The sequence below is a fragment of the Coffea arabica genome, chromosome 5e, assembly GCF_036785885.1.
Source record: "Coffea arabica cultivar ET-39 chromosome 5e, Coffea Arabica ET-39 HiFi, whole genome shotgun sequence".
NCBI lineage: Eukaryota > Viridiplantae > Streptophyta > Magnoliopsida > Gentianales > Rubiaceae > Coffea > Coffea arabica.
This window is the reverse complement of record NC_092318.1, coordinates 7,858,598-7,930,686: the sequence shown is the minus strand read 5'-3', so window position 1 is coordinate 7,930,686 and position 72,089 is coordinate 7,858,598. Positions and strand designations below refer to the sequence as shown.

At 36.4% G+C, this 72,089-nt stretch overlaps 2 protein-coding genes and 1 pseudogene across 2 annotated transcripts; 2 read left to right on the top strand and 1 right to left on the bottom strand.

Annotated features, from left to right (window-relative positions):
* Nucleotides 1–580: 580 nt before the first annotated feature.
* Nucleotides 581–1,021, top strand: LOC140006875 (uncharacterized). Its single transcript, XM_072049544.1, has one exon. It carries the CDS (start codon nt 581–583, stop codon nt 1,019–1,021), a length of 441 nt encoding a protein of 146 aa, XP_071905645.1.
* A 37,649-nt stretch (nt 1,022–38,670) lies between these two features.
* LOC113687760 (dimethylnonatriene synthase-like) lies at nt 38,671–40,638 on the top strand (annotated as a pseudogene).
* Nucleotides 40,639–68,104: 27,466 nt separating this feature from the next.
* LOC113688282 (dimethylnonatriene synthase-like) lies at nt 68,105–70,204 on the bottom strand. Its single transcript, XM_027206071.2, has 2 exons — nt 69,200–70,204; nt 68,105–68,964 (listed from the first exon to the last, which is right to left on the bottom strand). The coding sequence occupies exons 1-2, from the start codon at nt 70,160–70,162 to the stop codon at nt 68,335–68,337; spliced, it is 1,593 nt and encodes a 530-aa protein (XP_027061872.2). The 5' UTR covers nt 70,163–70,204; the 3' UTR covers nt 68,105–68,334.
* Between the last annotated feature and the right edge of the window lie 1,885 nt (nt 70,205–72,089).

The following is a 72,089-nucleotide window of genomic DNA, read 5'->3' as shown; positions in this document are numbered from 1 at the left end:
TCTCGATTTTAAATACCAAGTCTTGGTGCGAGTTAGGCAGATGATCCGCTAAATTCTTTGGTACGTCTCTGGGTACGGTGGGGTCGTAACAAAAGATCATTTGATGGAGTATTTCTACGATATCTTGGAGAAGATGAGGCCATGCAAGCAATGGAGGAGGCTCACTCTAGGGTATGTGGTGCTCATCAATTTGGCTCGAAATTACACTTTCGCATTAGGAGAATGAGATACTACTGGCCAACGATGGTGAACGACTATCGATTTTGCTAGAAGATGTCAAACTTGTCAATTCCATGGCAATTTTATCCATCAACCTCCTAAACTATTGCACCCAACTGTGACTTCTTGGCCGTTCGATGCCTGGGATTTGGATATAGTTCGACTGTTTCCAAAGTCTTCTGGTGGACATATTTTTATTTTGACGGCGACAGATTACTTCTCAAAGTGGGTTGAAACAGTTCCTCTAAAAGAGTTAAAAAAGGAGAATATAGTAGATTTCATTCGCTTGCACATCATTTATCAGCATGGAGTTTCACGTTATATCATTACCGATAATGGTAAGCCTTTTTGCAATGTAGCAATGAATAAGGTTTGCAAAAAGTTTCATTTCAAACAATACAATTCTTTCATATACTATGCTGCTGCAAATGGACTCGCTGAAACATTCAACAAGACCTTATGCAATCTGTTGCAGAAAACCGTTGATAAATCAAAAAGGGATTGGCATCTTCGAATTGGAGAAGCTCTTTGGGCATATAGAACTACTTTTCGAACCCCCCCGTACGCACTTGTTTACGGTGTTGAAACTGTTCTTCCATTTGAATGTCAGATACTTTCGCTAAGAATCGCGATTCATGAAGGTCTCAGTGAAGAAGATAACGTTCGTCTTCGTCTTGAGGAATTAGAAGCACTCGATGAAAAGAGATTGGAAACTCAACAACGGATTGAGTGCTATCAAGTCCGCCTTTCAAAAGCATTCAATAAGCACGTTCGACCTCGCTCTTTCCAATTGGAGAGTTAGTAATCGCTGTTCAGAGACCGATCATTCTCACTCATGGTGGGCAAAGGAAGTTTACTCCTAAGTAGGATGGTCCATATGTTGTTCGAGAAGTATATACAAATGGTTCATACAAGTTGGTTGTTGAGGACGGATTAAGGGTTGGCCCCATCAACGGCAAATACCTAAAAAGGTACTATGCATAATCGGAACAGCATGTTACTCCTAACCAGCACGAGCTAAAACTGTAGATGGCAATCACCAATAGTGTAGTATGTGATTAAACTGTTGAAACACTTCACCATATCTAAGGTGGTAAACAAATAGATGCTCTTGACCCGCATGAACTAAAACTGTGGATGACAGCCACCAATAGTGTAGTATGTGGTTAAATTGTTGAAACACTTCACTAAATCTAAGGTGGTAAATAAATAGATACTCCTGACCCGCATGAGTTTAAAATGTGAATGGCAGGAATTACATGTGACTTGATTCCCTCTGAAGATACGTAGGCAGTTTAGAAGATAATTTCTAAGTTCAGTTACACCACTCTAAACCAAACCCTTTTTCCTTGAAAAAAAAATCTTTTCTTTCTTAAAAAAATTATAAAATGCTACATTTGAATTCTTGTATTTAAAAAAAAATTTGAAGGTAAGGAACGAAAAGCATTTTACTATTTATAGGAGATTTCATTACATGAAAAAAAATGATAAAAGAAATTTCAGAAAAAAAGAATGACATGGTGAAAAGACTAAATGTCAAATTTGTAATCCACTACAGCTATTTTACATGATTCAAGTGCAGATTTCATGTCTTCAAGTTCCTTCACTGCATCATCAGTCAAGATGCTGGTATTTTCAATAGAAGAGAACTTATTATGTGTTTGACTTATCTTAGTTTGGATCTCTTGAAAAGTGTCATTATTATGTGTTTGACTTATCTTAGTTTGGATCTCTTGAAAAGTTTCATACTTTTGATCGATAGTTGAGCTGATTTCCATGCCTTGTTTCTTCAAATCAATGCTTGTTGCAGGACTTTCTTCCTGTCTTCGATGGATTGCAACTTTTCTTCAAGGTTTTGCAGATGACAAGTTAGTTCTTCATTTGCCTTGACTCTCCCGAGTTGGGCGGTCTTTTTGGAAATGAATTCTACATGTGTTTCCTTACTTATCTTTTCCCATGATGAAGATGCCAAAATATCATATGCATCTGCCTTGGCAAATAATTCTATCAAGTAGTCTTTTAAAGGAAAACCATTGGTAGGATCTATCCTTGTGATTTCTGTAATAATTTTCTCTGCACACTATTTTAAAGAAGAGATTAGCTCAATAGGAATGTCAAGAATTTGCCCGCGAAAATCCATCCACAAACTCTGCAAGTATTTCCTTCGATGCGCTTGGATCAATTTTTGCCCATGAAATTCTGAGACCAATGCTACCTTAGGCCTTTTTCGGATCTCGTGTGAACTAGTCAGTTCCTTCTTATGCATTGATGAGGTACCTCCACCGGGGGCAAGTTGTTTTGGAATGCTGATAATAATTTCGTCACTTTTCTTGTTTGAAATCATACCATCAGTTTCAAGTTTAATTGGTGAATTGGTACCAATATTTTCTTTGCGGAATTTAAGAAATAGGGGCTGGAAAAAAAAAAGGGAAAAAGGTTACAAAAAAAAAGAAAAAATAGAGAGATAATTACCTTAACTGGCGACATTCCAATCGACGGTGGTGTAAAGGAAACCTCTTCCAAATCAGAAGATGTTCTTTTCTTTGATCGGTTCCAATGACTGTCTTGACTGCTACTATCGCTTGCCAATGAATGGGTTTCTCCTTGGATAGATCCGGTGCCCTAGGCTTGAGCTCCTTCCTTTTCAATAGCCTCGATAGAATCGCAACCATCCAACATTTCAATTTCAACATCTTCTCCTATGGAAGTCATGGTTAAAGATTTTGGAATGGTGGATGGCGCCTTCTTTACTGGAGTCTCTAGATTCATCTCTTTGAGAGCCCGTTAAGGATTCTTTGAAAGCTTATTTTTTGTGACAACACTTTTCAGGCGAGTGCCTGTTATTTTGCCTTCCTGCAAGGTAGATGCAGTAAAACCTGTTCCAATCTCTATAGCTCCGTTGTGATGTATCGGTTCATTGATAGAAGTAACTTTGCCCTTCTTCGATGACTGCTGGGGGATCTTAACCGTGAATTTAAAGGAAGTTGAAGAGACGCTATTTGACCGTGTTGACCACCAGGCATCATAGTTTTTGGTGATCAATGGATGCTTCCTATGTGTAGGTATAGTCATCTGAGATTGCGTCTGCGTGCGAACTGAGGAATCCCATAATTGAATAGTCTTACCCAAAGTATAAGTGTGAGTGATCTCTTTCAAATTATTTGGAATATCCTGACAGAAGCCGAATTATCTGCTAAACCTACAAGGATTATATTTTTCAATAACGAAAACATCCTCCTTACGTAGAATTAAGTGGCAAGAGCGTTGACTAACAAAGTAGCTCGTGAGCTTTGATGATAAGGATCCATCATTGATCAACACTTTTTCTTCATTCTCAATCCAACACAGTTTGGAAAGCATCAAAGGATTCATTTCTTTGAAGATTTTCTCGACTTCTGATTTACCATAAAATATTGTCATTTTCTTACCACTAAACCTCGTCATGCGCGCGTGGTGGCTACTCACTTGATTATTCTCATAATATACGTTAAAATATTGGCCAATCTAAGCATAGACGTAATGGATTGGAAAAGTTACCCTACATTCTCCAAGGTTAGGGGCATAGACGATCTCCCTCAACCCATGATATATACTCGCAAGCATAGGAATTGCAAGGTAAAATCTTTTTTCTGTGACCATTAAGCATGCAACCTTGAAGACACTTGGGCGGATGCGATCAACCTTTTTGCTTGGTAAAAGAAACTTGCAAATCCAACACGCTATGAATGCCGCAATATAGGTTTTCTTTCTTAAAAATCCTGGGATATCCAATATATCAAAAGGGATGTTGAAATCCTTTGTATCAGCAAGGTCATGAGGCTCTACGTTTCAAAGGATTATAGGTCATTTTCGGTTTAGATGTGGTCTTTCTTCTATTTGCCCTGTTCGGAGAAGCCCTATACCTAGCCTCTCCTTTGAACCAAAAGTGGATCTAATCTTTCATCCACACTCCTTGGTCATTCATCCAGAGGTGGTAGTAAGCTGAAAAGAGAAGCTTGCAGCTCTCAGGGAGAAGTGACTTCCCTTCTTTATCACGAGTAAAAAGTTTCTGCGCTGAAGAAACAACTTCATCAAAGAACGAGCCATCGATGGAAAGGCCACCAAATCGATAAAAGTCCTAAAGTGTGATGGACAACTCCCCAACGGGCGTATGGAGTGTGTTTGTCAAGGGACACTAATATTTGAAGAAGGCTCGCAAGATATTTTCACAGCGGTCGTAGGAGAATCTCGACGCGTAGACGGCTTCAAATATGCCGGCACGTGTGAGCACCTCTTTATACCTTCCAAGGATGTACTCGACCTATTCCCAATAATGGGAAGTGAAGCACGCCTCGCCAAAGAAGGAAGAGGAGATCTTCCATGTAGTTTTGTCAATATTGACCCCACGAGCAGAAGCATGAATTTGGCTATTTCTGGATCTCCATTATGAAATGACGAGTTTAATATGACCACTTCTTCCCTCGACGTAGTGGAGAAAGTCGACGGTGCTACGACTTCTTTGGTCCACTTACTAGTCTAATCTTCAAGATGAAAGCATCCTTCAAGAGGTATAAAAGATTCAGCGAACGTGCCAATTGCTGGTTTATGAACATATAATGACAAGCTCTTTGATTGAGGTTCGTCTCGTTCGTCCGTCAATGAAATATGTGGTAATGGCGTAGCATAATCTTTAATTTACATGGTTGCTAAGATTTTGTGAAGATTTTTCAAAGTCAATCAAAAGGAATTTTTTTCCCTTATAAATTGTGATAGCCGAATTACCTCACTGGTCGTCCCTTATCAAGTTCCCCCGAGGTTAATTTTTCCCTTGGAGATTTGTTGTTGGAAGCTGGTTCCGAAAATAAACACGACAAAAAGGGCTATTAGTGAGCAATTTAACGAAGGTATGGGTATTCAAAGAACAATCATGGACGAAGAATCGCTATGAATAATGCATGCAAATATAAAAAGTATCAATCATGGTGATGTTGGCCAAAGGTGTTATCATATTAGACACACAACATAAAGGATACATCAAAATAAATGCGCAAAGTTTATTGCCGAAAGTTTCTTTTAATGATTAAGTGCTGAAAAAAAAGTCTTGGGCACCTAAATGTCAAATATTCACGTTAAGACATGACTGACAGCCATAATATAATCAATTCTTGTGATGGGAAGCTTCATGCGAAATCAATAAAGAAGAGGATACATGTGATGCTTAGTATCTTGCAAAAAAAAAAGAAGAGCATACAAAGCATAGTATATGTACCTCCAATTCAACTAGTTCGTGAGTATCTTGGCAAAGGCGATAACCAGTTTCAAATTGTTTCTATTAGTCAAAAGACAGCAAAGCGGGGCGAATGGCAAGTAATAAGCAGTAGCATCAACTTGATGATGAAAATTAAAAACGGAACGAAGGTCGGTTTTTAAAAAGCTTTCATTGAAGAATTGATGGCTTCGGTCTTGACTATTTATAATAAGTGTTATTTGAATCCGAGAAGAGTTAAGTTGTTCAATTCAAGGAATCTGTAAGATGAGTTTGAAGTTGATTATAAGTCCAACGTGAATCTGGCTTCGGGACTTTCCAACTTGGTTAATCGAGATTGGACTATGCATATCCCGTTCAAATACTACTTGGAGTTCTCTATGACAATTGATCTTCTGAATGTGCCGTGCATAGATCTCCTGGATTAAGGTGCGGGTGTGATTTGAAGATGGACGTGAGGAGGAAAAAAAAACAATTCTTTATGATATGGGATTGTGATTTATATTTTCCTATTTAGGCTCTTGATAAAGAGTTTGATCCTTCTACGATTGGATTTTACAAGCCGTAAAGAGACTAGTGGTTAAGGATTTCAAATTGGTTTGGAGTCCGAATTCATTGCCTACTTTTGTTTGGTTTGGAATGTTAAAACAGTCATATTGTTTGCCATCCGAAACCGAAATTGGTTTATCAAGTTCTTTGGGATTGCATTGGTAATTGCAGAACTTGCAATGACAAGGAATTTTAATTCAACGTGGAATTGAACAAGTGTGATTTGTTAATTCATGGGTTGTGGTTATGTTTCACAATTGGTACAGAGCTCCTCTTTGAGTTTCGGGTTTAATTCAGCAGTTTACCAAGGATCCAAATTCTAGCTTTGAGAGGTTACCCAAACCTTATGGCCAAGGCGGTGGACTTAAGGATATTGCATGCTATGGCTTGATCTTGGAAATTGAGATGGCTTGATCTTGGAAATTGAGATCACTAAAGATATGAGTCAATGACTATTCTGGCATCTTGCATGGCCATCTTACGTGACTAAGTCATTGCCATCAAGTTTCTAAAAGCCTTAAGTGTGATTCATTTATGGGTTTTGTTGGAAAATTAATATTTTAACGGTGTTGGAATTGAAGTTATAAAATATATATATATCGAAACTTGTTCATTCAAATACTCCGCTAATTTCTTTTATTATTCACAAACAAGTTTCGAGGGGGCATTTATAAACAATGAAATTTTAATTAAATTCCAAAAATTACCATTGGTTTATAAATTATTTTTGTGGCTTATTTTTATCCAATTGGATATTGCCATATGTCATGTACACTTGAAAAAATTGGTTGTTAAATGACTAATTATATTTTGCCACGTGTCAAGTTGAGGCATTCCAATCAATTGAAATTGCGGAGATGTCTCCACCAACTAAATCATATCTACATGACTTGGAAATTTTTGGATAGATATCTAAATATTTATTTCTTATTAAAGAGATAATATTTAGAGTCGTTTAGTCCATATATATTTCTTATATACTGCAACAGCTTGTCCAACCAAATGGCGCCACGTCACGTGTCTCTACAAGTTTGGCTAATCAAGGAATTATTTATTAGTATTATCTCTTTATTAGTAAATACAAAATGAAGAGATAATATTTAAATTGACACAGTCCTAATATGACTGCACATCTTGCAAGACAAGTAGAGTGACATACATGTTTTCAACCTCTACCTCATACTATAGCTATAAATAGGGGTCTCTCTACCAAGTCAAGGGACACACATCAAGAGGCATCTCATACGCTTAAGTATTGAAGCTCCAAATTACGAAGGTTTGGGTCTTTAAGCTCTTCAAGTCTTCCATATAGCAAGGCTTGAGCCTTCAAATATTTTCAAATTTTTCAAATCTTCCCTATCAAGATTTGAAGGAACCGGTGATTGATCCAAGAACAAACTGCGAAACCCCTGGATTGGCGTTCGAGGAGAAGAATCGAAGAAAACTCTCTTTAAGTTCGAGAAAATTCCAGAGATTGTATCCACATATTTTCCTAAATTTTTATATTACATATTTGTAGTGTATTTCATTTTCTTGTCGTTTTGCAGACTTGAAATTTTAATCACGTACACTAGGCATTTTACCTCATCATTAATCTAACTAGTATAGTCAAAAAATTTTAAATATATTTACCCTTTTTATATATAATTAAAAATAAAATTTGGAATGGTTTTTTTCCTTTTTTTTTCACTTTAAGAGATCAAAAAACATAAAAATAAAAGAGTTCTTTTCTTCAGACTTATTAATACTAGGAAAAGAAAAAGAGATAGGAAAGAAGGAGACAAAAAATTAGATTTTGAAAAAAAAAAGAAAATAAAGAAAAGTCTAACATTATCGGATTACTTTAAGGTTGTCGGGATTAGAATTGGAATTTGGTGGTAAACAAAAAAGTAAAATAATTTTAAAATAATAAAAGTATTTAATTCTTTATATTTGTAATTTTTAAAAAAGAATTGAGCTCTCTCTCCTTCCCCATCCCTCTCTCCATCTTTTTATTTTTTTTTTCAATATTAATAAGATTACCAAAAAAAAAAGAAATTAATACTTTGTGTGACGCCCCCACTTCTCCCTAAGGCGAACCAAAGGGTACCCGCGGGACACCTGTCCAACTCTCACCAGGGCTCAAGACAATTCCCGTTCAACCTTAATGAAATACCAGCCATTACGATGATATAAGTAAGAAAGAGAGGTCATTCCCATAAATAACATTCGAACTTACATCACGAGTTCCAAAATACGTCAAGTATCCAATCCTTACATCAAGTTCTCAAAGGTTACATCAAATTCCAACATATACAATAATCAAGAGTCTAATTCAGTACATTGAAAAACCCTAATACAAAAGTACATTCAAAAGTGGTTTCTCCGAGGTTCACTCCAGATCCTTCCCTGTTAAGGAAAACAAATCTACAGGGTGAGCAAAAACGCTCGTGAGGCCAAGAACACACATGCAGTCACGTTGTTCAAGTAACAATCCCAATTGAACAAGTAGAGCAATAATATTGCAATAAATAACAATTCGAGCGAGAAAAGTAAACAGAAACAATTCAAAGATATAGGGGCTCTCAGGAGCTATTTTCCACTTGCACGATCACGAACCTCCACGAGTTGACACTCCGTCAATCGGGTAGGTTTAGTCCGTAGAACTTCACTTATCATGTCCCCTTTCACCTTACATACCCCTGTATCGGGCCCGCCTGTCGTTTGTTTGAGACGATACTGCTCGAGTATGCCAAGCAAGATCTCTTAATAGATCAAACTTTTGTTTTCTCATGGTTCGCCAAGGAACCCGACCAAGCCCATGCTGGCTCGAGTCCAAGGTTAGCCAGTGAGATTTGGGCATCCCCCACTTACCACTTGAGTCGAGGAGATTCATTCCGATCAACTTATGCAGCCATAGCATAAATAATCACTTAAACATTTCATTTAAATTCAATTAACAAGTCACTTCAAGTACTTCAAGTATTTCACATCACGAAATTCAAGTACACTTCACTTAAATGAGAACGAGTGCGATAAAGTACACACTCGACTCAGTGTTTTTAAAATGTTCTATTATCAAAAGCAATTAACACGTTTTCACACACTTGACACTTACCAAGTAAACAAGGAAGAAATGTCACTTGAAATTCAGATGTCCACCGTAGGATCCGCTTGAAGATCCTCGTGCGAGCCTGAGCAAATTAATAGTGAATTATCATTTATAAATCCCAATTATCATGCATGAGTGTACGCTTGTACAATCCGAGAAAATTTTTCGGAAGTGAGCCTAATTTATTCATAAATTGAGAACCAAAAGTGGAGTTTCAAAAGTACAAGAGAAATCGAGTTTTCGCCTTCGAAATCAAGGGTAAAACGTTCAAGTGATATCGAGGGAAAAGGAGAATTCGAACAACTCTATTTCCCTTAAGCTTTGGAAATTTCAGTTTTGATATGAGATCTTTGAAAAATCGTATCTCATTTGTTACAAGTCCAAAATTGGAAAACTTGATACCGTTGGAAACTCCTTCCAAAGTACTAAAAGTTCCTAGAATACACTTTTCCATGATTCCAAACGGAAAGTATTCAAAATTTAGCTCAAAGTTGCTGTTTTGGGGCACTAGAGACAGGTTTAGGTCGATTTTTGGCCAATTTTGAAAATTCGGCAAAATTCACTTGATTTGAACTAATTTCTGAAAATTGGAAGCCTATTAGAGTTGCAATCCAAGTTTAAGACATAATAAGCGAATCAAGAGTCGGAGTTTTGAGCACCAAGATATGGTTTTGAGCACCAAGATATGGTATCTCAAAGTTACTAAAATTTCCTTGTTAATCAAGGGTTTTCCAAACTCAACTCATGAACATTTGAAGTTTAGTTGAGCAGCGAAACGGACTCGGAATGGCACCAAAATTAGCAGTTTAATGCTACCACATATGTACTATTTCTCTGTAAAATTTTGTAGAAAAATACGTACAGGAAGATGGTTAACGAAACCACTAAAGTTCCAAGCAGTTCCAAGGCAAATCTGCCTTGGACTTCCGTTTTTCCGTTTTCAAGCATTTGGCCAAGGAAAATTCCTCAAACATGGTTCATTGGTGTAGACAAGGTCTAATAATCATCCAAGATGTGTTTGGTAGGTGATTTATACCAAAACTTTCAAATAGCAAGGCCCAAATCAATATTGGTTAAAATCTGTCCAAAATGAGGGTTTTCGCCTACAGAGTCAGTTTCAAAATCTGGTCATAATTTACTTAATTCAACTGGAAATGGAGTGTGGTTAGTGGCGTTGGAAAACACATTCATAAAGCTACAATTTCTCAGAAGAAACCATTTTCAAAATCTTTCAACAACTAGTCCACATTAGAGCCTCAAGTTGTAGTTCATGTTCTGTCTTGCAGTGAACAACGAAACAGGACAGTGATTTTCAAACGAATGGTGTGGCTTATTCAAGTGGAACCAGGTCATCTATTTTATATCAATGGAAAGCTGGGATTGTCTAGTTTCCAGTGCCACAAACGGCACTCGATTTCAACATCGGGGCAAAGAGGTATGGCCGAAACAAGATGACTGTTTGGGCAGTTACGGGAACCATTTTCCAGTTTTCTAAGCTTTCGAAATCAACACATTTGGGTGACCAAATCATGTTATTTTTTAATGAAACTTTTCACACACTCAATATAACATGTATACATCATAAACAAGCCATTAGAACCACAAAATTTTGCATCAAAGTGCATGAACATAGCAGGGGCAAAAGGGTCACTTTTGGTCATTGCACCATCCTTAAGTTTCTATCAACAACCCAACATTATTTCACTAGTTTAAGCACCAAACTAACATTATTAGCATCATCATTCACCAAATCAGTTCATCCAACCAAAGAGGGAGTTCATAGAGCCCACACAACAATTTTTTCAACATAAACAAGCTACCCATATGCAAACATGAGCTCATATGTGCACTACTACTTCTATAAAGTAAGATTTGAAGGGTTGATCATGATTTACCTTCTTAGATGAACTAAGACAGAATTTTCGGTCCAAAAAAGCCAAAGAAAATCATGGAAAACAGCCCTCTTTCTTAGATCGATGTAATCTCTAAGTGATTTCCAAAGTGTAGGTGAAATTTAAGGTGAAATGGAGAAGATTTGGTGAAGGAAACGAAGAGGAAATTGGAGCTGTTTTTCCTTCCTCTTTGTTGGCTGTTTGGAGCAGCAAAAGAAGAGCTAATGTTGATGGTAAGCTTCCATGAGAAGCTTTAAAATTTGTGGCCAACATTTACTTCCAAAGTCAACTCTCCTTCGCGCGCGTACGCGCGTGTTTTGTGCTCGATTTCTCTCGAGTTTATTTCACTAGTGTACTAAACCTCTGATACACTTATATTCGTATCAATATTATTCAATCTTAATTGTCCCAAAATAAGGGTCTAAAGTCCCTCAATTAAATCGCCCGCGTAAAAACGCGTACTTCCGATTTAAGTGCGATAAAGTGAACCTTCCGAGAAATTCTTATAACGATAATATAACTAACTAACATTTGAACATTTAAACATAAAAATACCTATTTTAAAACTAATGTATATGTCTCCAATTTTCCAAATTTATAGTACTCTCAAAACGGTTATTGCTTCCAAACGCGCATTCACTATTCTCACTTACCAAGCTTCCAAGAAAATAAATTTTGAAACAAGTCACTTTAAAAATATAATTAAGCTATAGATCCATGTAATTAGGTCTAGTGAGGTTAGAAAATAATATTCGGGGCAATTGGCCAAATAAATAATTAAATGACCTAGCAATAGGAGTTTAAAATAGGTAAATTTTTGTGAGTCCTCGCATGAGTCGAGTATTAATTCCTCAAATCTCCAATTAATTTGCATCAGTGCGTCTTTTGGAAAACTATCGACGCGCGAGCGGTAAGCACTTAATTAGAACTTATTCACATTTAATTTCTCAATTAACTTTCTTAATCTACTATTGATCATTCTTAATTTCCCCAAAATAATTACACTCTCGAATAGAATATCACCTCGAAACACATGTACTCATTATTTCTCACTTAAATGAGCCTCCAAAAATTAAATTTGGTAACGGGACGTTTTAAAAACCATAAGAAAGACATTGTTCCATATGAATGGATTTAAAATGGTTGAAATAAATTATTTGGAGAAAACAGGCGAATAAATATCTAAATAAACCAATAATATTCAATAAAAATAAGAAATTTTTCGGGTCCTCACATCCTCCCCTCCTTAAAAAGAATTTTGCCCTCGAAATTCACACCTAGGACAATATCATTCCCTTCATGGTTAAGTCTATCAGATCAATCACTAACTTACGTTTTTTTTCAACTTATACTTCACAATTTCTATTCATTCAACTAGCAATCAAATCTTGACTTTTTTTCCCAATAGGCATTTAAACTTCCGAGTTATAGGGCAACTTAATTGGTCATGGTTCCTTACAGTTGATCGAATTCTTATCCATGTACGACAAAAGGGTAGTTATTCTTAATGGTCACATCGTTCCAGTTTCGATAGTCTATATATATCCTCAAGCTTCCAATCCAAATATGATATTCGGTTCCTTAATCGTTGGACTCATTAAATCTATCAAATATTTCCTTTCACTAACCCAATTTTCACAATCTTAATATCTCAATTTGGCAATCAAATATTGGGTCCCAACTTCAACCCTAAGTTCTCGATTTTTTTTGATTTTTTTTTCACCGATCCCTGGTCATCTCTGAGACCTCGGGGTTGCCTATGCTCTCAATTACAATCTCGACTATGTCTACTACTGTCCATGTCTTAAAACCAATCTAAAAGTGTGGGACAAAATTTAAATATACATATAACCCATGAAATCAATTAAAAGCAAAGTACATCACAATACGTTATAGAAAATCATAATAGTTGCATCAAGTTGGGATAGGTTTATCAAATCATTTCAAAAAGGAAAAGGGGAAACAACAAGATTATAACAAAACGTGCCAAGTTGCCAAGACACAAAGTAACAAAAGATTTTCCCTTATACAAAAGATTTAAATCTCCAAAAGTGCCAGTCTAGAATAGGGTAAAACTACAACCGCTATCCCTCGAGTGGAGTTAACCACCCCCACTCGTAAAACTTCCAGCGCTTATTCCCTTCTGGCTCTTGATTGCTTGGTGGCGGATCTAACTGGCCACTAAGTATTTTCTCTTTTTAGAGGTACCAGGGCAATTCGAAAACTTATGCTCGGTACTACCGCACCTCAGACATTTTCCTTGCTTTCTCCAGCACTTGGCCTCAGTGTGGTTAATCTTGCCACAGTATCCACAATTTGCGTGAGAAGTTACGGCTTGACCAGTTTGAGGATTTTCTTTGTATTTCTTCTCCAGTTCTACGTTCTTACGTAGCAACTCAATTTTCTCTGCATATTCTTTTTTTCATCTTCCTTCCCAATAGTCAGCCAGTTTCTTTTGAAATTCTACCTCATTTCGAAGAATGTCCTTTTCCTTACGTATTTCTTTCAAAGTTGTCATCTTACCGGTTGGCTTAAGTCAAGTGCTAACCTGCTAGGCAAATCAATGATCAAAATAAGTAGCTATCCACAATGGAATCCCTGGCCCTGTCACTCTTTCATTATTTGACTTATAGATTATTTGACTTATAAATCTTACCTATTCTCTGCTTAACATGGGCGGGCTCTTGAGTCTCTTCAAGATTACTATCATTGCTTCTAAATATAACGAAATACGGAGATCTTATTCCTTAAAAGTTCCACATCCTAATTCACTCTTCAATACTCAATTACAAAGTGCTCGAGAAGAAACCCTAACCTCTTGCTTTCACTAGCACCTTATTTTATCCCCTCAAATCAATTCTACTATTTTGAGGTTAGATCTTCCATGAAACCTAGATAGGCAAATTTTAAGAATCATTCCATTTTTACACATTTTTACAAATTTTGAAACAAATCATTTTAAAAATATAATTAACCCATAGATCCATGTAATTAGGTCTAGAGAGGTTAGAAAATAATATTCGAAACAATTGGCCAAATAAATAATTAAATGATCTAGTAATAGGAGTTTAAAATAGGTAAATTTTTGCGAGTTCTCGCATGAATCGAGTATTAATTACTCAAATCTCCAATAAATTTGCATCAGCGCGTCTTTCGAAAAACTATCGACGCGCGAGCGGTAAGCACTTAATTAGAACTTATTCACATTTAATTTCTCAATTAACTTTCTTAATCTACTATTGATCATTCTTAATTTTTCCAAAATAATTACACTCTCGAATAGAATATCACCTCGAAACACATGTACTCATTATTTCTCACTTAAACGGACCTCCAAAAATTAAATTTGGTAACGGGACATTTTAAAAACCATAAGGAAGACATTGTTCCATATGAGTGGACTTAAAATGGTTGAAATAAATTATTTGGAGAAAACAGGTGAATAAATATTTAAATAAACCAATAATATTCAATAAAAATAACAAATTTTTCGGGTCCTCATACTTTGACTTTTTTTCTTGATGCTAAAAAGGAGAAGAGTCATTCTAAATTTTTTATTATTTTTATTATGCAAAAGAGGATGATATTTTCTTCTAAAGTTTTTTAACTTACTAAGTTGGTTTAATGGTAGGATAAATTGCCTAAAAAATAACTCTATGAGGTAAATTGATAATGAGATTATATTTTATGGGGATAAAGTGATAATAATTTTAAAGGTTAAACATATCTTTTCACTTTAATTAACAAATTTCATTAAGTTTGACCGTTAGTCTTGGGGTAAAATGACTAAAAGATAATGTTAAGGGGAAAATTGATAGTAGTACCAAATATTAAGGAGGTAAAGTGATAATAACCTAAAACTATATGCATGTGATGTATGAAATGACGTTATTACATGATGAACTCTAAATGGTCATGAAATAAACAGTAAGAGCCATAGTTTTGCAGTGATTTCTATGGTCAATTGTAGCCATTTAGCCGATCTTTGACCCACGTTCATGTATGGTCAATTATGGCCATCTACCTAGCATTTGGCCCATGTTCACTAATGGTCAACTGTAGCCATTTGCCCAACCTTTTACCCATATTTATGCAGGTCAATAGGTAGTTATGAAGGGATAATTCTTTAGATTCAGTAGGGATCGCAACAGGGTGGGGTTGGGGCGGGGGACCCCTCCTCCGCCCGTCGCCCCGCTGCCTACTAATTCCTTCAGCCCTCGTTCCATCTCCCGCCCCCCTCCCCCGCTTGCCAACTCCCCCGATCTTGCCCTGCCTCGCTTCCCCTGCAGGGCCACCTATAGGGCTAATAAAAATTTGTTATATAATTTTATTATAGTTAAATTTTAGCAAATAATCAAGTACTAAAATATTAACACATCATCAAGTTATTATTCATTGTAATATCACAATTGAAACTCATAAAAATAATCAAATAAAAGTTATTTGAATGCAATCCAACATGATGAAATAAATACAATTAAAGTAGTCAAGTTTTCACTTTTGGCACAAATACAATTACTAATTCATTATTGTGCTTGTACTTTTTTTTGAGAAAAAATGTTATTGTATTAAGTGTAATTTGGAATTTAGTATAAATGTATTAGTAAATTTAGTATAACTAATTAATAATTTCTATTAATAGACATATATAATTATTAGTATAATTGATAATGTCAATTATATTACATATAATAATATACATTATATAATACATATAACTAATACTAACATTATCATAAGTTTGTAACTAATTAAATTAAATATTATATATGATTATATACATATATATTTATTTTTTTTAGCAGGTGGCCATTTCTAAACGGGAGGAAAAATTCCCCTTTCCTACCCCAACCCCCGCCCCATTAGCCCCAGCGGGGTGGGTGCCGCCAATTGCCATCCCTAAGATTCAACACTCAGATAATTATATACCCTCTTTATGAGCTATTACTATGAAATCATATGATAAAATTGATGCGTTACATGAGTTAATTTAATTCCCAATGGAATATACCCTCTTTATGTATTTAGCCATGCCTATGAGTTTAATTGCAATATGTATGTGATGCTGCACGATGACCAAATTTTATAAATATATAGTGCGTGTGTATATATATATGTATCAGTCACATGATCTAGTAGAGGCGATTAGTGCTGTTTTTTTTTTTTTTTGAGAAGAAAATAAAACTTGCATTATGAACCTCTAATTACATTGACTAATGCATGAGGTTTAGCTACAGTCTTCCTACAAACCTTGACTATTCAAACAAAAGAGAAACAACTACATAAACATAAGATGTCTTCCACAATAATCTGCACCAATTGGGGCAACTTGGCCGGATCCTCAATCTATTGCAATAACAAAAGGGAGTCAGTTTTAATATCAACAGAATTGTCGGGAATAGTTAGAAGATATTTGAGAGCATGTAAGCAGGCCAACGCCTCAGTTTGCAAAGGTGTCAAAGCTTGAACTTTTCGAGAGTGCCGGTATAGTATCATTCCCATTGAGTCTTCAATAATCTATGCTATTGCAATAGTTTGAGGTCTTTGCATGTTTTCAAGATGTTGAGCGAAGGAGCCATCTATAAAGGTTTTCACTTGGGTAGGTTGATAAATTGCATCCTCTTCATGGAATGATAGTTGAAGATTACTCCCGACTAATGACTTGCTTCTCTGATGTGGTTCTAGAGAACATTGATAGTTATTAGCTTCACTTGATACATTGCATCAATTGCATTTAGTAATTTTTTCAATTTAAAATCTCTGCCCTCCCACACGAATTTATTTCGTGCTAGCCATATATTCCACATAATATAGATAGACAATATAATGTCATTGTCATCAGGGGCATCTTTAATCCATCCTTGCAGCCATACAACCAAGGAAACTGGTGTACTAGCTTCAAAGTCAAAACCTAGCCGGGAAGCTCTCCAAATTCTAACTGATAATTGACACTCCAGAAACAAATGTGTAGTCGATTCATTTTGCTTACCACATCGAAGACAGATAGGGGAAGGACAGCAATTCCTTTTAAAAAGAGCCAAATTTGTAGGACATGCATCATGCAATAGTTGCCAAACAAAAAACTTTATTCTTGATGGAATCTTCAACCTCTATAAACGTTTCCAAGCATCTATTGAGATCGAAGAGTTCGCAGACAAGAAAGAAGTAGATGGCATTTGTCCTCTTCTAATACGAGAGTCCAAATGGTATCCTGTTTTAACAGAATAACACCCATTTGAGTGTAACTCCCAAATCAACTGACCCTCTCCTCCATACTGTGGGATATAAATTGCAAGAATCTGATTTGAGTCCCTGGGAGGAAAAAACTGTCTAACTTGAGATTCTTTCCACTGACCTTTATCATCAACTAAATCCACTACTCACATGTCCAAGAATTGAGTTAAAGTATGACTACCGGCTAGAGGATTCGGGCAATCAGGAATCTAGTTGTCTTGGATTTTAATTTTTGTTCCTTTCGCCACTCTCCATTTCAGCCCATTTCTAAGAATCCACCCCATAAAATACTTCGCCACCCCCAAGTGGCTTGGTTGGTGTAATGGACATTTAGAAAGCTACTGCACGTACAGTATTTGGCCATGAAGAATTTGCTAAATAAAGCATCAGGTTGAGAAATTAAACGCCAAGCCACTTTAGCAAGCAATGCTCTGTTCATCTCTTCCATGGATTGCATCCCCAATTCTCCTTGAAATTTTGATAGAGTTAAGATCGACCAAGATTTCCGATGGATACTACAGCCATCAACATCTCCCGCCCAAATAAACTTGGCCAGAAGTCTATCTATTGTTGTAGCAATGGTTCATGGGATGCGAAAGATTGCAAGAGTGTACTGGGCCATGGCACTAAGGACATGCTTTGCTAGAATCACTCTCCCCATAACCGAGAGTGTGGACAACCTCCATTTATCAATTCTCCTCACCACTTTTGATTTAAGATCCACAAACAGATGGGTTTTAGTCTGGGAAAAATCCATATTAAGTCCTAGGTACCTACCCATCACCAGCGAAGCTTGAATTGTGAGGATCCTTGAAATGGATTCTTTTAGTTCTATAGGAACATTGGGACTAAACACCAATCTAGACTTTGCAAAGTTTAATTCTTGACTTGAAGCTTGGCAATATATGTCAAGGTGTCCACGAAGTTCTATTGTAGCTTCACTGGAACATTTGAAAAATACCATGGTGTCATCAGCAAACATTAAGTGTGACAGAAAATGTCCAGACTGGCACACCTTTATTGCAGGGCATAAATTTGTGTCTACTATCATCGTTAATACCAAAAATAAAGCTTGTTGACAAAGAATGAAAAGATATGGAGGCAAAGGGCATCCTTGACGAAGTCCAAGGCTCGGGTAGATAATTGGTGATAGAGTGCCATTAATAAGTATCGAATATGACACTGAAGAATGCATTGAGTTATGATTCTAACCCAAGATTCCGGAAAATGCATCTTGAAAAGCACAGCCACCAGAAATTCCCAGGAGACTCTATCATATGCTTTGCTAATATCCAATTTCAAAGCTACAGGATATGTCTTCCCTGTCTTCCTCTTCCTGATAAACTCTAGCACCTCATGAGCTATAAGTAAATTGTCTGAAATTAATTTCCCTAGCACAAATGCATTTTGGTAAATAGATACTAACCAAGGGATAATCTGTCTCATACGATTTACCAGCATTTTTGTAACAATTTTATAGAAAACATCACAAAGACTTATAGGCTGAAAGTCAGATATCTTCTTTGGGTTAGGAATTTTAGGAATAAGGACAATATGAGTATGATTCCATAATTCTCTTGTGTGGCCATCATGAAGGAACTCTAGCACAGCTTTCGTGACTTTCGGACCCATTATGTCCCAGTAATGTTGAAAGAAACCTGCTGGAATTCCATTAGGCCCTGATGCCTTCCATTTACTCATCTGAAAAACTGCTAGCTATACCTCATCTGGATAAAACTGCTGTTGTAGCAACCTTCTTTCCTCATTGCTCAAACGAGTATTCATGCAGTTCAAGATATCTGCAAATTTGTTCAACCATTCCTGTGATTGTTCCAAATTAATCATGACTGGATTAGAAAACCCACTCTCCTTCATCATTTAAAAATTGGAGGATAGTACTCCGAGCTCGTTTTTTGTTCGCCCATTTATGATAAAAGGCAGTGTTTCTATCACCATGTAGCATCCATCGGATTTTTTATCTCTGGGCCCAATAATCCTGTTTACACTCCTACAGATGATCCAGATATGTCCTTAAAAATTTATCATAATGCGCTTGATCCAGATCATTTATTTGGCCTTGGAGCCATTGCAGATGTGACTAAGCTTGATGAATCTTGTTGTCAAGATTACTATAAGAAAGTCGGTTCCAATGGTCCAGATAAGTTAAAGTGTAGTGAAACAAATCAGTTACTTCTTGAATTTGATTTCCGAATTTGATAATTCTTGGTGCCTCCACACTCTTTGCACAATGGCTTGACAGTTGGAGTCTCTTACCCAATAAGATTCAAATTTTAATTTTCTGACAGGTTTCTTAAACATGAATCTAGTATCCAAAATATGAGGTCCATGATTGGAATGCATTACAGGAAGATTGCACAGTATTGCATTTGGAAACATCTACAACCATGACTTGGTGACAAAAGCTCTGTCTAGCCGCTCATATGTGACACGTGAACCGAATCTCGAATTTGTCCAAGTAAACCAGACACCCAGATGCTACAACTCTGACAGGCCAAGAGTGAATAAGAAAGCTTGGAAATGCTCAGCACCTCGTATGGAATTTTGACAAAAGCTTAACTTGTCATGGTTGTTTAGAATTTGATTAAAATCTCCCACTATAACAAAAGATTGGCTACAGGTTAATAACTTGGATTGCACTACATCCCAAATACTTTGCCTGTAATGTAATTTAGGATGGTCATAGATAAGGAATAGAATCCAAGTGGATCCTGTCACCTCAGAAACTTGCACATAAAAGTAATTAATATCTTTAGATAAGATCTTGAGCGAAACATTTCCACGCCAGGCTAGACACAATCCCCCTCCTCCGTAGGAGTGCGGGGGTACAAAATCCCAAGTGAAAAAGTAGGGTGCTTCCAGCCAACTAACAATAAGTCTAGAATTATGTAAAACCCACGATTTTTGGGCTCATTTTATCTTGCCCAATTTAATCAAATGGTAATTTATTATGGGTAAAAGCAAAAATAATTGCAGGTTAGGTTAAATGGTTAATTAAGGGGTAAGATGAGATAAAATAGGATGAAAGTTTACTATAGTTAAAACTCCTATCTAAACTACCTACTAGTGGATGGTTATTAGGGTTTAGCATACTTATCAAAACAAAAAAAAAAAAAAAACCTATTCCCTACCTTTCATTGTCTGCCTCCCTAGAGCAAGAACTGTTGGAGAGGAGAGAAGGAGAAGCAGGCAACACCGTCAATCGATCTGACGACTAGGCACCTAAATCTGTAAGTCTCTAGTTCACGCAATAAAACTTCTCTTTTAAGTTTTAGTAGTTGTATTAATTGTTCTAGTAATTTTTTGGACATGTATTATTGCTATATAGGTGTAGATATGTATGTTTTGATAAGATTCATATATGGGTTAATAGAAATAGGGGGGTTGATTTCAATCTTGAGATTATAGGGTGATTGAATCTATTTAAAAAAAAAAAAAAGGAAAAGGGAAGAGCAGCGGCGGCTGCCGCTGCTCTGTCTTGGCTAGACGTTGCAGTAGCAACGCCGCACACGAAAAAAAAAAAAGAAAGGAAGGGGCGTGCAGGCTGCCATCACTGGCAGCGGGGAAAAAGGATTACAAAGGTTGGCCAAAAGACCAGAAAATATATATATATATGCCAGCATGTGCTGGCGACAATAGGCCAGCAACAAGAGACGGCAGAAAGTCTACATAAATTCCTGGAGTCACAAATGACCCCAATGAAAGGATTGACCATCGGTCAACCAATGAAAGAAATGGTCAAAGATGGTTGGCCGATGGGTCCAACCCAAAAGGAGGAAAAAAAAAGAAATGTTGTTTTTTAAGAATTGGAAAATATAGATATATATATAGGTATATATATATATGGTATAGGTTTAATTGTTGCCCAATAGTTGAACGTTAGATAAAACTAGCCTATCTTTTTGGACTAGCATAGGAACTAAATTTCAAAACCCAACTTAAAGATAGCTTACGAAGTAAAGTTCAGTTATTAAACTTATACTTGATTAATTACGTCCAATATATTTAAATGAAAATCTAAAACATCTTAATCTAGCCGTATTAAGTCAAGTTAGATAAGGTAAGATAAATTCTAAATTGCTAAACGAAATGCTTAAAATCATAATAATAGTAATGCTACTAATAAAAATAATAATAATAATAATAATAAAATAATTAACAAGCAATATTAGTAAGGATAATAACAATATGGACATGGAAGAAATAAATTAAGGATGTAAACGAAGATAAAAATATAGATACAAGTGGAATAAACGAAGACAATTATAGTAAGCCAATATATATATATATGTGTATGGGTACATGTATATACAAATAATAATAACACCTACACACGCCTAAAAGTGGAAATGAAGGGGAAGGTAATAGTAACTATCTAATATATATATAAGTGATAATAAAATAAATTAGTGACGACGAGGATGGTGATAATAATAATGGATAATCATAAATTATAAATAAATATAGTAAGATAGTAGTGAGAATAATAAACAGGATTGTGAATAATTATTTTCTTCTAAATTAGGAAACTTTACAAAATGAACACTTTCCAAATTAAGAAACTTTCTAAAAATAGAAACTTTCTAAATTAGGAAACTTTCCAAAAAAATAGAAATCTTCCGATTGGAGGGAAATGATATTAGCGTCCATACAATGGTCTAGATATGAATCTTGTACTTACTTAGAGGTTGTATATTTATGCATCTATAAGAAGTAACAACCAATTAGGGAACTCATGCATTTGATAGGTACGGTACAAGGATTTAAGGTAGTTCCACTCGAGCAGCCAAAAAGAGGTAGGTGGTACTTACCCTTATGAGATTTTCAAATGTGCAACTGAAATTCTTGTTTTCAATCCTATTTGGTTGTGTTGACTCGAAACGTGTTTGATTAAATGCTTTACTTGGATATTTATGAAAGTTATATTTTGCTATCCAAAATTGGACCATGTGACTTATTTGAAATGTTTTGATATGTTCTTATATACAAAATGAGTTGAATCTTTTATGAAAGCAAAGAATTATGTACATGATATACAAAATGAATTTTGACAAGTAAGGCTCAGAGCAGTCATGGAATAGACGGTAGGGGCTATAGTCCTGTCTAATCGCCATGGTAGCCTGGTATAAAGTCCGGCCGATTGGTAAGGTCATGGTAGCCTGGTATAAAGTCCGGCCGATTGGCAAGGTCATGGTAGCCGGGTATGAAGTCCGGCCGATTGACCCAAGAATGAAATGAGATCAATTGATAGTCATGAAATCTATTGGTCGCCCACCTAGAAGGGGTCTAATCTCTAGGCTGAGTACTCAGTAGCCGGTTATTACATGTACTTGTTATGAGCTGAACTGATGGAATGATTTATGAACTGATTTGAAATGAGACTTATGAACTGATATGAGTTGATTTACGAATGGGTATGAAGAGATTTGTGACTTAAGACGAAATGATTTATGACTTTATGATTCCTCATGTACAAATACCAATAAAATGCTTTTAAAAGTACTTGTCCTTCTTTACTGCTGATTGCTTTATAAATGACATACTTCCAAAATTACGAATGTGAACGATATGCAAACGGTTTGAGTTGTACTTATATTTATATATACATCTATAAAATTAAGAGTGCATGGTCCAACAGAGGGGTAAATATTACCTACTGAGCGATGTGTCGCTCAACCCACTTCTTACCATTTTTGCATATTCTGAAGAGTATGAATTGGTCTACGTAGAGGACCCTGAGGATGACTTTTATTAGTTTTAAAAGAATAGAAGTTGGCAGACTAGCTACTTCTAGTTGTTAGTCTTATTTACTTTTGTTCCCGCTGTTTCAATTGGAGAATAAATGTACGAACGTTTGAATATCCATAGACTTTCTCTTACTTGTAATTCGTACCGCACTTTATTTAGTTGAACTATTTAGTACCGTTAAAGTTAAATTAGTCAATGTAGGCTTGTATTCTTGAGTGAGACTTGGGAGTACGGCGGATGTCATGTGACGGGCACGGGCGGGCTCGGGGCGTGACATTTGTAGTGGCATCAGAGCTTAGGTTATATGGTCCGGAAATATGTGAAATGGTTTTTGAGGTATTAGGGGTTTTGAGAATTGAAATGAGATTAAAAGAAAAAGAGGATTAAAGGAAATAAGAGATTCATGTGATTTTTAATGTTATCCAAGTTTAGGTTATGCGATCTAGATGTATGTTGAATGATATTTGAAATATTAGTGATTTTAAAAAAGGGGAATGAGGTTGAATAGAATATTGTGAAATAAGAGATTTTCATAATATTTAATGATAACAGAGTTTGAGGTACAATTTACTCTTTAGATGAAGTATATCCTAGGAAATTATCAATTGTGACTAAATAAATAGGCTTGAAAATTTGCATGTGTGAATAGTTGAAATGGTACAATTGGTGTTTATGATGTCCTTTTATTGGATGTAATTTTGGTAGTACACTCTACGTTTAAGATGTCGGACGTGTAGGAAATATTATGTGTATTTGAAGTATTGTCTATTGGAAATTAAAAGGAGATGGAAAAATAGATCAAAAGAAATAAGAGATTGCTGTGATTTTTTTGTTGTATCAGAGCTTAGGTTTTATAATCTGGAAGTGTGAGAAATGATGCTTGGATATTAATGATTTTGGAAATGGAAAGGAGATGCCAAACGATCAAGAAATTCCTATGATATTTAGTGGTATTATAGCTCAAGTTGTAATAGTTGGAAGTAGGTATAAAGATACTGAAGATATTTGTGATTTTGAGAATTGGAATGAAATGGATAAGGGATTAAGAGAAAATAAGTGACTCCATAACATGTAATGGTATTAGAATGACCTCAGGTATTGAGATGATGATTACTTTTAGTAAGTAAGTGGTGACTATATGTATATGTTAAGTTGAAAAGGTAACCAAGCCCACCTACCAGATATGATTGACACTTACCAAAATAATAATAATAATAATAATAATAATAAAAGGGTATTTAGGGTGTTCTTTTGTAAGTTTTGATCTCTATAGTACATTTCAAGGTTATCATTTAGGATGTCAGATCTATGGATAATCTTATGTCTAGTTGAAGTCTAGTATAGAGAAAACTGAAAATATTGAGGAAATTAGAGTGCACAACGAAAGTATGAATGATCAACAATATGATGTCATCGAACGCAAGCAATACACGTTGGATCTTGGAATTTTGTTGACTTATTTTGAGGTTTATGATAATTAGATCTAATGCTCAAGACATTTATTAAACTAGCTGATATTATTAGTTCAGGTAGTATTACCTCATGATCAGGTAAACATATTTTATAAATTTCTTACAATATATAATCTTACATACTTTTTTCTACCTAAAAATGAATAAATAATGAAACCAAAATTTTATTTGCACAAATAGTTTTTAATCAGAATTTTTAAATATGTACATTTACTTACAGTTGCTTGGTAAGTATAATTTCTAAATATATATGTATATATCTATAAGAAAAAAAAGAATAAACACATTAAATAATTATATCTTATAATCCTGTGCAAAATATATATATATATTTTATATACTCATCCAATCTCAAAAAGAGCTTTAGCTAAATGTATTATGCAAAAAAAAAAAAATTCTTATCGTATAAAAAAAAATTTAACAATAATTCTTGATAAATTTTCTTTGTACTCTAAATTCGAATGCTGTAAGAAGTATAGTTAGTTGACTTATGTATTTCAAACACTTTCAGTTTCTAAACCTGTATGAGTTCGAAATTCTATACACAGATAAATATTTTACCAAAGTTATGATAAAGTTATTAATTTCCTATATGAGAATTTGGTGATAATTTTTGTATAAAATTTTCTATATTTTTGTATCATCAAGAAGTTTGTGAAATGATATTTGAGATATTAATATTTTCAAAAATTGAATTGAGCTAGGAAAAAAAATGACCAAAGGAAATAAGATCCCCATGGCATTTAGTGGTATAATAACTTAGGTTGTAAGATCTGAAAATAGGAGTGATGCTATTTGAAGTATTATTGATCTCTTTGGAATTTGAAATGAGATAGATATGAAATTTGAGGGAAATAAGGGATTTCCATCACCAATTACAAATACAGTGGGCAGGAACCCATATACCGATAAGGATTATTTTGTGATAGTGGATAAGTAAGTTGTGATAAAATATGTGACAAAAGAAGAAATGGTACTGTTAGTATCTCTGGTATCTTTTCTATAGGTTGATATTTATAGAGCGTTATAAGTCGATATTTAGAATGCTGGATTTGTGAGAGATACTATGACCATCTGAGCTATATAAATTTGAAGATGGAAGGTATTGAGAAAATAAGAGTGCGCAGCAGAAGCTTGATGGAATTAAATAAGGGAATCCAATTTAGACATTGTAGGAATAATTCCCAAGATGTATTGCAAGAACATTGGAAATTTTGTTAACTTATCTTGATGTTTATGCATTTAGGTTTCGAGGACGAAATCTTTAAAAGGGGGAGAGAATGTGATATCTAGTCTGAAAATGAATTGTGAAAGTAGTGTCAGATTGGGACCCTAAATTTATGTCTAGATTTTGGTTGACCTACCAAGAGATTATAGGGATTGATACCTAAGACTAAATACCGCCTTCCACCCCCAAATGAATGGATAGTCAGAAAGGATCGTATAGACATTGGAGGACATGCTAAGAGCTTGTATTCTAAACTTCTCGGATAGTTGGGATAGGTTGATGAAACTAATGGAGTTCACGTACAATAAGAGCTATCATAGCAGTATAGGTATGACATCATTTGAAACGTTATATGGATGAAAGTGTAGATCCCTTTTATATTGGGATGAACTAGGTGAGAAGCTGATCACTGGCCCTGATTTGGTGGAACAAACTTTGGAGAAAATTAAGATTATTCGGGGAAGATTAAAAGTAGTTCAAGACCGAAACAGGAGTTGGGCGGATTCAAAGAGGAGACCTTTAGCGTTTCAACAGGAAGAAAAGGTATATTTAAAAGTATCCCCTACCAAGGGAGTGATGAGACTTGGAAGAAGTGGCAAGTTAAATCTGAGATATGTAGGGCCTTACGAAATACTGGATAGAGTTGGACCTCTAGCGTATCGACTGGCTCTCCCACCTGCTTTATCAGTGATATATAATGTTTTTCATGTCTCCCAACTGAGGAAGTACGTATCAGACCCGAGCCATATTTTGGAGGATAAACCCATCGAGGTGAGGGAGAACTTGTCAGGGGAGAAAGTTCCTTTGAAAATCGTAGATCGAAAGTATCAAGTTCTAAGGAGAAGGGCCATACCCTACGTGAAAGTGCAATGGACGAACTATACACCGTGAGAGGCAATGTGGGAGTTAGAAGAATACATGCAGAATAGATATCCCTATCTTTTTATCAATGTACGTAAGTTTCGAGGACGAAACTTTTTGTAAGGGGGATAGAATGTAAAACCCACGATTTTTGGGCTCATTTTATCTTGCCCAATTTAATTAAATGGTAATTTATTATGGGTAAAAGCAAAAATAATTGCAGGTTAGGTTAAATGGTTAATTAAGGGGTAAGATGAGATAAAATAGGATGAAAGTTTACTATAGTTAAAACTCCTATCTAAACTACCTACTAGTGGGTGGTTATTAGGGTTTAGCATACTTATCAAAACAAAAAACAAAAAAAAAAACCTATTCCCTACCTTTCATTGTCTGCCTCCCTAGAGCAAGAGCTGTTGGAGAGGAGAGAAGGAGAAGCAGGCAACACCGTCAATCGATCTGACGACTAGGCACCTAAACCTGTAAGTCTCTAGTTCACGCAATAAAACCTCTCTTTTAAGTTTTAGTAGTTGTATTAATTATTCTAGTAATTTTATGGACATGTATTATTGCTATGTAGGTGTAGATATGGATGTTTTGATAAGATTCGTATCTGGGTTAATAGAAATAGGGGGGTTGATTTCAATCTTGAGATTATAGGGTGATTGAATCTGTTTAAAAAAAAAAAAAAAAGAAGGGAAAGGGAAGAGCAGCGGCGGCTGCCGCTGCTCTGTCTTGGCTAGACGTTGCAGTAGCAACGCCGCACACAAAAAAAAAAAAAAAGAAAGGAAGGGGCGTGCAGGCTGCCATCACTGGCAGCAGGGAAAAAGGATTACAAAGGTTGGCCAAAAGACCAGAAAACAAAAAAAAAAAATATATATATATATATATATATGCCAGCATGTGCTGGCGACAATAGGCCAGCAACAAGAGACGGCAGAAAGTCTGCATAAATGCCTGGAGTCACAAATGACCCCAATGAAAGGATTGACCATCGGTCAACCAATGAAAGAAATGGTCAAAGATGGTTGGCCGATGGGTCCAACCCAAAAGGAGGAAAAAAAAATTGTTGTTTTTTAAGAATTGGAAAATATAGATATATATATAGGTATATATATATATGGTATAGGTTTAATTGTTGCCCAATAGTTGAACGTTAGATAAAACTAGCCTATCCTTTTGGACTAGCATAGGAACTAAATTTCAAAACCCAACTTAAAGATAGCTTTCGAAGTAAAGTTCAGTTATTAAACTTATACTTGATTATGTCCAATATATTTAAATGAAAATCTAAAACATCTTAATCTAGCCGTATTAAGTCAAGTTAGATAAGGTAAGATAAATTCTAAATTGCTAAACGAAATGCTTAAAATCATAATAACAGTAATGCTAATAATAATGCTACTAATAAAAATAAAAATAAAAAAATAATACTAATAAAATAATTAACAAGCAATATTAGTAAGGATAATAACAATATGGACATGGAAGAAATAAATTAAGGATGTAAACGAAGATAAAAATATAGATACAAGTGGAATAAACTAAGACAATTATAGTAAGTCAATATATATATGTATGGGTACATGTATATACAAATAATAATAACACCTACACACGCCTAAAAGTGGAAATAAAGGGGAAGGTAATAGTAACTATCTAATATATATATAAGTGATAATAAAATAAATTAGCGACGACGAGGATGGTGATAATAATAATGGATAATCATAAATTATAAATAAATATAGTAAGATAGTAGTGAGGATAATAAACAGGATTGTGAATAATTATTTTCTTTTAAATTAGGAAACTTTACAAAATGAACACTTTCCAAATTAAGAAACTTTCTAAAAATAGAAACTTTCTAAATTAGGAAACTTTCAAAAAAAAAAAGAAATCATCCGATTGGAGGGAAATGATATTAGCGTCCATACAATGGTCTAGATATGAATCTTGTACTTACTTAGAGGTTGTATATTTATACATCTATAAGAAGTAACAACTAATTAGGGAACTCATGCATTTGATAGGTACGGTACAAGGATTTAAGATAGTTCCACTCGAGCAGCCAAATAGAGGTAGGTGGTACTTACCCTTATGAGATTTTCAAATGTGCAACTGAAATTCTTGTTTTCAATCCTATTTGGTTGTGTTGACTCGAAACGTGTTTGATTAAATGCTTTACTTGGATATTTATGAAAGTTATATTTTGCTGTCCAAAATTGGACCATGTGACTTATTTGAAATGTTTTGATATGTTCTTATATACAAAATGAGTTGAATCTTTTATGAAAGCAAAGAATTATGTACATGATATACGAAATGAATTTTGACAAGTAAGGCTCAGAGCAGTCATGGAATAGACGATAGGGCTATAGTCCTGTCTAATCGCCATGGTAGCCTGGTATAAAGTCCGGCCGATTGGTAAGGTCATGGTAGTCTGGTATAGAGTCCAGCCGATTGACAAAGCCATGGTAGCCTGGTATAAAGTCTGGCCGATTGGCAAGGCCATGGTAGCCTAGTATAAAGTCCGGCCGATTGGCAAGGTCATGGTAGCCTGGTATGAAGTCCGGCCGATTAACCCAAGAATGAAATGAGATCAATTGATAGTCATGAAATCTATTGGTCGCCCGCCTAGAAGGGGTCTAATCTCTAGGTTGAGTACTCAGTAGCCGGTTATTGTATGTACTTGTTATGAGCTGAACTGATGGAATGATTTATGAACTGATTTGAAATGAGACTTATTAACTGATATGAGTTGATTTACGAATGGGCATGAAGAGATTTGTGACTTGAGACGAAATGATTTATGACTTTACGATTCCTCATGTACAACTACCAATAAGATGCTTTTAAAAGTACTTGTCCTTCTTTACTGCTGATTGCTTTATAAATGACGTACTTCCAAAATTACGAATGTGAACGATATGTAAACGATTTGAGTTGTACTTATATTTATATATACATCTATAAAATTAAGAGTGCATCGTCCAACAGAGGGGTAAATATTACCTACTGAGCGATGTGTCGCTCAACCCACTTCTTACCATTTTTGCAGATTCTGAAGAGTATGAATTGGTCTACGTAGAGGACCCTGAGGATGACTTTTATTAGTTTTAAAAGAATAGAAGTTGGCAGACTAGCTACTTCTAGTTGTTAGTCTTATTTACTTTTGTTCCCGCTGTTTCAATTGAAGAATAAATGTACGAACGTTTGAATATCCATAGACTTTCTCTTACATGTAATTTGTACCGCACTTTATTTAGTTAAACTATTTAGTACCGTTAAAGTTAAATTAGTCAATGTAGGCTTGTATTCTTGAGTGAGACTTGGGAGTACGGCGGATGTCATGTGACGGACACGTGCGGGCTCGGGGCGTGACAAATTACATTTTGTTTCCATAAGGAATAAGACATTGGGAGCATGAGAGTGGGTCAAGTTAGTCAAAAGTTGAACTGTTAGGGGTCGACCCATTCCCCTATAGTTCCATCTAAGTAGCCTCATGGCTGTTGAGGTAGTTGTTGTGGGACAACCACCTGAAAGCCCCTATCGAAAATGCCCATACTTGCATAAACTGAAGTATTTAAAGAATCAGGTTCACCTCCTGATAGTTCGCCTTGAAACATTGAAGAAGACTGATATAGGTGAATATGGCCAACATTAATTGATGGCAGATGAATCCTTCGACTATGTTGACAATTATAAAGAGGCTCAGCCTCTGTCTCTGCCTTTCTTTTTGTGCTCATAGGTGATATAGTCTGCTCATGAAGCATCCCAACATCCTATAGTGCAGACCGTGAGTTCCTATCCTGAAGCAAATGATGTGAATGGTTCTGGATACACAGATTTGCTTCCTCCATGACTTGATGAAATGATTCGACACGTGGATACAATTCAACATCCATAGGGGTGATGTCTCTTGCATGTGTTTCTGTGTTGGTTACTATAAGTTCCAGCACGTTAATGCACACTGTGTCCTCCTTAAGAAAACAAGTGTGAGAAATGGTGCAATGGATCCTCTGTACCACACCTTGTCTCGCATCCTATCCCATTCCTTCTAAACTTGCCAAGTGTCCTTTTATAAACCAAATCCTAAAAAAACCCAACTTGGATCATGTTTAATTAATTAACCGATTAATCAGGCAGAGAAACTTAATCTTTATAACCAAAATCGATTAAAATAAAAACCCAAAAAACAAAATTAGTGATTAAATAAATAAGGGAAAAAAACCACGAAACCATGAAATCAGAATCCCATCAGAATATAATTTGATCCGTTGTTGTCATCGCAATGCAACAGGCCAGAGATTAACACTTTCATCATCTGGGAAATACCAATGCATAAGAAAATCCTTCCACTCCAAAACCTTTTCTGCTAAACTAAAGCTAGTCTTCAACGGAACAGTGGGAGTAGGTGAATTTTCCTTCAAATACTTACTCTTTTCCTCAGTGGGCAACTCAAAGAATTTATGCAAAGGGATTGATGGGTTCCTTCAAATACTTACTCTTTTCCTCAGTCGTTAAGTTTCAGGATTTCTTTTTTTGGGTCTCTGTTGATTGAAGATCTATTTGCTTAAGATGTTTGTTGTTCAAAATTTTTTGTGCTTTTTGTGTTTGTATTGTACCTGTTGATGTGTCTTGTTGCTTTTTATATGTCAAATAAAAGATGAGTCCTTTGTGGTGGCTTTTTGGTTGATGATGGGTTGTTAAGGTAGCATGTGTCTCTTCGTATGTTTCTATAATGAAGGGTTGTCGTACATTATGGTGGGTCCGACTTTTTTCTTTGCTTATTTCAGCTTTTTGCTCTTGGTGGAATGTTTAAGGGGTGTGTCTATGTTTCATTCTTTGAAGAGTCAGAAGATTCAAAAATAGTTGCTTGTAAATTTAATTAGGGTCATTGTGTAGATATTCTGCAGAAGCTAGCTTAAGAATCACAGTGTAAGGCATGGGATGTTAATCCATTGACGTAGATTCTCATCCTACCGTCTGCATGGAGATACCCAATTCTATTAAAAAGCTACCAACTTTTTGTCCTGTTTGGTTTTTTTGGGTTGCTTTTTTCTTGTTGAGTTAGATGGTTATGAGATGATCTGTTGGTGTGATTGTTCTCTATGTACTACAATGTTTGGTAGACTATGGCTTACGTTTTCCCCTTGCTTTTTGGATCATTGGTTAGTAAGAATTGGCTTTATGGTTTTTCCAGTAATCCATGAATACCAAATCATGACCCTTTGTGTCTAATAAGTTAATTAGGTGACTAGACCTAAAGTATGATATTGTGATAGATCTCATGATTGAAGTAGATGCTACATGAGCTGTTGATGCACTAGACTTGAACTGTATTTCTGCAAATGGAGATATGAATTTTTCTTACGTGGAAGCGTCTTTCTGCAAGAACTAAATATATAGCTCTTTATTTCTTGAATTGTATCTCTAACAATTGGAATATTCATGTTATTGCTTTTACTCAATTGATACTTGCTTGTTAATAATGCAGTCATGGCTGCTTGTATTATAGGGAACTCAATGTTTAGGAATTGTTTCTTTTGACTCTCGGCTGAGCTTTTATGCTTAATTTACTAATTTAGTCTGAAATAGAGAACGATGTTTTAGTTAGCACTTATGATATTACACTTTTCCTTTAAATGAAGAATGAGTCAGCTTTTTCTTGGATTGTAGGTAGAATCATATCTGCGCATTGTTGTGGAGCCAAAGCTTCCTTCAACATTTCTCCAAGTAAGTTTTCCAGTGTTTTAGTTTTACTTTCTTCGTGTAATGCATCTTGCAGTGACTAGCATGCAAATTTCTTTCTGTTTTTCATTTCCTGAGGTCCATGATACAGGTCATTTGTTGGGTTTTGGGGGAATATGGAGAATGATTTGCCAACTCATGAAGTTCAATCATGCCGTAAATTGGACTTTGAAGATGTTGACTTGCAGGAGATAAATGATAATGCCTTACCTCTTTGTATTACTGATGGCAATCAAGGAAATCAAAATTTTTTTCCTTTGGCTATACCAGATGACTTGGTCCTGAAACTTGGCATGGAATTCAATACTGAAGTAGCAGCCAAAAATTTTTACCAAAAATATGCTAAAGCATCTGGTTTTGGAACTCGATTGAGTAAGGGACATAAAGACAAAAATAGTGATTTGATGTTGGATAGAATTTTTTGCTGCTCCCGTGAAGGAAAAAGGCCAAAAGACAAATGCAATATGATTGTTAAGTGTCCTCGTCCAGAAACAAGATGTGATCATAGAGCAAGGACGAAAATCAGTTGTAGATAAGTTGAAAAATACCGTGTTGTGCAATTTGTTGCTAAACATAATCATGAGCTATCAACTCTAAGCAAAACTCATTTATTCAGATCTCATAGACACGTGACAATGGCACACGAAGCTGAAATAGATATGGCCCGAAGTTGCAGAATTACACCAAACCAATCGATTGAACTGATGTCGAAACAAGTTGGTGGACGAGAAAATCTTGGATTGATTCGAGATGATTTAAAAAACTACTTACGATCCAAAAGATCCATACCAATGATGCAAGGTGACACAGGAGGAGTCTTAGAGTACTTACAAAGGATGCAATTAGAAGATCCAAATTTTTTTTATGCTATTCAAGTAGATGAAGATGACTTGATAACTAACATATTTTGGGCTGATGCAAAGATAAGAATAGATTTTGCTCATTTTGGTGAGGTGGTTTGTTTTGATATAACTTATAGAAAGCACAAAGATGGGAGGCCAATTGCATTATTCGTTGGTGTAAATAATCATAAACAAACTACTGTTTTTGGGGCTGCTTTATTATATGATGAGACAATTGGAACATTTGAATGGTTGTTTGACACATTTGCTAAGGCTATGATAGGGAAAATACCAAGAACTATTCTTACAGACCAGGACTGAAGAATGGTAACGGCTTTGGCTTCTCAATAGCCAACAACGTATCACCGCTTATGTATATGGCATATCTATCAAAATGCAGCAACGCATCTAGCAGATATCTTTAAAGATTTTCAAAATTTTACGGCAGATTTTAGTCACTGCATATATGACTCTGAAAATGAGAATGATTTTTTTGAAGAATGGAGTGAAATGTTAAAAATGGATGGTCTGAAAAACAACAAGTGGTTGAAGAAAATGTTTGATATAAAAGAGAAATGGGCTTTAGTGTATGGGAGAGAAACCTTCTGTGCTGATATGACCACAACCCAACGAAGTGAGTCCATGAACAGTGTCATAAAGAAGTATGTAAGTTATAAACATGACTTACTTGAATTTTTTGAACACTTCCAAAGGCTGTTAGATGATCGTCGCTATGATGAATCCGTAGCAGATTTTAGAGGCAATCAAAGTACACCGGCAATGACATTCCCTTGTAAGATTTTACAGCATGCAGCAAGTATATATACGCATGAAATGTATGAAAAATTTAAGGACGAGCTATGCAAAGGGATTGATTGTGAATGGGAAGTTGATGGTGAATTAGGAAATCAAGTGATTTACAGAGTTACACCATATGGTAAGACTTCCCATCATCTTATAACTTATGATTCATCCACGAATTCAATTTCTTGTAGTTGTAAGAAATTTGAATTTGCTAGATTTTTGTGTTCACATGCACTAAAAATATTGATGACTCTGAATATTGTAAAAATTCCGGATGCATATATATTGAAGAGATGGACAAAAGTAGCTAAAACAGGAAATGTACATGTTTCCAGTGAAAGTAGCCCGGAAATGGAGTTAAAGGCAAAATTAAGTTTTCGTTACAAAGAGTTATCCTATCTATATATGCAGCTGATGACAAAAGCTTCTGAATGTGATGAAGCTTATCAAATTACTAAAGATGGATTTTGAAAAACGTCAGAACAAATGGATGCATGTTGTCAAGGGAAAAAGAAATGAAAGAAGTGCGTATTGAAGAAAATAAAAGTGTGTATCAAGATGTTGACACTAATCCATCTGAAATCGCCTATAATAAAATAAAAGGCATCAAAGTGAAAGAAAGAGTCACCTACAAGTTGAGCAAGAGACCAAGAAGTGCACTAGAAATGGCTACTAAGAAACGCAAGTACAAGGTGAAAGAGAAGTTTTCATCGAAAAGATTACAGGTTAGACAATTTATTTAGTTTATGTGAACAATGCCATTTGATTGTTTGACTATTACTTTTTTTTTTGGTTCCTTAGTTCTATGATGAATGATGAGTATAGAAATAGTATTAGGATCCTAATTTATAATTTGGATAAAAATAATTGTAGGAATTTGGAAATAATGTTGTTCATTCAAGTATGGATTCTGCTACAATTCAAGGTTTTGTTCGAGAATTACCACCACAGCAGGTATAGTTATTCGTCATTTTTGTCTTGTATAGCATATTAGATATGTAATTCATTTTAAATTTTTATTTGAATAATTTATTCTTTAGATGACTAAACTACATTAATGATATCTTTTTTCAATGAAAATTTTGATTTGTGGTCGTCTCTCTTTAATTATATCAGGAATTTGGAATTCCAATAGAAGACATCTACAATAGGCGAAATGCTAAAAACATGACACAATTATTGCAAGTAAGTAAATAGTATGCTTTTGTATATATTATGTCAACCATTAGTTGCATGTTGGTTCTTATTTATATTAATTTTTTCTAGTATTATACTTTTACAAGTTTATAGCTATTTGTTATAATGAAGGGTGGTCTTCTATTTCTTATTTTTTCGGCAGACGTTGGACCCTAACTTCTACCAAGGCTATGATTTGATGTCTTCAAATTCAATAGCACAGTAGCATACATCAATGAGTTTTGTCCAAGTAAGGAAAAACCTTGATAAATTACTTAATCTTATATATATTCGTTTGATAAGTTACACTTATAATTCAATACATTTGCTAACTTAGCATTTGTTTTTTGTAGGCACAAGAACTGGGAAAAAATGATGATACTGATCAACAAGTTGCTAAAGATGAATGACCAGTGCAAAAAACTTCGATGGTGTGAAGTTATACATTTATACACCTCGGAATCTATCCACTATTTTCTTTCTGTTCCCTTTTAGAAGAGGGATCATAGATTTTTATACACATCATTCCATTTTTTGTTTTCCTCATTCCGAGGTTTGAGCACAATGAAATTGATGATTATGCTGCCAAAATTCAAATAATGCTAAAAGTCGTAGAGAAAATGAACTAGAATGAAAAAATTGCTATACAAGATTTATATTGACGTGCAGGACATAATGAACTAGAATGGGCAGGCCTTGTATGATTACACTCTCCCTCTCCCTTGCTCGTCTTGTAGTTTTATGTACAATCGATTATTTTACAGCAAGCTGTTGAGTATGATCGTTCAAGTACATGGCATTGTGGAGATTATTCAATGGCGAAAAGCGTATCTTAAAATACCATTAGACAGACATTGCAAGAACATGGCATTCTTCCCTTGCTTAATTCCCGAGATGGAAGAATTCCAGAATCAAACCATAACGCGAAACTTTAAAGCCACAAAAGCAAGCCATGGAGACCAAAGCCAATAATTTTCAACTTTGACATGAAAAAGCATCTTAGCTGCACTTAATCAGACAAGGGGAATATCCACAACACCTTCCCAGGTATTTGGGATTTCACTTATCATCTTACAATCAAAGCAAAAGGCTGACAATCTCACACACAATTAACTTGAGTCTGCATAGCTCTAGTCTATTTATTTCCTCTCAAAGATACTGCAACAATATATGCTTAAAACACGCGAACATTGAAGGGAAGCATGCCAACCCCTTATTCAGTAATAGTAGTGGATTGAAATAACATGAACCCCTACCAGACCACCACTTGCCAGTTTGCTCACTCATCATCATAGTCTTTGCGGTGGTGGTGGTGGTGGTGATGCTTGCAGGGATGTTTCTTTTCCTCATCATCATCAGAGCCGTCACCGCCCTGCCAATGTAAAAGCATGACATTGTAAATCAAACCAATCGTAACAAGTACATAAACAAATATATCATGATACATAATATCTCCCCCCCTCCTCCAAAAAAAACCAAAACTCTTATTGAGTATAAAATATACTTAAAAAGAACATCATCAGTGTAATGGTTACAATAACATCTGCAGCATGATATACAAGCTGATTCCCCTGCAACAGACTAGTTTTACGGTAAAGCAAAACAGAGACATCATTGACCTATTGTCCTTTGATCTCAAAATAATTCAATCATCTTCTAAATTTTCCTCTGTTATTATACGGTTTATCCTTTCATCCCTTCGTTCTTATGTTTTTTATATGCATGCATGGATATGCATAAGTGCAAAAAATCACTCTTATTTCACGGTGATGCTTAAACAACATATGATAGATTTATACAAACATCAAATGCATCTCAATGCTCAATTAATATGGAAATTCACATGAAACAAGGACACTGGTTTACACAAATTCCCAATCTTAAACACTAGTAAACCAAGCAGGATAAGAAACAGAACCACTCCAATGCCCCTGTTCAATGATAAGTTATTTCTGCCGCCAATAAACCACAAAAAAATAGGGATAAATATGTTACCCCCTACTGCCTTTAACTGCAGTAGTTTCTTGCCATGCACAAAAGCTGTAATCTATAAGGCAGTGCGTACTAAAATGAAGAGAGTACCCAAAAAAAATTCCAAAGCACTAGCCAAGTGAAGTAGGAATATATATGACAGCCATAATTTGAGAACAAATTTCAGAAAGGAGACACAATAAATCCGAATGACAGAATAATGGGCAAAGAAAACTGCGGGAAGACAAAGGCAAGAAAAAAACTACATTGCCCAAAAGATTTGAGGAAGCCCATCCCAGTATTCTGAAGGAATTCTCTAGACTATTGGAGGAAGCCCATCCTAGGATGTTGAGGCTATCAGTGAATTCCATGGAAAAAATTATTCATGACACCTAGGCATTTGATCGAACGGGTGGTGAGCTTCGTCCAATTGCCCATTGAGAGCACATAATCTGAAGAAAGGGCTCCGAAGAAAGAAATTGGGGTTCCCAATGCTTCTCCACGCTATTAGAGATGCGCCAACCTTAGGATGCTTTACTCCTAACCCCACAAGGTTCCGAGATGGAGCTTAACCTGAGTCTCGGTTAAGAACGGCGATGATCCACCTTTCACACGGCGCACGATTCCATGGACATTTTCCTTCGACTTCGTGACGGAGGACATAGCTTATGATCATCGGCCGAAATCATGCCACCAGGCATTCGAATTGTGAGTGATATCTGGTGAAAGGATGATGAGTGATATCTGACGGAAGCTTTTGAGAAGAAATTATATTCTGATGGGATTCTAATTTCATGGTTTCGTGGTTTTTTTTTCCCTTGTTTAATCTCTAATTTTGTTTTTTGGGTTTTTATTTAATTGATTTTGGTTATAGAGCTTAAGTTTCTCTGCTCGATTAATCGGTTAATTAATTAAACATGGTCCGAGTTGGGTTGTTCTAGAATTTGGTTTATAAAAGAACACTTGGCAAGTTTAGAATGAATGAGATAGGATGTGAGACAGGGTGTGTTACAGAGGATCCATTGCGCTCTTTTAACCATTCATTGTTTGTCAAGTGGACCGGCATCCATATATCGAGACCAGATCCTCTGTCCAATATTTTGTGTCTAATTTCCTGTCCAATGTGAAACTACGTAGTTTCACTTATTATATCTGCTGATGTGGCAACTAAAAATAGGTGGCTGTTTGGCTGCCTTATACTTCTTTTTATTTTTATTTTTTTGGAATTCCTTTGTTTACACAACTTTGTTACAATTTCCATCTTTTTTAAATATTCTTTTGTATTTGAAATCCTTAATACTTTGTTTTAAAGAAGATAAGAATTGTAACAAAGTTGTGTAAACAAAGGAAACCCAAAAAAGAAGAAAGAAAAAGAAGTACAAGGCAGCCAAACAGCCACCTATTTTTAGTTGCCATATCAGCAGATATAATAAGTGAAACTACGTAGTTTCACATTGGATAGGAAATTGGACACAAAATATTGGACAGAGGATCTGCTCTCCCATATATCTCCTGCCTTATAAGTACATAGGCAGCATTCAAGACCCAAATCACTCAAAGAAAGAACCATTCATCTCCGTGAATAACATGGACATTCTTTCTACCATCATAGTTGCACTATTGGTGCTATCTCTTCTATCCAACAAGAGTCTTTTCAAACACAAAAGAGCGAAAGACGTACAGAATACGAGAAACATTGCTCCAGAACCAGCTGGAGCATTGCCCTTCATAGGCCATCTCCATCATCTAGGTGGCCAACTTCCTCTTGCCCGAATACTGGGATCCATGGCAGATAAACACAGCCCATTTTCTCACTCCGGCTTGGCAGTCGTCCGGCCATCGTGGTGAGCAGTTGGTAGATGGTGAAAGAGTGCTTCACGACCAATGACAAAACATTTGCTAGTCGACCTAATATGGCAGTAGCCAAGTACATGGGTAACAACAATGCAATCTTTTCGTTAGCAACTTATGGACCATATTGGCGTGATGTCTGTAAAATGGTCACTCTGGAACTCCTCACTAACCAGCGTCTAGAGAAGCTCAAGCATGTTAGAGCCTCGGAATTCAACAAATAGATCAAGGATTTGTACTCCCTATGCTCAAAGAATGATCGCCCTGATGTTGATGTTCCTACGAAAGCTGCCTTAAACGAATGGTTTGAGCTGTTGACTTTCAATCTCATCCACAGGATGCTTGTAGGAAGGCCATTTTCGACAAGCAGTCAGGGCAACGATAATTCTGAAGATAGGCGTTTGAAAGAGGCAATAAAGAAAGCGCTTTATCTCAACGGAGTTTTTGTTTTCTCGGATGTGATTCCATGGATTGAATGGTTGGACATTGAAGGCCACATCAAATCCATGAAGAAGGCCGGCAAAGAACTTGATGAGGTCTTAGGGCAATGGCTTCAAGAACATACCCAGAAAGCAAAGCAATCACATCCTGAAAGTGAAGCCATTCACGATTTCATGGACGTAATGCTATCAACAATACCATAAGTTGGAGGAATATTTGGCCTTAGGCGCGATGCCATCATCAAATCAACAACTGCAGTACTGAAATCACAACTCTGTTTCTTGCTAAATTGCCTTAGACCGCTGAAAATAAATACACTAACAGTTTTTTACTACCATTTGTGCTGCCATTCGTTTTTTGGGAAACTTTTACTTTGACTCACCAAACACCACGGACACATTTTTCTTAGATGATTAAGGCTCTATTTTTTTCAGTTAAAATTGATGTATTGCTTTGTCATTTCTATTCCCTTATCTCTGAAATTGGTTTCAGACTCTTATATTGACAGGGTCAGAGAGCACAGCAGAGACACTAATTTGGGCACTATCTTTACTACTCAATCATCCAAATATCTTGAAGATTGCACAGAACGAGTTGGACGTTCAAGTAGGGAAACAGAGATGGATTGAAGAGGCCGACATCAAGAACTTAAGTTTTTTACAAGCCATTGTGAAGGAAACATTCCGATTGTATCCACCAGGTCCATTATCGGGACCTCGCAAAGCCACTGAAGACTGTTACCTAGGCAATTTTTTCGTCCCAAAAGGTGCCCGTTTAATCGTTAATCTCTGGAAACTACACAGAGACCCCCGAATTTGGTCTGATCCATTGGAATTCAAACCAGAGAGGTTATGAATTCTCATGCAAATATCAGCTTAAAAGGGCAGAGTTTCGAGTATATTCCATTTAGCTCTGGAAGAAGAATGTGCCCTGCTGTCAATTATGAGATGAATGTTGTTCAGTTGACGCTTGCACGTATGCTGCAGGCATTTGATATTACGACACCGATGGGGATGCCGGTGGATATGGGTGAAGGATTGGGAGTTGCCTTGCCTAAGCTAAAACCCCTTGAAGTTCTCCTTACTCCATGGCTTCCTGTGGAACTCTATCAGAAACTGTGAATTCCAGGAACATGAACTTGGATTTTCCAGTTTGGCGTAGTTTAGTACATACTAAATAAAAGCTGGTCAGGCATTTATCTGCTGGAGAAGGGGTGATTTCTATAGAGAAAAAGTCTGGGCTCTGAGTTATAGGACAACTTTGATTAGATATGTTGTCATGTGCAGCTTCAATTTGTATGAAGCTAAATTATCACTTTTTATCGTTTCAGTTATGAAGTCGTGATTCACTACATTCATAGTATCCTCAAACCCTACCCAAGCGCACATGACAGTACGGGTGGACGCGGGTCGGGTGCCTGTTCCATTCACCAGTTGGCTGACCCGACCCGCACCTTGCGAGTCAGTCATTTTCTGACCCGTACCCGCCCCGTATATCAGTAGGTACCCTATAATTGGGTACTTGGGGTACCTACTGAGATAGGGTCGGGTCAGTGGGTACCCATCCCATCCCATTTATCATTTAATTTTTTTTTAAAAAAATAATTTATACCAATTTAATTTTATATTTTACATATTCATCTAAGATTTAATAATTTTTTTTCTTTAAAAAGGATTCCCACCAAGAAACAAGCATGTAAAGAGAATATAAGATAAAGGAAAAAAATTAAAAAAAATTCATAATCAATAAAAATTTGAAATAAGTGTAGACACCAAATTTTTGGTGTAATTTCATTTACTGTTTATTTTTAGTTTTTTTTATTTGTCGTGTTAGTTTTATTTGATTTTTAGTTTTTAGTTTCTAGTTTTATTTTTATTTTTAAGTTTTTAGCATAGAATTTCTTGAAAAAAAAAAAAGAAAGAAAAATGAATGAAAATGGAAAAAAAGAAGAAAAGAGGAAAATCTTAGTTTTTTATTTTATTTATCTTTTGGTTGCTAATTTTGTACATTTTATTTAAGTTTAAGTTTGTTTGAATTATTATTGTTTTTATTGTTATTTATATTATTCTTAAAAAAAAAAAAAAAAGAAATACGTGACAGCAAGCTGTTTTTTTTTTTGCAGCTTGCAGAGAGAGGCTAGGAGTAACGGCTGAGGGATAGAGAGGAACCAAAAAGTGACGGGAAAATCTGATGGCTTTGAACATAAAAAACGCAGCTTTGAGAGAGAGGGAGATAGACTAAAAAATCTGGCCGAGAGAGAAGAGAGAAAACAGAGAGCAAAGGGAGCAAGAGAGGAACTACGGGAGGGGGTTTTTGAAAAATGAGGTGACGGCTGAGAGTAGGAATCAATAGAGTGATTAGGTTTTGAGGGAAAAACAGCCGAGAGAGCAAGGAAGGCCTTGGGGTGGACGGCTAAGAGAAACTGATAAAAGGGGCGAGAGTGAGAGGTAGGCAGTGGCAAAATCTTTGGCCGAAAGAAGAAGCTCTGCGGCTGGGAAGAGTTTGGGTTTGCAAGAAGGTGACCGATCCTTCTCATCGTTACTCCATTGACGTCCCTTTGAAGATCAGCCAGAAACCACTTCAGCAATCATCCCACGCTTCATTAAGGTAAGATACTCATCTCTTATGGTAGAAAGCTGTCTTCTTTATCGATTATTTGCTTCTGTCTTTGCTGCTGTGATTAGTTGATGGTTCTTTGCTGATAAAGTTGTGATGTTTGGAGCGTATGTGTTGAATCAGTAGGACTGTACGATTGTGTTTTGGTCGAACCAAAAATTGCAGAAAGTTTGCAGCTTTGCCTGTTTTGTGCTTAGAATTTTTAACTGCAAGTTCGCTCTTTTCTTTGCTGCATTTAGTCCGTTGGCTTTGTTCAAATCTGCAAGACAGTTTATGCTTGGGTGGCATTTGATGATAATGGGGGTGAATTTCTTGCATTTGGTCTTTGGATGATCAACTGGTAGAACTTGATTGCATGCAAATATGTTTAAGCTAAGATGTAAGAAATTAAGAGCTGCTGCATTTTCGTCATCGTTTTCTTCCTCGAAGCAATCTGCAAGGCCGAGCCTCCTCTTGTATGTTCAGACACTAAGCTCCAATGGGCTTGTGTTTGGATCAAAGTCATGATGCTTGGCTGATTTTGTATTGTTCGAAGTTGTGTTTTGAGGCTAAAATCTGTGTTTGAAAATCGAAAACTAGTATCTAGTTTGTTGCAGAAATCCCTTAGCAACTGCCAAGAGTTTTTGAAGCAGGGAAAGGTTGCTGTATCTGTTTTGTTGTTCTTTTCTCCGTGATCTTTCACCAAGTTGACCATCTCAATTTGATGGTTAATCTGGTGTGGAAAGGGGCAGTGTTTATTTTGGTTTGAGTTTACATGGCTGAGCCCTTAAAACCTTTGAATCATGTCCAAGGCTTTGCTGCAAAATGAACAACTAAATTGCTGAACCACCTTTGTATGTTTTCCAGAATTTTTGCATGATCTTTTCCTAAGCCTTCTGTTTGTTTTTAGTGGTGGTGATTATATGTTTTGCTTAGCCTAAAGTTACAGGTTTGGTTTTAAGAAATATACAATCCAAGTTGGGATTAAGAGCTAGGCATTTGTAAACATAGAGTTGCAGCAGATTTCATTCATTTTTCAGATTGCAGAAAGCCCATTTTTCTTCCTAAGTTGCACGCTTTGCATGGAAAATCTTCCAAAAATCTCATTGTTTTGGCTATGTCTAATTGGAAATGGATAAAAGTGCTGCATGAATCTTGTTTTGCCGAAAATTCCCTGAAGTTGCAAAGGCTCTCGAATGAAAGTAGCAACAGAGAATGATAGCTGGAAATTTGCAAAAGGCTTTCCACGTAGCTTGCATGAATTTGCATGAAATAATTTCCAGATTTTACACTTTGGCCCCCCAAGTCTCTCCTTGCTCCACTAGGACCCAATCAATTAAAGAATTTCATCAAATTGGTCCTTGATAATTTTGATTTGTGCAACTTCATTGCTTGTTTGCTTCAATTAACTACCATGTTTTGTTTCAATTGCGCTTAAGTCATGACTTTAGGGGCTTTATGACCAAGTGAGCTTGTGTTTGCCTACTTTCTTTAATTTTTCCAAATAAATTGGTACCTTGACCATTTCTTTTATTTTGGAGGATAAATAAGTGATTTCACTTCATTGGGGTCCAATTGCAAGGGAGGTAACCTCTATCCCCTTGATTTTTCATTTCTCCTATGTGCTCCTACGTGTTATGTGAATAGGCATGTCTACTTCGCTTTCCTTGCCTTTCCTTAATTCCTTGCATTCATTTCATTTACTTTTGCTTTTATTTAAAGTTATTCATTATGGGGTATGTGTACACCTCTTGGCTTGTAATAGATAGGGCTTGGGGAGCACTTGATGAAGACCTATTGAAGACATTGTGCCTAGCTAGCAAATGTAATAGGTTTATTAGCTTGATTGCTTGTTTTTGTTGCTATGTGTTAATTTGCTTTATTAGGTTCTTGCATTTAGTCGAGCATGCTAATTGTTATGTGCTATGTGCTTATAGGTGTTTGGCATGTCTAATCGCTTTCCATAGCCATGAATGAATGTGATGGATGAATGTACGTCACCACACTAGTCCAATGCTAGTTGTGGCTCATTATTTCATTAGGAATTCATAGAAAGGGCTAGTCCAACGCTAGACCCAATAGGCCATCCCCTTTTGTTAGTGCATATTTGCATGTCCACTACATGTCATGCATTTTTCTTAGTTTTATCATTTGGCATGCTCCTCGAGCCCCTTTTCCCCTCATTTTAGGATTTTTGCATCTCATGCTAGTTATAGGGTACATTTGCCTGAAGAGTCCCCTTAAATATGGGATATAGACGAGTGTGGCTTTTTCTAAGCCTTAGCACGCTTATATTCCCTCTATCAAAGGGAAAATTGAGTCACGACTTAGCTCTCCCGTACCCGACTTGATGCACTCCAATAGGATCATGCATCTCATCTTATCATTTCACTCTTTCATCTACATTTTTCACTACTTATGATTTTCTCACTTCACATGCTATGTTCACGCACTTCTCCTATCACTTATTTATTTTTCTACCTCACAAATTACACCCATTTGCACACTACCATCTATGCCATATTTTTATTCACTTGCACACGAGCACTTTTTCATTTGCACCCCAACACTTTTACATTCAAGGACATTTTCTTTGCACACTTCCACTCACACTATTGTTTTTATTACTTTTTCACACAAACTCACATTTTTCATGGCATGCATTCATTCACTCATTTTTCACATCATTTAGGTTTAGGTGTGACATCTCCAAAAGGATCATTGTTGGGCTTCACAATTAATGTGATTGGCACCACTCAACCTTTGATGAGAAATTTCCCCCATGTCCCCCTAGGTCTAGGTTTTTGCATTCATATAGACATATCCAACACGCGATACATACCTTGGGTAGAAAAATTAAGAAAAATTGGTTTAAGTCACGCAACTAGCCTTGGCTAGGTCGAAGGGGTGCCTTGGATTTTTATCCTTGCCTTCCCCTTCGTCAAATGTGACCCCCGATCCCTCTTTTGGTTACGTAGACCCAAAAGTTCTCTAAAAGGGTTTATTTACTTTTTTATTCAAAAACAAAAATCATTTTTGGGTGACTTGGTACACCCTAACCCTATACCAAGTGGCGACTCCATTTTTGATACGAAAAACCCTTTTTGAACTTTATATGGCCAAACCGTCGCATTATTAAGTCCCATGGCCTTTATTTTCATTTTGCACACGTTCACACAACTCACACATCAAAAAGTGGGGCGCGACAGTTGGCGACTCCACTGGGGACTTCCTAAGTGGGTCCAAGCATTTGATTTAGCCATTCTTTTCCTTTTTCTACCCTTTTTATGTATAGCATGTGGATATTAGGGTTGCATTTTTCCTTTTTAGGACCCTTTGCCTCACTCGCGTTTCAAACTATTCCCTCACTCACGTATGTATGATTGATTGTTTGGATGTATGTTTTACTTGTTTATCTCGCGCTTGGCATTGCATTTGGGGGGGGTGTGTCACCTTTAGAGCCTCGCGTTGGTTCTCAACCCCTTCCCTCAAAATAGGGAACACTTCATACGTGCACGTTTACTTATTGTTATCCCATTTTATTTTATTTTCGTGGGCGTTTCCCACACCGCCTTGTAGGATTAGGATCGATCGCCTTGGGTAGGCGGATGGTGTGCGCTGCGCCCATAGCGCTACCTAAGGGATCACTCGAGCCACCGACCAAGGGCCCTGGGAGTGATGACCCTTCGCCTTTAGGTCTGAAGGCTTGGGAGCCGAAGCCTTATCGAGTCTAGGTGCATTAGTGAACCCCAGCCTCATGCATCCATGTTAGAATTTTCCTAGGTTAGAGTCAGCCTCACCCTATTTTAAGCACATTAGGCACGAGGGAAGGGGTTCCACCCCTTTTACTTGTTTTTATTGTATTTCTTTTCTTAATTGCTCCCAATGTGTTATGTGTACTATCAATTGCACTAACCATTCTTTTGTTTTCTTGGATTGCATTCATGTGCCTTAGCATAAGAGGCCTTTTTGGCACTCTTTTAGTGACTTACCCACTAGATGACTCACATGTTTAAATTTCAGTTATTGCATTTGATTTTCAATAAATACATTTCATTTTGGACCTTTTCCCCCGATGCATTATTTATGTCCTTTAGGCCATATTTGTCACATATTTACATCGCTTTAATAAATGGCATCATGCATAAACCATAGAAAGGGAATGCCACATAGGGAATCCTGTGTTTAGGAATAAGCCACCTTGTGTCTCAGATACTTAATCCAAAGAGACTTGCACGTTTACATTTTGTACCATCCAAAGGGGTAGTGCACAAGGTAAGGTAGGATCCGATCATTTTCATGGAGCGATCTTTGGAATATGAGCATCTAATAATCACTTTTTGGCCATTTTATCAAAAATTGGTAAAAATCCCTCGCGTGAAGGACATTAATTTGAAGAAATTCACAAATGATTCCTCCTATTGAGACGATAAATAAATTGAGACCAAAATTTGATTTTTAGAAAGTCATAGACTAATGCACCTCAATAATTTTGAAACAACCAATGGTCGGACAAGTCAACCAATCCATTTTGCCAATTCATTCAATAAATCATCAATTCATTTGACCAATTTACCTTTTTAGGGTCACCTGGTCGATTTTTGAATAAATCGTCATTTCATTTGACCAATTTACCCTTTTTAGGGTCATCCGGTCGATTTGGAATAAATCGTCAATTCATTTGACCAATTTACCCTTTTTAGGGTCATTTGGCCGATTTTTGAATAAATCACTAATTCAATTTCATTCATTTTGGCCAATTTACCCATTTTTTGGGCAATCGAGCCGATTTTGAATAAATCAAGTTTCGTTCAATCTATTTGATCAATTTACCCTTTTTAGGGTGATCTGATTAATTTTGGATAAATTAAATTTCATTCAATACATTTGACCTGTTTCCCTTTTTAGGGTAATCCGGTCGATTTTTAATAAATTGTCAATTTCATTTGACCAATTAGGGTTTCAATGTCGAAATTCAAAATGGAAAACCTAGTCGATTTTGAGAAAAACATCCATTGCATCCAGCCATTTGATCAGTTGGAGTTTTGACCCGTGCTTCACTGAGAAAAGTTGTCAAAACGAATTCCAATCTCTCCGATAGGAAGTTCGTCAAGGTCAAACCCGTGCGTTTTTGCAAGTTCTTGTGTCGATCAAAAGTGATCAATCCCTTCGGACGAGGTCCTCATTTTAACAAACGTCTCTTCTCATTCCAATGGGCCAAATTTTTTCAAATCATTTTTCACTCCATAAGCTGATTGGATCCATCAGGTATTGTATAGTGCCTGCTCTGGAGGATTGCATTTTCATGCTAGGCCTACCCTTGGCATAAAAAGGGTCCCCCATAGGGCATGCATACCGATTTTATAGTTTTGATTACTAACTCAGGGTATTTTTCTTTTGTTTTCCCCCTCCCCCTGTATTCGTAAAATACTCCAATAAAGGAAAAATATTTTTCTATATCTGATAACACTTTTGATCTAATAAAGTGTCAAAATTGCAAGTATTGTGTCATTCTTGGGCAGGTCCTACAATGAAAACATAAATGATCTATCTGAAAGCTCTACGCTAAGCCTCTGAGAGATTTTGTAATTATTTTTCAAAGGAAAATTCTGTTTATTTGATTTGTTAATACATTTTGTTCCAAAAGAAAATGAGATGAAAACTGTATATGTGGAGCTCTTTACAAGTTCCTCTCTTCTCATTGTATTATGATTGAACGACAAATTTTGTTTTAATCTTGTTAGTAATAAAGTTTTGGACAATTATTGTTTTGTGTATATTCATGTACATTTTATTCTTTAGCTCATTAAGAGATTTCATGATGAATTTTAAGAAATAAGACCGAATTGAGAGTTTTTTCAACCTGCAACCTGAAAATTCGCAAGTGTATGCTTTCAAAAATCCTTGTGTACACTAGATTGCTGATCCAAGCTACACAATAAGAGTGTTCAAAAATTAAAAGAGGTCACTCAGAAGGCCCATGAGATACCTTTCTCCTGCACTTAATCCCAAAATAAAGTCAGTCACGTTGATTGATAAATTGGGGCAACTTTTGCTTGAAAATGTTCGAGGTGTCTAATCCGATTCATTCACATCTAAGTGAAAGCAAAAATGAACATTATTCTTGTTTGTTTTGAAAATTTGGAATGATACTTTGAGCATTCGTTTCTCTACCTATACAGATTTTATCATTTGCTCTTCCATTTGAGCCTTAAAAGAATAATTTCGTTTCAAATAAGAGCCTTAATGATCACTACCCTACATTGGGAAGATTTTCAAAAAGGAATGGATTCTCAACGAGCCAATTCGTTTACTTGGTTAACATGAGGCGTAAGAATGATACATTGGCCATCGTTTCTACAACCTAAACACCATTTATCCCTTGCATCCTCATTTGAGCCAAAAATTGGTGGTTTTTTCGAGTGCACATATGATCGCACCCCACATTGGGGAAGGAGATTGGGGAATTTTGAAAAAGAAAAAAGGAAAAAGGAAAGGGAACCGCGAATTGGGGAAATTTGATTCTACCAGGGTTTCAATTTTTGAAAAGAAAAGAAAAGAAAAAAAGACAAGTTCTGTCCGGTGGATCGCCTATGTTTCACAAATATGGATGAACAAGGGTCTTCCTCAGTTAGTTAAGTCAGATACATGCCAGAAATTTCGCATTAATGAAAGTTTGCTTTCAGAGTTATTGTAAGGAACGGAATACAAGTCAGGCCATCTTCTTTTTCAATTAAACATTCTATCCCTAGTTATCCCTTTTGAGCCTTTAGAATAAATTATTTCGTTTGGCAACCCCTGAGAATCACAAACCCCACACTGGGGCAAGTTTGAGTTGGAAAAGAAAAATTTCAAGAAGTGAAAAAGTGAAAAGCAACAAAATCAAAAACAAAAGAAGAAAAGAGAACCTCAGTTCAAAAAATAAACTGGGGCAAATTTCAAAGAATGGCAAAAGGCCGAAAAGTCAAAAGGAAAAATGAAAGAGAAAAGCCTCAAGTGAGCATAAACTGGGGCAAATTTTGGTTTAGCCCTAAAATAGGGCTGGCGCAACAATGCGATCTCAGATTCTTCAAACCACTTTTGAAATCTGCCTTCAAGCCTTAACTTTCCTAAACACCCCACCTGACCCCATTACAAAAGCCGAAAGTCCTGACTTCTGTTCTTTGCAATGGCCCCGTCAAGGAAATTTCTGATGCCGAAAGTTTTAGCTGTATTTCTGAATTGCCTGAGTATGGGTTTGACGCTACTCACCATGTGAAAACCCGCCAAGTTGAGGGAAAGGGGGAAAGAGACAAAAGCAAAGCAAGAAGAGTAAATGCAAGAAAATGCAGAAAATTCGACGCTGAAATCCCTGGTGAATGATGAAAAGAATACGAACAAATTCTGAGATTTTTGAGTTCAAAATAGGGGTAATTTTGAGGAAAAATGCGATCTTCGGTGCAATGTCCTTGAAAATTATTTCTTTAACTATCGTCTTCAAGCCACATTACAAGCTAATAAAGTCCATCGTTGATTTATTCCTTCATGACAATCCAAAGTGACGATTATGCTCGTAAGAAATCCATCAATCATTTGTGATCATGGGAGTATAACCAGTTTTCACAGGTTTAGCTATCGCTTCTACCCATTTTGTTGCAAGCCTATAAAGCTTGTATGTTGACTAAGTTTTCTTAAGAAATAAGGGTGACAAATTCTTTGCTTTCACTAAGATATGGTATTGAAAGGATTACATACATTTTTGGGCGCAAAAAATAAGACAAATTCTGACCTCCCATTTCCTTAGCCATTTCAAAAATAAAGTCACTTGATTGGTCCTGAAAGATGAGCCAACCAGAAGTGGTGACCCGTTACCCTAAGCACCAATGCTAAAAGTAAGGAAGAAATCTTCTTGAATTTGGTGTTATTTCGAGGAATTCATCATGAAATTTCTGCATGAACTCAACATTCAAATTTCTTCACGTCGTATATATGATTACTTTCTAAATTTTGGAAAGTGCGATTTCACTTCGTTCAAATAAATGGAGAGGCATCCAAACCAATTTTTTCAATCAAATGGGCCCATACTGGGGCAAAATTTCTATTTGCAAGATTTCGCAAAACAAGCCCACACAGGGGCAAATATTTTTGTAGTCCAATTGAGGATTTCGTCTAAGAATCAAATAATGCATTTTTCAAATCAATCACGCTGCCCTTTTCATGCAAATTTGAGTGCATGTAAGCCCTCCCTGTGCAGGTATTTAAAGTTGAAATCGACGAAAAAGCATCTGGGGATGTGGAAGGACGATGCCGAAGAAAGAAAGGGCCCTACACTGGGGCAAATTATCTTTGAAAAAGATTCTTACGAAAAATCGGAAAAATTCAAAAGTCAAAAATCAAAAATCAAGTTCAAATTCTTGTTTCTTGGAAAATCAAATTTAATTTCTGGTTTTTTGACAAATCAAATTCAATTTCTTGACCCATTGGACGGCAGAACCGGGTTTTATCCCGCTGACCGTTTATACTTCATTGGGACCGGGTTTCATCCCGCCAATCTCGGCAGGACCGGGTTTTATCCCGCTGACCGTTCATACTTCATTGGGACCGGGTTTCATCCCGCCAATCTCGGCAGGACCGGGTTTTATCCCGCCAATCTCGGCAGGACCGGGTTTTATCCCGCTGACCGTTCATACTTCATTGGGACCGGGTTTCATCCCGCCAATCTCGGCAGGACCGGATTTTATCCCGCTGACCGTTCATACTTCATTGGGACCGGGTTTCATCCCGCCAATCTCGGCAGGACCGGATTTTATCCCGTTGACCGCTTCTATCACATTGGGACCGGGTTTCATCCCGCCAATCTCGGCAGGACCGGGTTTTATCCCGCTGACCGCTTACTTCGTTGGGATCGGGTTTCATCCCGCCAACCTCGGCAGGATCGGGTATTATCCCACTGGCCGATTATCATGGCAGGGTCGGGTTTAATCCCACTGACCAATTCATCATACTGGGGCAAATTATCTTTGGAAAATTTCTCAAAAAATCAAAAAAATCAAAAAAAAAAAAAATCAATTAGAAATCAAATCCAGTACATCACGGCAGGCTCGGGTTTGATCCCACTGTCCGATTGTCAAGACATTTCATTTTCATTGCTACTGGAGCTGGGTTTGTCACGCCAGTAAGCATTTTATTTACATTACTACTGGAGCTGGGTTTGTCCCGCCAGTAACCATTTCATTTTCATTGCTACTGGAGCTGGGTTTGTCCCGCCAGTAAGCATTTTATTTACATTACTACTGGTGCTGGGTTTGTCCCACCAGTAACCATTTCATTTTCATTTACATAGCCACTGGAGCGTGAGGTTAGTCCCGCCAGTGAGCATTTCATTTTCACAGCCACTGGAGCGTGAGGTTAGTCCCGCCAGTGAGCATTTCATTTACATCGCTACTGGAACGTGGGTCAGTCCCGCCAGTAAGCATTTTCATTTACATAGCCACTGGAGCGTGAGGTTAGTCCCGCCAGTGAGCATTTCATTTTCACAGCCACTGGAGCGTGAGGTGAGTCCCGCCAGTGAGCATTTCATTTTGTACCGCCACTAGCCGTTGGGTCAGTCCCACTAGTGCGCATTTCATTTTACCCTGCCGCTAAATATAGGTTAGTCCCACTAGTGTGCATTTTGTTTTCTTCGCCGCTAAACATGGGTCAGTCCCACTAGCGCTAGTTTCATTGCCGTTAAACATGGGTCTATCCCATTTACATTTCTGTCCGGGTCTATCCCATCTACATTTCTATCCGGATCTATCCCGTGGGTCTATCCCATCTACATTTCTATACGGGATAGGGGTCTATCCCGTGGGTCTATCCCATCTACATTTCTATCCGGGTCTATCCCGTGGGTCTATCCCATTTACATTTCTGTCCGGGTCTATCCCGTGGGTCTATCCCATCTACATTTCCATCCGGGTCTATCCCGTGGGTCTATCCCATTTACATTTCTTTCCGGGTCTATCCCGTGGGTCTATCCCATCTACATTTCTATCCGGGTCTATCCCGTGGGTCAGTCCCATGATTTTAAAAGCTTATTCGGGTCAGTCCCATGATTTAAAGCTTATTCGGGTCAGTCCCATGATTTTAAAGCTTATTCGGGTCAGTCCCATGATTAAAAGCTTATTCGGGTCAGTCCCATGATTTTAAAGCTTATTCGGGTCAGTCCCATGATTTAAAGCTTATTCGGGTCAGTCCCATGATTTTAAAGCTTATTCGGGTCAGTCCCATGATTTTAAATTCCTGTTCGGGTCAGTCCCGTTTAAATTCCTGTTCGGGTCAGTCCCGTTTTAAATTTCTTGTTCGGGTCAGTCCCGTTTTAAAATTGCTGTTCGGGTCAGTCCCGTTTAAATTCCTGTTCGGGTCAGTCCCGTTTTAAATTTCTTGTTCGGGTCAGTCCCGTTTTAAAATTTCTGTTCGGGTCAGTCCCGTTTTAAATTCATGTTCGGGTCAATCTCGTTCTAGAATTCTTGTTCGTTGGAATCATTTTGCAGCCGAATAATGCAGGTAAGTATTTGGTGTCTACTTCTTTGTCTCAAGTTTTTTTAAAACTCAGACAAAGAGGGGCAAACTGTAGACACCAAATTTTTGGTGTAATTTCATTTACTGTTTATTTTTAGTTTTTTTTATTTGTCGTGTTAGTTTTATTCGATTTTTAGTTTTTAGTTTCTAGTTTTATTTTTATTTTTAAGTTTTTAGCATAGAATTTCTTGAAAAAAAAAAAAAGAAAGAAAAATGAATGAAAATGGAAAAAAAGAAGAAAAGAGGAAAATCTTAGTTTTTTATTTTATTTATCTTTTGGTTGCTAATTTTGTACATTTTATTTAAGTTTAAGTTTGTTTGAATTATTATTGTTTTTATTGTTATTTATATTATTCTTAAAAAAAAAAAAAAAAAAGAAATACGTTACAGCAAGCTGTTTTTTTTTGCAGCTTGCAGAGAGAGGCTAGGAGTAACGGCTGAGGGATAGAGAGGAACCAAAAAGTGACGGGAAAATCTGATGGCTTTGAACATAAAAAACGCAGCTTTGAGAGAGAGGGAGATAGACTAAAAAATCTGGCCGAGAGAGAAGAGAGAAAACAGAGAGCAAAGGGAGCAAGAGAGGAACTACGGGAGGGGGTTTTTGAAAAATGAGGTGACGGCTGAGAGTAGGAATCAATAGAGTGATTAGGTTTTGAGGGAAAAACAGCCGAGAGAGCAAGGAAGGCCTTGGGGTGGACGGCTAAGAGAAACTGATAAAAGGGGAGAGAGTGAGAGGTAGGCAGTGGCAAAATCTTTGGCCGAAAGAAGAAGCTCTGCGGCTGGGAAGAGTTTGGGTTTGCAAGAAGGTGACCGATCCTTCTCATCGTTACTCCATTGACGTCCCTTTGAAGATCAGCCAGAAACCACTTCAGCAATCATCCCACGCTTCATTAAGGTAAGATACTCATCTCTTATGGTAGAAAGCTGTCTTCTTTATCGATTATTTGCTTCTGTCTTTGCTGCTGTGATTAGTTGATGGTTCTTTGCTGATAAAGTTGTGATGTTTGGAGCGTATGTGTTGAATCAGTAGGACTGTACGATTGTGTTTTGGTCGAACCAAAAATTGCAGAAAGTTTGCAGCTTTGCCTGTTTTGTGCTTAGAATTTTTAACTGCAAGTTCGCTCTTTTCTTTGCTGCATTTAGTCCGTTGGCTTTGTTCAAATCTGCAAGACAGTTTATGCTTGGGTGGCATTTGATGATAATGGGGGTGAATTTCTTGCATTTGGTCTTTGGATGATCAACTGGTAGAACTTGATTGCATGCAAATATGTTTAAGCTAAGATGTAAGAAATTAAGAGCTGCTGCATTTTCGTCATCGTTTTCTTCCTCGAAGCAATCTGCAAGGCCGAGCCTCCTCTTGTATGTTCAGACACTAAGCTCCAATGGGCTTGTGTTTGGATCAAAGTCATGATGCTTGGCTGATTTTGTATTGTTCGAAGTTGTGTTTTGAGGCTAAAATCTGTGTTTGAAAATCGAAAACTAGTATCTAGTTTGTTGCAGAAATCCCTTAGCAACTGCCAAGAGTTTTTGAAGCAGGGAAAGGTTGCTGTATCTGTTTTGTTGTTCTTTTCTCCGTGATCTTTCACCAAGTTGACCATCTCAATTTGATGGTTAATCTGGTGTGGAAAGGGGCAGTGTTTATTTTGGTTTGAGTTTACATGGCTGAGCCCTTAAAACCTTTGAATCATGTCCAAGGCTTTGCTGCAAAATGAACAACTAAATTGCTGAACCACCTTTGTATGTTTTCCAGAATTTTTGCATGATCTTTTCCTAAGCCTTCTGTTTGTTTTTAGTGGTGGTGATTATATGTTTTGCTTAGCCTAAAGTTACAGGTTTGGTTTTAAGAAATATACAATCCAAGTTGGGATTAAGAGCTAGGCATTTGTAAACATAGAGTTGCAGCAGATTTCATTCATTTTTCAGATTGCAGAAAGCCCATTTTTCTTCCTAAGTTGCACGCTTTGCATGGAAAATCTTCCAAAAATCTCATTGTTTTGGCTATGTCTAATTGGAAATGGATAAAAGTGCTGCATGAATCTTGTTTTGCCGAAAATTCCCTGAAGTTGCAAAGGCTCTCGAATGAAAGTAGCAACAGAGAATGATAGCTGGAAATTTGCAAAAGGCTTTCCACGTAGCTTGCATGAATTTGCATGAAATAATTTCCAGATTTTACACTTTGGCCCCCCAAGTCTCTCCTTGCTCCACTAGGACCCAATCAATTAAAGAATTTCATCAAATTGGTCCTTGATAATTTTGATTTGTGCAACTTCATTGCTTGTTTGCTTCAATTAACTACCATGTTTTGTTTCAATTGCGCTTAAGTCATGACTTTAGGGGCTTTATGACCAAGTGAGCTTGTGTTTGCCTACTTTCTTTAATTTTTCCAAATAAATTGGTACCTTGACCATTTCTTTTATTTTGGAGGATAAATAAGTGATTTCACTTCATTGGGGCCCAATTGCAAGGGAGGTAACCTCTATCCCCTTGATTTTTCATTTCTCCTATGTGCTCCTACGTGTTATGTGAATAGGCATGTCTACTTCGCTTTCCTTGCCTTTCCTTAATTCCTTGCATTCATTTCATTTACTTTTGCTTTTATTTAAAGTTATTCATTATGGGGTATGTGTACACCTCTTGGCTTGTAATAGATAGGGCTTGGGGAGCACTTGATGAAGACCTATTGAAGACATTGTGCCTAGCTAGCAAATGTAATAGGTTTATTAGCTTGATTGCTTGTTTTTGTTGCTATGTGTTAATTTGCTTTATTAGGTTCTTGCATTTAGTCGAGCATGCTAATTGTTATGTGCTATGTGCTTATAGGTGTTTGGCATGTCTAATCGCTTTCCATAGCCATGAATGAATGTGATGGATGAATGTACGTCACCACACTAGTCCAATGCTAGTTGTGGCTCATTATTTCATTAGGAATTCATAGAAAGGGCTAGTCCAACGCTAGACCCAATAGGCCATCCCCTTTTGTTAGTGCATATTTGCATGTCCACTACATGTCATGCATTTTTCTTAGTTTTATCATTTGGCATGCTCCTCGAGCCCCTTTTCCCCTCATTTTAGGATTTTTGCATCTCATGCTAGTTATAGGGTACATTTGCCTGAAGAGTCCCCTTAAATATGGGATATAGACGAGTGTGGCTTTTTCTAAGCCTTAGCACGCTTATATTCCCTCTATCAAAGGGAAAATTGAGTCACGACTTAGCTCTCCCGTACCCGACTTGATGCACTCCAATAGGATCATGCATCTCATCTTATCATTTCACTCTTTCATCTACATTTTTCACTACTTATGATTTTCTCACTTCACATGCTATGTTCACGCACTTCTCCTATCACTTATTTATTTTTCTACCTCACAAATTACACCCATTTGCACACTACCATCTATGCCATATTTTTATTCACTTGCACACGAGCACTTTTTCATTTGCACCCCAACACTTTTACATTCAAGGACATTTTCTTTGCACACTTCCACTCACACTATTGTTTTTATTACTTTTTCACACAAACTCACATTTTTCATGGCATGCATTCATTCACTCATTTTTCACATCATTTAGGTTTAGGTGTGACCTCTCCAAAAGGATCATTGTTGGGCTTCACAATTAATGTGATTGGCACCACTCAACCTTTGAAGAGAAATTTCCCCCATGTCCCCCTAGGTCTAGGTTTTTGCATTCATATAGACATATCCAACACGCGATACATACCTTGGGTAGAAAAATTAGGAAAAATTGGTTTAAGTCACGCAACTAGCCTTGGCTAGGTCGAAGGGGTGCCTTGGATTTTTATCCTTGCCTTCCCCTTCGTCAAATGTGACCCCCGATCCCTCTTTTGGTTACGTAGACCCAAAAGTTCTCTAAAAGGGTTTATTTACTTTTTTATTCAAAAACAAAAATCATTTTTGGGTGACTTGGTACACCCTAATCCTATACCAAGTGGCGACTCCATTTTTTATACGAAAAACCCTTTTTGAACTTTATATGGCCAAACCGTCGCATTATTAAGTCACATGGCCTTTATTTTCATTTTGCACACGTTCACACAACTCACCATTCAAAAAGTGGGGCGCGACAATAAGTAGCACAAATTTTAATATATATATTCCGCATTAATTAAACTTGTTTCTATAAAATATAAGATCATGACCTCTACAAATGAATCTTGTAAATATAAAAACACTCTAATTTTTATAGTATCTCATATTTATAATGCAATTTGTTCAATAAAATTACTTATTTAGTTCTAACTTATTATTTTATAGTGTGTGTATAAAAATAAAAATAAAAATAAAAATAAAAAATATATATATGCGAGGCGGATCGGGTACCCGCGGGTTTTTAATTATGTGACCCTAACCCGCTTCGCATCTTAGCGGGTACCCGACTCTCTTTTGATCCGATCAAATAATAAAAATCGGATATCCTAATTTTCAGATCGGATATGACGGGTTTTCGGGTTAGTGGATAATTTTGCCCACCCCTACATGACAGCATATCTACAATAATAAAACCAGAGCAAGTGATTTGGTGTAACAATTAATCATCACTTTTAAATTATCCTTCAAATAATTTCTCACCACTAGTCCACTTCAACTCAATTACTAATATCACAAAACCAATGAAATATATGTTTATTACTTAAACATAATCGCTTATAGATAATTGCTTGATTTAATTTTTTTTTGAATTTTATGATTTTTTGTATTAATTTTTTATTTACTACTACTATATATTCTTGTCAGCTAATGAATTTACATTCGTTAATTCACTAAAAGATTTTTTTTATCACTTGTACACACGTCGTCAAGTGTTGGGCCCATCACTAGTACATAATGGAGGGAAGTCAAAACTTTACTATTTAACAATAAACAAGCCTAATGTGCTGTACCTAACTTCATTATTGGATAAATTAAAATATTTAATAAGCCCACATGCTTATTTGGTCCTTAACATGTGCCATTACTTATTTTTCATGGTCTACAATTAAAACATTGAAGACCACTGAGCTTGGCTCAGTCGCCACCTGGAAGGGTCTTAAGTCCTTTCTTGGGCTGTAGATGGGGGTTCAAATCTCACTTGCAGTAAAAAAAATTCAAGAATTGTGGCAAAGTACTCCCTTAATCAAATAAGGTCTGTATGCCCGTTAGCCTCAAACACAGCCTCGTTAGGCTCCCTCTTCCCTCCCTTCTTTATACAATAGTTGTGTCTCCGGAAAAAAAAATAAAAACATTGGAGATAAGGGCTGAACAACGTACAATCAACAAATACCAGATGGAAGTGAATTCATTACAAATGCCAGGCTGCTTCTTGAGCAAGACAATATATTAATTCCACTCAACCGCTCTCTGACGACTATTCTTTCTCCCTGGACCTTGACATCGTTGATAATAAAGGTGAAGCCGTGCTGCATGGGCTGGAAATCATGCAGCCACGCCTGCATGAGCCAGATAGAACTACTTCACATCCATTTAATAATCATGGTCCAGCCATTATGCCAATTCAAAGGGGAAGGACACTACTGTCTCTTCACCAATTAATTCATCTGCCAAGAAAGAAAAAGGAAAGTGTGGCTTCATAACAAAAGGCGTAAAATTTCTGCAGGCCAAATTAATGAAGAAAGTAAAACGTAAGCCACGTGGTAGTTTTGATGAGCTGCCAGCAGCGGTCACAAACATCAAGTCTCATCCACATTAAGATCCGCAAGTTAATACGAGATGGGCCTTCACGCTTAAACTCCATATTGGATCAATCTACTGGGCCAGCATTTCCAGTTATGCATAGTACTATGGAAGCGGGTCCATCTAATTTAAACTATCATCCACAGGTTTCGTCTACTGAGCTTTGGGATTCCAGTGGGACACCTTACATTAGTGGGCTTTCTCAATTTTTTATTGACCCATTTGTCATGCTCGCAGATAGTAACCATTTGCACGGTTCATTTCGGTCAATTGAAGATACTTTTAATAATTTATCGTGAGAATTGTAATTTTGGTCTCTCATCTATCATTCATGCATGAAACCAGTTCCGAATCTATTTTGCAAAGCAAATGTAATCTCCAATCTATCCAATTTTGTACAAAAATGGGCAATTAACGGATTCCTTCCAATTTCTAACGGAATGATGCCACGTGCAGTCACTGTCAACACTTAAAAGCATTTTTTTTAACTCAAAAAATTCAGCACTTAAAACTGACTAATACTGGCTTAAAGGAAAACTGGGGGACTGATGCTGCAATTTCTGAGACGCAGTCTTCTTCTCCAATATTTGATGGAAGAGCAACTAAAACAAAAGGTTTGTACCTTCTGATAGGTTGTTGCCGCAGCTTAGGAAACTTAGCATCTAAAATTCCGTACTTGGAGAAATATCCGCATGTAAAGTAATTCAGCAAAGCTCCAATAACTCCACCGCTTATGAACTCAAAAGTTGACACGCCAACCCTTTATTGGGTTCCCCCGAAATCCACAACGGATCTTCTGTCCCAATTTGAAGAATAAATTTTTCAAAGTTTCCAAATTCAAATAGAGAATGATTTTCCCTTCTAAATTTGAGAACAATATGAACTATTTTTTGGTTTTCCCTTCTAAATAGAGAGAATGATTTTCCCTTCTAAATTTTAGAAAATGATTTTCCCTCACTCTAGGGTTTTGGTTCTGCCACTGAATGGATTATACTTCTAAGAAGTATGAGTATTTTAATAAAACTATTTTTTAAAGTCAAATAGCAATTTTCCCATCATACGTATAGTTGAATAATTCGGGCAGACTCTAATCGCACAAAAATATTCGTTTTCCAATTCAGAATATGGATGGGAGGCTAGGGAATTTTGAAAAAAAAAAGAATTCCCATTATATTGTTTGAAGAAAAAAGATAGAAAAATTACCCTCATGAAAAATTCATAGATTGAGAATTTGTTCATGCCTAGATTATTAAAAAAAAAATCTCTTTTTGATTATTAATGGAGATGATACGGTGAATGAGAGCTTAGACAAGGTACTTACCAGCAATTATTGAGTGAGTAGACTTCCTTCGTAATAAAAGCCTATAATCATTTGTCTTACCCTATTCTTCCCATTAATCAAAATTTGAAGGGAAAATCGCCAATTTAGTCCCTAAATTTTTTTTTTCTGTCGATTTAGTCCCTAAATAATATTTATAGCCAATTGGATCCCTAAACTTATATTTCGGTTCCAATCAAGTATCTTTGTGGCGGCACCACCGTATAATTTCCATTAGGTTCCTAATCGTGCAATACAAAAGGGGTATTTTAGGGAATTCCATTCTGACGCCTTTACCAATTAAAAAGTAACCGAAACAAGTTTACGAGAAATACACACCCAAAAACCCAAAATGAAAACAAAAAATTTCTTGGACAAAATCTAGGGCTTGAATCGATGATCTGCTAAATAAAATCGAAGCAAATTGTGTTGAATAAGGAATCGGAGGGCGTAAGAAAGTGAATGATGGAGGCAATGGGGGACAATAAGCATGAAAGGAGCTATGTTGAGGAGAGGAAGTCAAGCAAATCAAGTAAATTTAAGGACTGCAATGTTGTCTGTTTTGTTAAGTTAATAGCATAATCATGGTTGGTGGGGTTATCTTATGTTAAATAGCAGACATTTTACTGCAACTGATGGTGGATAATTTTCTCAGGTAATTTTTTTGTCGTTGTTTGTAGAAATCGGTTCATGTGGTCCCTATCCCTTAACTTTAATGTGTAATGTTCCTTTCATGTTGTGAAAATGGTAGACAATAGTACCCCAAATCATGTGCTTGTAAGCTAGCAGATTGTGGTGTAAATTAGTTTAATTTGTTTGAAGCTGAAACAGGTGCTGAGTCAGATGTGTTTACTCTATATGTCTACTATGGTGGGGCCTACTTTGAAAAACCAGAATCAAAATATTTGGGTGGTAGCATGGAGCTTTTTGAGGGTGTTTTGGCCGAAAAAATTAATATGGATGCTGTCAGAGGTTTTGGCTACTTACTTGGGTGTCATGCAGATGCTAGCTATAGGTATAGAATCCCAACTGAAAATGGTGGGTTGAGACTTAGGCAGATAGATGGTGAAGAGGATGTAATAGACATGGCTGCCATAGGTAACTAAACTGGAAAAGTTGAAGTTTATGTTGTATATGACTTTCATATTAGATCCATAGATCCTGGTTTAAAGAACTCCTCACCTGTTGAAAGTGAAACTAAGAAGGAAAATGAGGATTTATGGAATGTGGACATCACATTTGATGACTTCATTGGGAATCAAGAACTTCCAGTTCATGTTCCCGTCCAAGAATTGAACAATGGTAAACGGAGAGGTCCTGAAACTGAAGAAGAGGATGGTGCTGAGGCTAAAAATGAGGCAGAATCTGAGTCAGGTGATAATGGTGAAGGATTTCATGATAGTGACTATGATTTTAGTAAAGATGAAGATGACATAATATTTAATCATTGTACTGCTACCGTTGACAATGCAATTGATGGCCAGAATGTCATATATACCGCTGGTGTTGGAGGGAAAGCCGGTATACCAAATGCTGAAGAGAAGAAAGTACCAGTACAATCACATAGGCAAGAACAAGCAAAAGTAAGAGAAAGTCTTGCTGCTGACTTGCATTTTGATGTTTATGACGGGGACCAAATTCCTGTCCAAGAGGAATCAGATTCCATAAACACAGAGGAGTTACATAGTTTCCATGATTCCTCAGATGAAAACTCTTCAAGAAGTAAGCCGAAATATGTGAGGTTCAGGCCAGAAGTTGACATGCAGAATCCTAAATTGTTTGTTGGTTTACTGTTTGACACAAAGATGCTATTTAAGAGAGCTGTTGAATTATATTCTGTGCAGTGGGGTAAGGAGCATAGTTGGGAGAAGAATGACCAGAAAAGGATCAGGGCAAAATGCAAGAATAAAAAGCGCATCTGGTTTACTTATGCTACAAAAGAACTAGATTCTGATGCATTCGTAATTAGAATAATGGGACCACAACATCAGTGTGGTAGAACTTTCCATCACAAACATGCGAACTCTGGTTTTTTGGCTAGATATTACATGGAGTTTTTGCGCATGAATAGAAAAGTTACAGTTGGTGCATTTAAAGAGAAGGTGCATAAGGAGTTGAATGTAAATATCACAAAGGATCAAGTTTACAAGACCTTTGCAAAAGCCAAAATCCTGATTCAAGGAAAGTATCAGCAACAATACACAGGGATTTGGGACTACTGTGAGGAATTATTGAACTCAAATCCAGGTTCCACAGTGCATGCCGAGACAGAGGTTGATGAGGCTAGTGGAAAAGAAAGATTCCAGAGGTTGTATATTTGTTTTGCAGCCTTGAAAAAAGGCTTTAAGGAAGGTTGCCGCCCTATACTTGGTGTTGATGGCTGCCACCTAAGAGGACCACACCCGGGAGTACTCTTGACTGCTGTAGGCCTTGATGCTAATGATTGCATCTATCCTGTTGCCTATGCAATTGTGGAGACTGAAAACAAGATGTCTTGGAAATTGTTCATCGAGTTCTTAAAGTTTGATCTTAAAATCCATGACCAGAAAAGATGGACATTTATTAGTGACAGGCAGAAGGTGAACATTTATGTTTTCTAATAATACTACTGTTGCAAAAAAAGTGCATGTTTATACTAATTTGTGAATTTTTTTTTTTGTAATTTCAACATCAGGGATTGGGTTATGCAATTCAAGAAATTCTTCCGGGAGTGGAGCACAGACATTGCGTTAGACATCTACACAACAATTTTAAGAAGCACCATCCTGGTGAAACTATTAAGGGTATGTTTTGGGCATGTGCAAGGTCCTCATATGTTAATAAGTTTGAAGCTGAAGTGGAGGGATTGAGGCAGTATGATGAGAGTGCACACCAATGGCTGGTTGATAACACATCACCCAACCATTGGTCAAGGTCACATTTTAGGACCACTTGCAAGTGTGACATACTTCTTAATAATGTATGTGAGAGCTTTAATTCTGTGATATTAGAAGCAACAGAAAAGCCCATCCTTGGTATGTTAGAAAATATTAGGATATACCTAATGGAAAGACTGAGGACAAAAAGAGAGTGGATGAGAAAAAGAAATGATGTTATCTGCCCAAAAATTCAGAAAAAACTTGAAAAGATTAAGGAGGACTCTAGATCAAGTATTGCTAAGTGGTCTGATGAATCCAGATTTGAGGTGACACCTATTTAGGGGAGTACATTTGTTGTTGATTTAAAGGCAATGACTTGTACATGCAGAAAGTGGGAGTTGACTGGTTTACCTTGCTCTCATGCTGTTGGTTGCATTGCATTGACTGGAGCTGAACCAGAAAGTCTAGAGCACCAATGTTATTCTAGAGATGCTTATCTGAAAGCTTATGAGCCAGCTATTGGTCCAATTAATGGACCTAATAACTGGAAGAGATCTAAGAAGGTCCCTATGTATGCACCAAAGAAGTTGAAACTGCCTAGAAGGCCTAAAAAGGCGAGAAGGAGAGAATTGGATGAGCCAAGGCTTGATTCTAAAGGGTGTACAAAGCTCCAGGAAGGGTGTCACACTGATGACTTGCTCCAAGTGTCATCAGAAGGGTCACACTAAAAGAAAATGCCAGCTGAATGTTAAAGGAGATGACAACAGTGAAAGAATACCACCTTTGAACACTAACAAGTGTGGAAAATGTAAGGTGCTTGGTCACAATGCTAGAACCTGCCCAATGGTTGCCAAAGGAGAAGAAGATGCTGATCATGTTTCTGGTATGGTTCAAGATGATGCTGATCATGTTTCTGGTATGGTTCAAGAAGATGCTGATCATGTTTCTGGTATAGTTCAAGAAGATGCTGATCATATTTCTGATATGGCTCAAGAAGATGTTGATCATGTTTCTGGTAAGGTTCAAGTGTAATAAAGTTCATTCATTTCTTTCTTTTCTTGGATTAGTAATACTTTTTTTGTTGTTTATTTGGTTTGGTTATTTAATGAAGTGCAAGCTATTGAAATGGCTGAAGAAATTGATGTGCAACTCAGTGCACCGACTGAAAGCTCACAGAGGCCAAAGAAAATGACTATGTGTTGTTATTTTTGTCATATTCCAGGCCAGAGCAAACGAACTTGCACTTGCAGTCAAGCACAATATTGGCGAAAAAGGATGGCTGTTGTAAGTAGAAGAAAATGCAGAGTGAGTTTTTTAGTTACTATTGTTACTATTGTTGTGAGTAGAAGGATGGCTGTTTCAGTGTTACTATTGTTCTTGTGTTTCTCACTAGACATGCATTTACAGGCTCATAGGATACTTGATGAGCAAGATGACCAGTGAAGATGAATGGAATTGATGTCTGCTGAAGTAGTTGCAAGCTGGAGATGCTCTACTCTGTTTGCTGCTGAAGATATGTAGATGGAAAGTTGTCTTTTGTCCACTTTTGTATCAAAAGATGTCTTTTGTACTAGCTGTCTTTTGTCCACTTTTCTATCTACTCTGGTTTTGTGGTCCTTAATCAACAACCGAACCTAGTCCTTTTGGCTGGTAGGACCTGGATTACTTTTGGGAATTGTATAGTTGAAATTAGTTATATACTTTTGGGAAACTGTTTACTTTTGCTGGAAATTGATATATTAGATGCTGATTATATATTGCATCGTTCCAATTCAAGATGTTCGTATTAGCCGATGACTATATATTGCATTCATTTAAGCAATGGTCATCACTTCTGCAATTTTTTTAAGCTGATGACTATATATTGCATTCATTCAAGCAATGGTCATCACTTCTGCAATTCATTCAAGCTTATGACTATATATGACTCGACTGAGCAACAATTTTTTAATGGCTATAACTTCTGCAATTCTTTCACTTCAGTCAACATTGTCGACATAACATTGAACTTGTCACAGAAACTCACATGAGCAATCCAGATGCAAAACAAAGTAATAACAAATCCAGATGCAAAACAGAGTCAAACATAGATGAAAACTCAACTGCATTTCTTTCATTTTTAAAGTACAGATGAACCATACAATTCCATACATTGTTCAAAACTACTGCAACATCTTCAATTCCAGCAAACCTTGTTTCTTCCTTTCCTTGCCTCCAAGTACAACAACAAGTAAAATGCCAAAACAGACACAAATTATAAACAATATTTTCACTTTTGCCTTCAACTTGTTCACTTCAATCAATAATGCTGCGTTTTCCCTCTCAACACTTCTCAGTTCCCTTAAAAGTGCGCCCATTATATTTTTCATCTTTTGGGGTATGGGTGGATCATACCACAAAAAAAATCTACAAGCACCAAGTTTCTGCATTCACCACCATTTCATAGTTAAAATACAAGAAATATTTTAACAAATTCTAAACTTTATGCACATACAAAAAAATTACCCCATAATTTCTGCAACCATGAAACCTTCTTGATGGGTTTGCCTCTGTCCAAGCAGTCACAATTCGGCATTGTTCTAGGCAATGGCATCGCACGATTTTGTCTCCATTGTAGTATTTCTCATTTCCTTCATAAAACGAGTTTCCTGTTTCTGAACCATTTGCTCCGATGACGGTGTTAACAATTCGATCGCTAGCTGAGCTTGAGGATGCTTTGTCCCAATTCTTTCTCGAATGCATTGAATTGCAGTACTTTTTCTACGCGGGTCTGCAAAAATTGGCCAGCTCTCTTTTTTCAAAGAGAGGGAGGACCTGGATTTGGGGTTTTCATCGATTTACTTTTTAATTGGTAAAGGCGCCTGAATGGAATTCCCTAAAATACCCCTTGTATTGCACGATTAGGAACCTAATGGAAATTATACGGTGGCGCCGCCGCAAAGATCCGTGATTGGAACCGAAATATAAGTTTAGAGATCCAATTGACTATAAATAATATATAAGGACTAAATCGACAGAAAAAAAGTTTAGGGACTAAATTGATGATTTTTCCAAATTTGAATTAGCATGAAACTTATGTACTCTATGTGTGTAAACTCAGATAGAAAAAAACTGTTAGTGAAAATTTTAAGATGATTTAAAGAATTTTTAAGATGATTTTGGCGGAAGTTTAGAAATATAATTAAATTTCAGGAAGAAAACAAATTTGGTGGCATATTCGGTGTCAATTTCCTGGTCCGGTAATGGTTACCAGCCACAATTGTGCTCAGGTCGATTACCGCAACCACCATTTTGTTCTTTTGTGAAATAAAAAAAAAGGAAAATAGGCAATACGACGCTGCAATAGTTTGTTCTTTTCCACAACCACCATTATTTGTTCTTTTATGAAAGATTGAGAAAGAAAAGCCAACAAGAGAGAGAGAGAGAGAATACAGAAAAAAAAATAATGGATGAATAAATTAATAATGAACATAAAAAAGCTTAAAAAATAAAACTAATGCAAGGTCATTTTTGTTTTTTGGGTTGCTTGATAGCCTTTTTTTATTTGCTTTATTTGGGTAAATTATACTCACCTCTCTTCTAGGTTTAACAAAAGCCACATTCCTCAACTTCTTGATTTTGAAATAATAAGGAACTTCCTATTGCTCTATAATATCAATCACTACTACTATTGTTAACTAGATATAAAACAAAAAATCTAATAGGAGAATGGTGGATTCAAAAAGTAGTGAAATCCAATTTGAACCTAAAATCGCTAAATTTTGGAATCTGAACCTTAACCATTAGATTAAAACATTCTCGGCAAATAATAAAAATTAATTAGTCCTACCATTAATACATTATGGCAACCCCAAAATACCCTCAACATGCATCATTTATGTTTTCATTCACAAAATTGAAAAAGTTGACGGCAAGATTTTCTTTTCTTAAGTTCTTCAGCGGAATTTGCGCTTTCATTTTCAAATAAAATGCTAACCTTTGTGAAATGACAAATACTTAGTTCTACATTAAATTTGGGATTAGCTAAAATATGGCACTGATTTTTTACAAAATTCATGTATATATCAAAATGGAATTCCAGTGGGAACTAGTTTGATGTATTTATAGCAGTAAATAGTGCACGAATAAATTGAACCAACTAAACTTCTATGATTAAATATTACCAACTAAACTTACCAATCACATACAGATTAAAAAAACTCGTAAGTTTGAAGTTCTGCAAAACCCATATAATTGAAGCTCATGTCCTAAAATTCACGATAAAACAGGTCATTTCTTTTCTCTTTTTGAAAGTAATAAACAAGCTTTTGTTGATGTTTCAAGTCATGACTGTAAACAAAATTAGTCCCAATTGGAGCTGTAAACAAAATTAGTCCCAATTGGAGCTATAAACAAAAGTCGGTCAAACTCCTCAAAGCCCAAAAGCAATATGATATTTTGATATTGCCAAACAAAACATACGGTTCTTGCAGTGTTAGGTGGTCTCCAGATTGACTAGCAAATAGCAACAGTTGGTCAAGCTCCTCAGAGCCTCAAAAGCAAAATGATATTGACATAACAAACTGAACACGTGTTTCTTGGACAAATTTCTAGAAATATTGATGAATTCAAAAAATATCTCAATTATGGTTGTTTTAGGATTAAATTTCCCACTTAGGATCACTGCATTTTCGAAATGTGGCGATCATGAAATATTGTTTTTATTTCTTTTTTTTGTGGTTGTAGAAGGATGGAAATTTTTTTTTTTATCCATGTCTAAAGTGAATTTTTTTGCATTTGGATATAATGGTTGCCACATTAGAAGCAAATGCAGTGATTAATTTTTAAATTGAAAATTTTTTATAAGAGTCGAAATTTTTTAATCAACTAGTAATTTACCATGTAGTAGGATTAGGTTAAGTTTTAAAACACAGATTATGATACATAATTATATTTTTTTTTATCATAGTCATTGACTAATCATCGGTAAGCGGCTAGAAAAAATCGATTGATATTTGAATATCACCTATTAACGCGCCTCTTACTTTTATTGCACGAAGTAATAGAGCAGTCACACTTCCAATGTACTCTCAAGTGTGATAAATCTTAATGCAATTGTAGCCGCTCGAACCTCCTATGTAGTCCCGGCACTCCCACATGTATTTGTTCCTTTTTCTCATCAATTGAGGGGTCTATCACGATAGTTTTACTACATTTGGGATAGGATACCAGAAGGAGTCTCATGGGCAATAATATTTGCGTCCATATGAAGAATTGATGATAAACCTATCGAGAAATATTGAAAGTTGTAGATACGATCATCACTAAACTCATTATTACGTTGGAATGCTGTACCTGCCATTATGACAAAAAAAAAATGAACTAGTGATGGACCCACTCTTGGCGTGTGTACAAGTAATAAAAAAAATCGTCTAGTGAATTTAGTAGTAATAAATTAAAAAATTAATACAAAAAAAACATAAAATTCAAATAAAAAATTAAATCAAGCAATTAACTCTAAGTGATTATGTTTAAGTAATAAATATATATTTCATTGATTTTATGATGTTAGTAATTGAGTTGAAGTGGATTAGTGGTGAAAATTTATTTGAAGGATAATTTAAAAGTGATGATTAATTGTTACACCAAACCACTTGCTCTAGTTTTCTTATTGTAGAGATGCTGTCATGTGCTCATGGGTAGGATTTAAGGATACAACGAATGTAGTGAATCACGACTTCATAACTAAAACGATAAAAAGTGATAATCTAGCTTCATATAAATTGAAGCTACACATGACAACATATCTAATCAAAGTTGTACTATAACTCAGAGCCCAGACTTTTTCTCTTTACAAATCACCCCTTCTCCAGCATACAAATTCCTGACCAGCTTTTATTTAGTATGTACTAAACTACGCCAAACTGGGAATTCCAAGTTCATGTTCCTGGAATTCACAGTTTCTGATAGAGTTCCACGGGAAGCCTTGGAGTGAGGAGAACTTCAAGAGGTTTTAGCTTAGGCAAGGCAACTCCCAATCCTTCACCCATATCCACCGGCATCCCCATCGGTGTCGTAATATCAAATGCCTGCAGCATACGTGCAAGCGTCAACTGAACAACATTCATCCCATAATTGACCGCAGGGCACATTCTTCTTCCAGAGCTAAATGGAATATACTCGAAACTCTGCCCTTTTAAGCTGATATTTGCATGAGAATTCAGAAACCTCTCTGGTTTGAATTCCAATGGATCAGACCAAATTCGTGGGTCTCTGTGTAGTTTCCAGAGATTAACGATTAAACGGGCACCTTTTGGGACGAAAAAATTGCCTAGGTAACAGTCTTCAGTGGCTTCGCGAGGTCCCGATAATGGACCTGGTGGATACAAGCGGAATGTTTCCTTCACAATGGCTTGTAAAAAACTTAAGTTCTTGATGTCGGCCTCTTCAATCCATCTCTGTTTCCCCACTTGGACGTCCAACTCGTTCTGTGCAATCTTCAAGATATTTGGATGATTGAGTAGTAAAGATAGTACCCAAATTAGTGTCTCTGCTGTGCTCTCTGACCCTGTCAATATAAGAGTCTGAAACCAATTTCAGAGATAAGGGAATAGAAACGACAAAGCAATACATCAATTTTAACAGAAAAAAGTAGAGCCTTAATCATCTTAGAAAAATGTGTCCGTGGTGTTTGGTGAGTCAAAGTAAAAGTTTCCCAAAAAACGAATGGCAGCATAAATGGGAGTAAAAAGCTGTTGGTGTATTTATTTTAAGTGGTCTAAGGCAATTTAGCAAGAAACAGAGTTGTGATTTCAGTACTGCAGTTGTTGATTTGATGATGGCATCGCGCTTATGGCCAGAAATTTCTCCAACTTCTGGTATTGTTGATAGCATTACGTCCATGAAATCGTGAACGGCTTCACTTTCAGGATGTGATTGCTTTGCTTTCTGGATATGTTCTTGAAGCCATAGCCCTAAGACCTCATCAAGTTCTTTACCGGCCTTCTTCATGGATTTGATATGGCCTCCAATGTCCAACCATTCAATCCATGGAATCACATCCGAGAAAACAAAAACTCCGCTGAGGTAAAGCGCTTTCTTTATTGCTTCTTTCAAACGCCTATCTTCAGAATTATCGTTGCCTTGACTGCTTGTCGAAAATGGCCTTCCTACAAGCATCCTGAGGATGAGGTTGAAAGTCAATAGCTCAAACCATTCGTTTAAGACAACTTTCGTAGGAACATCAATATCAGGACGATCATTCTTTGAGCATAGGGAGTACAAATCCCTGATCCATTTGTTGAATTCCGAGGCTCTAACATGCTTGAGCTTCTCAAGACGCTGGTTAGTGAGGAGTTCCAGAGTGACCATTTTACGGACATCACGCCAATATGGTCCATAAGGTGCTAACGAAAAGATTGCATTGTTGTTACCCATGTACTTGGCTACTGCCATATTAGGCCGACTAGCAAATGTTTTGTCATTGGTCGTGAAGCAATCTTTCACCATCTCCCAACTGCTCACCACGATGGCCGGACGACTACCAAGCCGGAGTGAGAAAATAGGGCCGTGTTTATCTGCCATGGATCCCAGTATTCGGGCAAGAGGAAGTTGGCCACCTAGATGATGGAGATGGCCTATGAAGGGCAATGCTCCAGGTGGTTCTGGAGCTGTGTTTCTCATATTCTGTACGTCTTTCGCTCTTTTGTGTTTGAAAAGACTCTTGCTGGATAGAAGAGATAGCAGCAATAGTGCAACTAAGATGGTAGAAAGAATGTCCATGTTATTCACGGAGATGAATGGTTCTTTCTTTGAGCGATTTGAGTCATGAATGCTGCCTATGTATTTATAAGGCAGGAGATATATGGTCCACTTGACAAATAATGAATGGTTAAAAGAGATCTATGGATGTAGGTCCACTTGACAAATAATTGATTAGTTGGTTATAAATTTGAATTTTTTTTTTTTGGAAAAATCGTGAAGTGGACGTAATGGAAAATCACTTTACATGCAAAATTTTAGCCAGCAAAAATAGTGTTCGGCGTACTTGACCATGACTTAGATCTCTTTTATTTGATGAAGTAGACAACACTATGATCAATTTTAGAAGTTTAGTGGGTACATTGGAACAAGACTAATTTGAATTGTTAGTTTTCGCAAAAAGCTTTTTATATTAAAATTTTTTATATTTTTTATAAATATATTTTTTAATTATATTTTTACATTACATACGTCAAATCGTTACAATACATTTTTTATAAAAATTTTTAAAAATAGCAATTCAAACAGGATTGAAGGAAGATTCTAAACTAGTTTGATGACTTTGTGCCCTTTTCCCCCAATGAAAATTAATTACTTGGAAAAATCACCTTGGGTTTGAGAGTAAATAAGTTGTTTTCAAGATTTAAATTTTTGTTTAGTCATCCTAAACGCTATTCTCGTTTGGGCTGCCGAATGAGTGAAGAATAATGCTTGCCACGACCAAAGTCACGCAGCCACTGATGCTTACTTTTTGTCTCTTTTAGTAGCACAAATTAGCAGGATTTCCGACAAGGAATTATCTCCGTGGACCAGTCATTCCTTCTAGCGTTTCAAAGATTAAGGTTAAGTGATCGATGAGGGCTAAATCCATACTTCTCCGTACTAAACCCTTAGCTTTTAAGTTTTAAGGTTTTTCTAACGACGCCCAGTTAATATATTTAAAATTCATCTAATATATTATGTGTATATATATGTGTATATATATGCTATACTTATTATCTTTCCTTGTATTTATATTCTTTTTCTTATATTTATTTCTTTTCTTTAATTAATTTTATATTTTAAAAAATATGACACTTGAAATATATGTTAATGGATCACCTATTCTATAGGCCCTAAGTTTCAAGTTTATTTGATGCTATTTTTTATAGTTTTAAAAAAACATATATTTACATAGCAAAAACGAGGAAAAACAAATGTTTGCATTGTAATAGGGAGTGTTTTCAAACATTTTACAAGTGCAGGAGAATATTAATTAACAATTTAAAATTTAATCTAGCTATCAAAAATTTTCAATTACTAATAATGATGTAAATGGGAATGTCTACATATTTCAATTCCATAAAATCAAAATCTAAGCAAATTTCAAGGTGGAATATGCTTTCATATTATGTGTAAGTGTTAAAAAAAGTTTAACTAAATAAAGGTAGTAAATCATATATAATAGGAAGGAGGAACAAAATTAAAGCTAACTTATAGAGTTGGGAGGGATGGAGTTTGGTGGATTGGCCATTCCGTCTAATGAGTCCAAAGATTGGGTTGGTTAAATCCTTAACTAGATCTAAAATCTGGCGCAATAAAATTGACAATTAGAGAACTGCAATATTTCTTTGCATGATATAAATGATTTAATTCAATTATATATGGTAAGATGAAAGAGATTATAAGTTGAAAGTTCTAGATTTAAGACCTCCCACTTACAATAAATAAATAAACGGAGGGAGAGTTGAGTTAGGAGGTAAGGTAGGACGGATTGTAAAGAGAAGATCATGAATTCAAAATCTCATGTACATAGATGTTCTTCATGCATATAAAAAAGTAACATTTTTTTGTCATCGCCATCTTATCTATATTATCCTACTATGTTCTAACCTAAGGAAGAGAGGTCTAATTGGGCCTACGGGAGATCGATGGGGACTAAACCACCATTGAATTTAGAAAAATCACA

Bases quoted from the DNA above. Each gene is read 5' to 3' on its own strand.
- LOC140006875 (XM_072049544.1), top strand. From the start codon at position 581: ATGAATAAGGTTTGCAAAAAGTTTCATTTCAAACAATACAATTCTTTC.
- LOC113688282 (XM_027206071.2), bottom strand. From the start codon at position 70,162: ATGGACATTCTTTCTACCATCTTAGTTGCACTATTGCTGCTATCTCTT. The intron at 68,965-69,199 runs GTACTGAAATCA...AATTGGTTTCAG, and splicing joins TCATCAAATCAACAACTGCA to ACTCTTATATTGACAGGGTC.